Genomic DNA, 72,089 nt, shown 5'->3' on the forward strand with positions numbered 1-72,089 from the left:
AGGCAGCCCCCCACAAATATTGACTGTGAGTGGAGAGGGAAATGACATATGCAGAATGAAATCAGAATGTAGCAAAGGAGGCCAGTCTAGCTAGATAGATAGAACAGGACAGAATACTGTGCGGTCAGTATAAAAAAACTAGAAAAATCCACCACAGAGTTTACAAAAATCTCCACACCTGACTAAAGGTGTGGAGGGTAAGTCTGCTTCCCAGAGCCTCCAGCTAAACTGAATAAATCCATATTGACAAGCTGGACAAGAAAAAACATAGAAAGAGCTGAACGATTAAGTCCACAATATGTGGACAGCAAAAGAACAAGCAAGGACTTATCTTTGCTGAACTGGTCAGAATATCAGGGAAATCCAAGCAGAGATGTGAATCCAACCAGGAACCATTGACAACTGGCCCAGGCTGAAGGATAGAGCCAGGATAAATAGCAGAGCCAGAAAGACGATCAGTGGAAGCAGCTGCTGACTGCTAAATCCAAGGAGCAGCAGTTCCACTCAAAACCACCGGAGGGAGCCCAAGAGCAGAACTCACAAAAGTGCCACTTACAACCACCGGAGGGAGCCCAAGAGCGGAATTCACAACAGTAACCCCCCTTGAGGAGAGGTCACCGAACCCTCACCAGAGCCCCCAGGCCGATCAGGGCGAGCCAAGTGAAAGGCACGAACCAAATCGGCGGCATGGACATCGGAGGCAACAACCCAAGAATTATCCTCCTGGCCATAACCCTTCCACTTGACAAGATACTGAAGCCTCCGCCTCGAAAAACGAGAATCCAAAATTTTCTCCACCAAATATTTCAACTCCCCCTCAACCAACACCGGGGCAGGAGGATCAACCGAGGGAACAACGGGCACCACATATCTCCGCAACAAAGATCTATGGAAAACATTATGGATGGCAAAAGAGGCTGGAAGGGCCAAACGAAAAGACACCGGATTGATAATCTCAGAAATCTTATAGGGACCAATAAACCGAGGCTTGAACTTAGGGGAAGAAACCTTCATAGGAACATGACGAGAAGATAACCAGACTAAATCCCTCACCCGAAGCCGGGGACCAACACACCGACAGCGGTTAGCAAAACGTTGAGCCTTTTACTGAGACAATGTCAAATTGTCTACCACATGAGTCCAAATCTGCTGTAACCTGTCCACCACCGAATCTACACCAGGACAATCAGAATGCTCAACCTGCCCCGAAGAAAAACAAGGATGAAAACCAAAATTACAAAAGAAAGGCGAAACCAAAGTAGCCGAACTAGCCCGATTATTAAGGGCAAATTCGGCCAACGGCAAGAAAGCCACCCAATCATCCTGATCAGCAGACACAAAGCATCTCAAATAGGTTTCCAAGGTCTGATTAGTTCGCTCAGTTTGGCCATTTGTCTGAGGATGGAACGCCGAAGAAAAAGACAAATCAATGCCCATCCTAGCACAAAAGGCCCGCCAAAACCTAGAAACAAACTGGGAACCTCTGTCAGACACAATATTCTCCGGAATGCCATGCAAACGAACCACATGCTGAAAAAACAATGGAACCAAATCAGAGGAGGAAGGCAATTTAGGCAAAGGTACCAAATGGACCATTTTAGAGAACCGGTCACAAACCACCCAGATAACAGACATCTTCTGGGAAACAGGAAGATCCGAAATAAAATCCATGGAAATATGCGTCCAGGGCCTCTCAGGGACCGGCAAAGGCAAAAGCAACCCACTAGCGCGGGAACAGCAAGGCTTGGCCCGGGCACAAGTCCCACAGGACTGCACAAAAGAACGCACATCCCGCGACAAGGAAGGCCACCAAAAGAACCTAGCGACCAAATCTCTGGTACCAAAAATCCCAGGATGACCAGCCAACACTGAAGAATGAACCTCAGAAATTACCTTACTAGTCCATCTATCAGGAACAAACAGCTTCCCCACTGGACAGCGGTCAGGTTTATCAGCCTGAAATTCCTGAAGCACCCGCCGCAAATCAGGGGAGATGGCAGAAAGAATCACCCCTTCCTTAAGAATGCCAACCGGCTCAAGGACTCCAGGAGAATCAGGCAAAAAACTTCTAGAGAGGGCATCAGCCTTAACATTCTTAGATCCCGGAAGATACGAGACCACAAAATCAAAACGGGAGAAAAACAGGGACCATCGAGCCTGTCTAGGGTTCAGCCGCTTGGCCGACTCGAGGTAAATCAGATTCTTATGATCGGTCAAGACCACAACGCGGTGCTTGGCTTCCTCAAGCCAATGTCACCACTCCTCAAATGCCCACTTCATAGCCAACAACTCCCGATTGCCAACGTCATAATTGCGCTCCGCAGGCGAAAACTTTCTGGAAAAAAGGCACACGGTTTCATCAAAGAACCATCAGAATTCCTCTGAGACAAAATGACCCCTGCCCCAATCTCAGAAGCGTCAACCTCAACCTGAAAAGGAAGAGAAACATCCGGCTGACGCAACACAGGGGCAGAAGTAAATCGGCGTTTAAGCTCCTGAAAGGCCTCAACCGCCGCAGAGGACCAATTCGTCACATCAGCGCCTTTCTTCGTCAAATCGGTCAGGGGCTTAACCACACTGGAAAAGTTGGCAATGAAACGGCGATAAAAATTAGCAAAGCCCAAAAATTTCTGAAGGCTCTTCACCGATGTGGGTTGAATCCAGTCATGAATGGCTTGGACCTTAACAGGATCCATTTCTATAGACGAGGGAGAAAAAATAAAACCCAAAAAAGAGACCTTCTGAACTCCAAATAGGCACTTAGACCCCTTCACAAATAAAGCATTATCACGAAGGATCTGGAATACCATCCTGACCTGCTTCACATGAGACTCCCAATCATCGGAAAAAATCAAAATATCATCCAAATACACAATCATGAATTTATCAAGATAATTGCAGAAAATATCATGCATGAAGGACTGAAATACAGAAGGAGTATTAGAAAGCCTGAAAGGCATCACAAGGTATTCAAAATGGCCTTCGGGCGTATTAAATGCAGTTTTCCATTCGTCACCCTGTTTAATATGAACAAGATTATATGCCCCTCGAAGGTCAATCTTAGTAAACCAACTAGCCCCCTTAATCCGAGCAAACAAATCAGAAAGCAAAGGTAAAGGGTATTGGAATTTGACCGTGATCTTATTAAGAAGGCGATAATGAATACAGGGTCTCAAGGAGCCATCCTTCTTGGCAACAAAAAAGAATCCCGCTCCCAATGGTGACGAAGACGGCCAAATATGCTCCTTTTCCAAAGACTCCTTGACATAACTCCGCATGGCGGCATGCTCTGGCACAGACAGATTGAAAAGTCGGCCCTTAGGGAACTTACAGCCAGGAATCAAGTTAATAGCACAATCACAGTTCCTATGTGGAGGAAGGGAACTGGACTTGGGCTCATCAAATACATCCTGGAAATCCGACAAAAACTCAGGGACTTCAGAAGAGGGGGAAGAGGAAATTGACATCAAAGGAACGTCACAATGTACCCCTTGACAACCCTAGCTAGTCACAGACATAGATTTCCAATCCAGCACCGGATTATGTTCCTGTAACCATGGAAAACCCAGTACAACAACATCATGCAAGTTATGCAACACCAGAAAACGGCAATCTTCCTGATGTGCTGGAGCCATACACATGGTCAGCTGAGTCCAATACTGAGGTTTATTCTTGGCCTATGGCGTAGCATCAATGCCCCTTAAAGGAATAGGGCTCTGCAAAGGCTGCAAGGAAAAACCACAGCGCCTGGCGAATTCCAAGTCCATTAAGTTCAGGGCAGCGCCGGAATCCACAAATGCCATGACAGAAAAGGACGATAATGAGCAAATCAGGGTCAAAGATAAGAGAAATTTAGGCTGTACAGTACTGATGGTAACAGACCTAGTGACCCTCTTAGTACGCTTAGGGCAATCAGAAATAACATGAGCAGAATCACCACAGTAAAAACACAGCTTATTCTGACGTCTGAATCCCTGCCGTTCTGCTCTAGTCAAAATCCTATCACATTGCATAGGCTCAGGACTCCGCTCAGAGGACACTGCCATATGGTGCACAACTTTGCGCTCGCGCAGGCACCGATCAATCTGAATGGCTGGAGACATAGATTCGCTCAAACCAGCGGGTGTGGGGAACCTCACCATAACATCTTTAAGGGCTTCAGAAAGACCCTTTCTGAAAATTGCTGCCAGAGCATCCTCATTCCATTTAGCGAGCACAGACCATTTTCTAAATTTCTGGCAGTATAATTCTGCCGCTTCCTGACCCTGACATAGGGCCAACAAGGTTTTTTCTGCATGATCCACAGAATTAGGTTCGTCATACAATAATCCGAGCGCTTGAAAAAATGCATCTACATTAAGCAATGCCGGATTCCCTGATTCAAGGGAGAATGCCCAGTCCTGAGGGTCACCACGCAGCAGAGAGATGACAATCTTAACCTGCTGAATGGGATCACCAGAGGAACGGGGTTTCAAAGCAAAAAACAATTTGCAGTTATTTTTAAAGTTCAATAACTTAGATCTGTCCCCAAAAAACAAATCAGGAGTAGGAATTTTAGGCTCTAAAGCCGGAGTCTGGACAACATAATCTTGGATACTCTGTACTCTTGCAGCAAGTTGATCCACACGAGAAAACAAACCCTGAACATCCATGCCAGCGCCAAAATCCTGAACCACCCAGAGATTAAGAGGAAAAAAAAAAAGACAAAACAGACTGCAAAAAAAAAAATGGCTCAGAACTTTTTTTCCTTCTTTTGAGATGCATTTAATTCATTTTTGGCCAGTTGTACTGTTATGAACTGGTGGTTTAGGAGCAACATGGGATGAGCTCTGGAGGAGGTGGTACCTGTACTAACCGCAGTTCCTGAGCTTATCACATAGAAGTAGCCGTGGGATGTTCCTGTCACTCCCTAGACACCTCGTCACAGCCGGAGGACTAACTACCCCTAAAGATGGAAACAGGAAAGCTATCTTGCCTGGAAAATCCCCAAAGGAAAGGCAGCCCTCCACAAATATTAACTGTGAGTGGAGAGGGAAATGACATACGCAGAATGAAATCAGAATGTAGCAAAGGATGCCAGTCTAGCTAGATAGATAGAACAAGACAGAATACTGTGCGGTCAGTATAAAAAAAACTAGAAAAATCCACCACAGAGTTTACAAAAATCTCCACACCTGACTAAAGGTGTGGAGGGTAAGTCTGCTTCCCAGAGCCTCCAGCTAAACTGAATAAATCCATATTGACAAGCTGGACAAGAAAAAACATAGAAAGAGCTGAACGACAAAGTCCACAATATGTGGACAGCAAAAGAACAAGCAAGGACTTATCTTTGCTGAACTGGTCAGAATATCAGGGAAATCCAAGCAGAGATGTGAATCCAACCAGGAACCATTGACAACTGGCCCAGGCTGAAGGATAGAGCCAGGATAAATAGCCGAGCCAGAAAGACGATCAGTGGAAGCAGCTGCTGACTGCTAAATCCAAGGAGCAGCAGTTCCACTCAAAACCACCGGAGGGAGCCCAAGAGCAGAACTCACAAAAGTGCCACTTACAACCACCAGAGGGAGCCCAAGAGCGGAATTCACAACACGGCCCCACTTTAATGGTGACCTCTTTGTACCCCACTTGTGGAAATGGCTGACCATTACTGGCTATCATGGTAAAATCATCATCGGGGCCACGAGTAATGTCGGTGTCCTCCCAATAATGTTTATAAAGGATGTAAGGCATAGTCGTCACCTGAGAACCGGTGTCCTGCAAAGTGTTCATGGGGATACCGTCGATCATGATGGGCAGAACTGGTCACCCTCCAATGTATTTGGCTCTCCAATTTTGCGGGCCTGATCGTCCTACTCCTGGGGGTTGGCCCTCTGCCCCAGGGGTTGCTCGTTTAAATGACAGTACCTTGCAAGGTGGCCCACCTGGTGGCAGCGGTGGCAGATAGGTCGTCCGTCCCGATGAAAGCGATCGTCGTCTCTGCCTCTGGTCGGCGGAATCCTCCTCTGTCGCTGCCAAGGGACATCCTCCGGTCTGGAAGCCAGCTGGAACTTCTCCTTGGGGGCCTCCTGTAGGGACTGTACAGTCCGGGCTAGGGCAGCAACGCTCTTGGTCAGCTCCTGCATCTGGAGGCGTAGTCCTGCAGGGGAATCGTCTTCCAGGATCTGGGCATCGACCTCAGCAGAAACTGGAGCATCTGGAGCCACCTCCTGGTGGTACATGAGAGCTTGACGCCTGGGAAGTACTGCACGGCTGGGCTGTCGCTCCTGTAGCACCTGGATGGCCTTATCTTTGAATTGCGCAAAAGTCAGGTCTGGATTCTGCATGGCCAGGAAGTGCAGTTGGGCCCTTTGGTGACTGCACAGGAGCCCCTCGATGAACCAGTAGGAGTTTATCCTCATCTTGCATGCTGTTTGGGTCATTCTGCTTGATGGCCCGCAGTGCCTCCTGGAGATTAAGGGCATAGTCCCGTAAGCTATCCTGCGGCCTCTGTTTGTACCCATAGAACGTCAATTTAATTTCTGTAGCGGTGCGGGTGTCAAAGGTGGTTTTAAGCTTTGCAAAGACCTGCTGCGCAGTTCTCTTATCCGCGGTGGGCCAGGACTTCACTTCTCTCAGAGCCGCTCCAAAGAGTTGGCCTGTTACCATATGAACTTTCTGAGGCTCTGTCAGGGGATAAAACTCAAGCAGGCTGCAGATCCCCTCTTTAAAGTCAGTTAATGTATGTGATTCTCCAGAGTATCGCGGGAGCCAGGCTGCTCCAGGTAGGTACGGCATGGAGAAAGGCATTATGGCTGCTGTAGCCACGGTAGTATCTGGCTGGCTGATGGGGCGGCAAGCTCTGTGGGACCCGGCGGTGGTACAAGGCCCATGGCTGTGCCTACTGCAGGGCCCGGGGGTGCCTCTGAGTCTGCGGCTGCGACCGCTGCCACCACTCCTCCTGGATCAGACATGGCCGCTCCTCCCCTCTGCTAACCTGGAGGAAGTCGGGGTTCCTCTTCCGGAATCGGCACCTCACCGCGTCTTCTTGCCCCGCACTCTTTTCGGCCGGCTCCGCCCAAGAAGCTATGGCTCCTCCCCTCGTGCTCCACACGGCGTGGCGATGGCAGATTTTGGCGGCAAATAGCAATACACAGTCTTTGCAATAAATCACGATTCAAGCACAATTCAGTCACAGTTCCAAGGCACACATGACCTGATTCCTCAGGCTTAAGTAGATCCTGTTCGTGACGCCAAGTTGAAGCGGCCCCCAAACGCAGGGCAGCGGGGTACTCGGTACCGGGTCTCTCGGTTCTAGGAATGTCACGGTGGCCCGACCCGGTCCGTGGCCCTGCTAAGGGGCGCCCAATAAAAGGTGATGGTGTAGGTTGCAGTAAATGACGAGGACACAGGGTTGCAGTCTCTTTACCTCTTTACTAGTGTTGAGCATTCCGATACTGCAAGTATCGGGTATCGGCCGATACTTGCTGTATCGGAATTCCGATACCGAGATCCGATATTTTTGTGATATCGGGTATCGGTATCGAAACAACATTAATGTAAAAATGTGTAAAAGAGAGAATTAAAATAAAAAATATTGCTATACTCACCTCTCCGACGCAGCCTGGACCTTACCGAGGGAAGCGGCAGCGTTCTTTGTTTAAAATTCGCGCTTTTCTTTCCTTTACGTGAGTCCCGGCTTGTGATTGGTTGCGTGCCGCCCATGTGACCGGGACGCAACCAATCACAGCAAGCCGTGACGTAATTTCAGGTCCTTCAGGATTTTAAAATTACGTTCCGGCGTTGTGATTGGTTGCGTCGCAGTCACATGGGCGACGCAACCAATCACAGCAAGCCGTGACGTAATTTCAGGTCCTTAAGGATTTTAAAATTACGTCCCGGCTTTGTGATTGGTTGCGTCGCAGTCACATGGGAGACGCAACCAATCACAAGCCGTGACGTCACGGGAGGCTGGACACGCGCGCATTTTAAAATGGGCGCGTGTCCAGCCTCCCGTGACGTCCCGGCTTGTGATTGGTTGCGCCGCGATCAACCAATCACAAGCCGGGAGGCTGGACACGCGCGCATTTTAAAATTTTAAAATGCGCGCGTGTCCAGCCTCCCGGCTTGTGATTGGTTGACCGCGGCGCAACCAATCACAAGCCGGGACGTCACGGGAGGCTGGACACGCGCCCATTTTAAAATTTTAAAATGCGCGCGTGTCCAGCCTCCCGGCTTGTGATTGGTTGACCGCGGCGCAACCAATCACAAGCCGTGACGTCACGGGAGGCTGGACACGCGCCCATTTTAAAAAGCGCGCGTGTCCAGCCTCCCGTGACGTCACGGCTTGTGATTGGTTAATGGCGGCCATGTTGCCGGGACGCGGACCAATCACAGCAAGCCGTGACGTAATTTCGTCACGGCTTGCTGTGATTGGTCCGCGTCCCGGCAACATGGCGCCGTGACCAATCATAAGCCGGGACGTCACTGGAGGCTGGACACGCGCGCTTTTTAAAAAGCGCGCGTGTCCAGCCTCCCGTGACGTCACGGCTTGTGATTGGTTAATGGCGGCCATGTTGCCGGGACGCGGACCAATCACAGCAAGCCGTGACGTAATTTCGTCACGGCTTGCTGTGATTGGTCCGCGTCCCGGCAACATGGCCGCCCTGACCAATCACAAGCCGGGACTTCACGTAACCAAGTAAAAGCGCGAATTTTAAACAAACAACGCTGCCGGTTCCCTCGCTGAGGTCCAGGCTGCGTCGGAGAGGTGAGTATAGCAATATTTTTTATTTTAATTCTTTCTTTTACACATTTATATGGATCCCAGGGCCTGAAGGAGAGTTTCCTCTCCTTCAGACCCTGGGAACCATCAGGAATACCGTCCGATACTTGAGTCCCATTGACTTGTATTGGTATCGGGTATCGGTATCGGATTGGATCCGATACTTTGCCGGTATCGGCCGATACTTTCCGATACCGATACTTTCAAGTATCGGACGGTATCGCTCAACACTACTCTTTACTGAAGGCTTCGGCATCCACAATCCAGAGCACTGCTAACAGGGCTGGCTGAGACCGGTCGGTCCGAAGGCACATCCAGAGTTCCCTTTGCAGGTGGAAATCAGTAGCCTTCCTACTACCGCCTGTGTGTTGTAGTACCTCCCTGCTGAGCACCACGGGATAGTACTCACAACTGTCGTGTATGTTTCAGTTCTTTCTCTCCGTCCCCCAGATGATATGGCTAGGTCGCACCCGTATGACGGGGTAGGCCTGGAGTTATTTTATAGGAACCCTAGAGATGCCCCTCTCCCACAATTGCCTCCGTTGTCTTCATTAGGTGTAAAAGGTGAGACAGCCAACCTAAAGTTAACTGCCCTGCAGTAGTTCAAAGTAATGCGTAGAGCCTATTACCTCCTCGGTGTTCCAGCCGCCGGCTACGCGCCTCAGAAGGATGTTGCCGATCTTGGGGCACGACTCCTTCTGGTTCTATCGCCTTTGTGCTGTGATCTTGTTTCTCACTTCTCCACAATATACTTCGCTTCATGTCCTTCCTTAGGAGACTGCCGCTATAAGGTACAGGCACGGCTCCGTAACGATCTTTCTGTGCTAGGCCGCTGTCAGGATTCCACCCCTGACAGGTCCTCTCTCGAACTCTCCCCAGCTGCTTTCTTGCTAACTTCCTATCCAACCACCAGTTTTACCCATGTGTGAGGAGTGGCCTAGTAGATAGGACCTTGTGCTCCCCCTGGTGGCCGGAGTGTGAAGTGTAATGTGTGACTGTGATACCTGGCAAGGTGAACTCTTTTAGTACAATCAGACGTACCATCACTCCCCCTGGTGGAAGAGCGACGTTACTGCAGCGACCAGACTCTGGGGTGCTGCAACTGTATAATATCTTTGTACACTTGTAGGCAGGGCCAGTTTTAGGCAAAGTGGGGCCCTAGGCAAAGTTTAAAATGGGGCCCCAAATGCTAACATATTGCACATCACACAAAAGCATTTCGGTTGTATTTACAAGCACTGAGTTCAGGCCGCTAAATGAGTTTGATCGACAATACTGAAAGTTGTTCAACGCTTGTATCCCGGCCTCTTTCCACCAGCTGAGGAATAATGATGGGGCAGAGCGATCACTAATAGATCACTAACAGATCACCATAGGGTACCATTACACTAAACGATTTACCAACGATCACGACCAGCGATACGACCTGGCCGTGATCGTTGGTAAGTCGTGTGGTCGCTGGGGAGCTGTCACACAGACAGCTCTCCAGCAACCAACGATGCCGAAGTCCCCGGGTAACCAGGGTAAACATCGGGTTACTAAGTGCAGGGCCGCGCATAGTAACCCGATGTTTACCCTGGTTACCATTGTAAATCTAAAAAAAAAAAACACTACATACTTACATTCCGGTGTCTGCCACGTCCCTTGCCGTCAGCTTCCCGCACTGACTGTGTCAGTGCCGGCAGTAAAGCACAGCACAGCGGTGATATCACCGCTGTGCTCTGCTTTTACTTTACGGCCGGCACTCACAGTCAGTGCGGGAAGCTGACGGCGAGGGACGTGGCAGACACCGGAATGTAAGTATGTAGTGTTTTTTTTTTTTTTTTTATAGTGCTTTGGAACAAAGCACTATACTGTTATTCCATCGTGGATAACTTCTTCTTATTATAGTGCTTTGGAACAAAGCACTATACTGTTATTCCATCGTGGTAAACTTCTTCTTATTCTTATTATTATAGTGCTTTGGAACAAAGCACTATACTGTTATTCCATCGTGGATAACTTCTTCTTATTCTTATTATTATAGTGCTTTGGAACAAAGCACTATACTGTTATTCCATCGTGGATAACTTCTTATTATGGTGCTTTGGAACAAAGCACTATACTGTTATTCCACCGTGGTAAACTTCTTCTTCTTATTATTATAGTGCTTTGGAACAAAGCACTATACTGTTATTCCACCGTGGTAAACTTCTTCTTATTATTATTATAGTGCTTTGGAACAAAGCACTATACTGTTATTCCACCGTGGTAAACTTCTTATTATAGTGCTTTGGAACAAAGCACTATACTGTTATTCCACCGTGGATAACTTCTTCTTCTTATTATTCTTATTCTTATTATTATTCAGTCCGCACGTAATGCAGCCCGAACCGCTTCACTCACAGACTCCAGTGAGGTGTCATTTCGAAGCCAGCGTCCCCAAGAGGTGTGCTAAGTATTTTTCGTGTCGATCGGATTTGTAGTTTTGGCGCAATTTGCGTTTGAAAATGTTTTTTCCCCTCATTGTAATGCTTTTCAATAGGGAAATTTTCACATAGGTTATAATGGCCGGGTTTCTGAGGCAATTTGAAATGTACCTGCCACCTGGCTGATTAGCTCATTGATATGCTCAGTCAGGCCCAGTTACTATGCCAACGCCTGCGAACTGTACATGACCCTAGCAGGACAGTTTTGGCAGATAATATCAGCTCTTAAAGTGATAGCACAGCACAATTTCAAAGCACTATCTATAGTCTTATTATAATTATTGCCCCGCTCACCAAATCGGACCCAGCCCGCCAAATCGGACCCAGAGTGGCGCCGCCCGCCAAATCGGACCCAGAGTGGCGCCGCCCGCCAAATCGGACCCAGAGTGGCGCCACCCGCCAAATCGGACCCAGAGTGGCGCCGCCCGCCAAATCGGACCCAGAGTGGCGCCGCCCGCCAAATCGGACCCAGAGTGGCGCCGCCCGCCAAATCGGACCCAGAGTGGCGCCGCCCGCCAAATCGGACCCAGAGTGGCGCCGCCCGCCAAATCGGACCCAGAGTGGCGCCGCCCGCCAAATCGGACCCAGAGTGGCGCCGCCCGCCAAATCGGACCCAGAGTGGCGCCGCCCGCCAAATCGGACCCAGAGTGGCGCCGCCCGCCAAATCGGACCCAGAGTGGCGCCGCCCGCCAAATCGGACCCAGAGTGGCGCCGCCCGCCAAATCGGACCCAGAGTGGCGCCGCCCGCCAAATCGGGCCCAGAGTGGCGCCGCCCGCCAAATCGGACCCAGAGTGGCGCCGCCCGCCAAATCGGGCCCAGAGTGGCGCCGCCCGCCAAATCGGACCCAGAGTGGCGCCGCCCGCCAAATCGGACCCAGAGTGGCGCCGCCCGCCAAATCGGGCCCAGAGTGGCGCCGCCCGCCAAATCGGACCCAGAGTGGCGCCGCCCGCCAAATCGGGCCCAGAGTGGCGCCGCCCGCCAAATCGGACCCAGAGTGGCGCCGCCCGCCAAATCGGACCCAGAGTGGCGCCGCCCGCCAAATCGGACCCAGAGTGGCGCCGCCCGCCAAATCGGACCCAGAGTGCCGCCGCCCGCCAAATCGGACACAGAGTGGCGCCGCCCGCCAAATCGGACCCAGAGTGGCGCCGCCCGCCAAATCGGACCCAGAGTGGCGCCGCCCGCCAAATCGGACCCAGAGTGGCGCCGCCCGCCAAATCGGACCCAGAGTGGCGCCGCCCGCCAAATCGGACCCAGAGTGGCGCCGCCCGCCAAATCGGACCCAGAGTGGCGCCGCCCGCCAAATCGGACCCAGAGTGACCCGGCCCGCCAAATCGGACCCAGAGTGACCCGGCCCGCCAAATCGGACCCAGAGTGACCCGGGCCCGCCAAATCGGACCCAGAGTGACCCGGGCCGCCAAATCGGACCCAGAGTGACCCGGGCCGCCAAATCGGACCCAGAGTGACCCGGGCCGCCAAATCGGACCCAGAGTGACCCGGGCCGCCAAATCGGACCCAGAGTGCCCCGGGCCGCCAAATCGGACCCAGAGTGACCCGGGCCGCCAAATCGGACCCAGAGTGACCCGGGCCGCCAAATCGGACCCAGAGTGACCCGGGCCGCCAAATCGGACCCAGAGTGACCCGGGCCGCCAAATCGGACCCAGAGTGACCCGGGCCGCCAAATCGGACCCAGAGTGACCCGGGCCGCCAAATCGGACCCAGAGTGACCCGGGCCGCCAAATCGGACCCAGAGTGACCCGGGCCGCCAAATCGGACCCAGAGTGACCCGGGCCGCCAAATCGGACCCAGAGTGACCCGGGCCGCCAAATCGGACCCAGAGTGACCCGGGCCGCCAAATCGGACCCAGAGTGACCCGGGCCGCCAAATCGGACCCAGAGTGACCCGGGCCGCCAAATCGGACCCAGAGTGACCCGGGCCGCCAAATCGGACCCAGAGTGACCCGGGCCGCCAAATCGGACCCAGAGTGACCAGGGCCGCCAAATCGGACCCAGAGTGACCCGGGCCGCCAAATGGGACCCAGAGTGGCGCCGCCCGCCAAATGGGACCCAGAGTGGCGCCGCCCGCCAAATGGGACCCAGAGTGGCGCCGCCCGCCAAATGGGACCCAGAGTGGCGCCGCCCGCCAAATGGGACCCAGAGTGGCGCCGCCCGCCAAATGGGACCCAGAGTGGCGCCGCCCGCCAAATCGGACCCAGAGTGACCCGGCCCGCCAAATCGGACCCAGAGTGACCCGGCCCGCCAAATCGGACCCAGAGTGACCCGGGCCCGCCAAATCGGACCCAGAGTGACCCGGGCCGCCAAATCGGACCCAGAGTGACCCGGGCCGCCAAATCGGACCCAGAGTGACTCGGGCCGCCAAATCGGACCCAGAGTGACCCGGGCCGCCAAATCGGACCCAGAGTGCCCCGGGCCGCCAAATCGGACCCAGAGTGACCCGGGCCGCCAAATCGGACCCAGAGTGACCCGGGCCGCCAAATCGGACCCAGAGTGACCCGGGCCGCCAAATCGGACCCAGAGTGACCCGGGCCGCCAAATCGGACCCAGAGTGACCCGGGCCGCCAAATCGGACCCAGAGTGACCCGGGCCGCCAAATCGGACCCAGAGTGACCCGGGCCGCCAAATCGGACCCAGAGTGACCCGGGCCGCCAAATCGGACCCAGAGTGACCCGGGCCGCCAAATCGGACCCAGAGTGACCCGGGCCGCCAAATCGGACCCAGAGTGACCCGGGCCGCCAAATCGGACCCAGAGTGACCCGGGCCGCCAAATCGGACCCAGAGTGACCCGGGCCGCCAAATCGGACCCAGAGTGACCCGGGCCGCCAAATCGGACCCAGAGTGACCAGGGCCGCCAAATCGGACCCAGAGTGACCCGGGCCGCCAAATGGGACCCAGAGTGGCGCCGCCCGCCAAATGGGACCCAGAGTGGCGCCGCCCGCCAAATGGGACCCAGAGTGGCGCCGCCCGCCAAATGGGACCCAGAGTGGCGCCGCCCGCCAAATGGGACCCAGAGTGGCGCCGCCCGCCAAATGGGACCCAGAGTGGCGCCGCCCGTCAAATGGGACCCAGAGTGGCGCCGCCCGCCAAATGGGACCCAGAGTGGCGCCGCCCGCCAAATGGGACCCAGAGTGGCGCCGCCCGCCAAATGGGACCCAGAGTGGCGCCGCCCGCCAAATGGGACCCAGAGTGGCGCCGCCCGCCAAATGGGACCCAGAGTGGCGCCGCCCGCCAAATGGGACCCAGAGTGGCGCCGCCCGCCAAATGGGACCCAGAGTGGCGCCGCCAACCAAATCGGACCCAGAGTGGCCTCACCCCTTTAGGGGCTACAACTACCAAGCCAGCGCCTGAGGGGCACCCAAGTGTGAAAGTCTTGCAGGGGCAGCCCGGGCACCATTCCAAAGCACTATCTGTAGTTCCTTCAGGAAATACCCATCTAGTTATAGTGCTTTGGAACAAAGCACTATACTGTTATTCCACCGTGGATAACTTCTTCTTATTATAGTGCTTTGGAACAAAGCACTATACTGTTATTCCACCGTGGTAAACTTCTTCTTATTCTTATTATTCAGTCCGCACGTAATGCGGCCCGAACCGCTAAACTCACAGACTCCAGTGAGGTGTCATTTCGAAGCCAGCGTTCCTGAGAGGTGTGCTAAGTATTTTTCGTGTCGATCGGATTTGTAGTTTTTGCGCAATTTGTGTTTGAAAAAAGTCTTTCAATGCGTTTCAATGGAGAAATTTTCCTATACGTTTATAATGGGCTGGTTTCTGAGGCAATTTCTAAAAATAACTGCCACCTGGCTGATTAGCTCATTGATATGCGCAGTCAGACACAGTTACTATGCCAACTCCTATGAAATCTACATCAGCTCACCAGGTCACAAGTTTTGTCAGATAATATCAGCTCTTAAAGTGACAGTACAGCACAATTCCAAACCACTATCCGTAGTCTTATGATTATTAGACTGTGGCCCGATTCTAACTCATCGGGTATTCTAGAATATGCATGTCCACGTAGTATATTGCACAGCCACGCAGTATACAGTGCAGAGCCGTGCAGTACACAGCGCAGAGCCGCGCAGTACACAGCGCAGAGCCGCGCAGTACACAGCGCAGAGCCGCGCAGTATAAAGCGCAGAGCCGCGCAGTACACAGCGCAGAGCCGCGCAGTACACAGCGCAGAGCCGTGCAGTACACAGCGCAGAGCCGCGCAGTATAAAGCGCAGAGCCGTGCAGTACACAGCGCAGAGCCGCGCAGTACACAGCGCAGAGCCGTGCAGTACACAGCGCAGAGCCGCGCAGTATAAAGCGCAGAGCCGTGCAGTACACAGCGCAGAGCCGCGCAGTACACAGCGCAGAGCCGCGCAGTACACAGCGCAGAGCCGCGCAGTATAAAGCGCAGAGCCGCGCAGTACACAGCGCAGAGCCGCGCAGTACACAGCGCAGAGCCGTGCAGTACACAGCGCAGAGCCGCGCAGTTTAAAGCGCAGAGCCGTGCAGTACACAGCGCAGAGACGCGCAGTACACAGCGCAGAGCCGTGCAGTACACAGCGCAGAGCCGCGCAGTACACAGCGCAGAGCCGCGCAGTACACAGCGCAGAGCCGCGCAGTATAAAGCGCAGAGCCGCGCAGTAGAAAGCGCAGAGCCGCGCAGTACACAGCGCAGAGCCGCGCAGTACACAGCGCAGAGCCGTGCAGTACACAGCGCAGAGCCGCGCAGTATAAAGCGCAGAGCCGTGCAGTACACAGCGCAGAGCCGCGCAGTACACAGCGCAGAGCCGTGCAGTACACAGCGCAGAGCCGCGCAGTATAAAGCGCAGAGCCGTGCAGTACACAGCGCAGAGCCATGCAGTACACAGCGCAGAGCCGCGCAGTACACAGCGCAGAACCATGCAGTACACAGCGCAAAGCCGCGCAGTATAAAGCGCAGAGCCGCGCAGTATAAAGCGGAGAGCCGCGCAGTACACAGCGCAGAGCCGAGCAGTACACAGCGCAGAGCCGCGCAGTAGACAGCGCAGAGCCGTGCAGTACAGAGCGCAGAGCCGCACAGTATAAAGCGCAGAGCCGCGCAGTATACCGCGCAGAGCCGTGCAGTACACAGCGCAGAGCCGCGCAGTACACAGCGCAGAGCCGCGCAGTACACAGCGCAGAGCCGCGCAGTACACAGCGCAGAGCCGAGCAGTACACAGCGCAGAGCCGCGCAGTACACAGCGCAGAGCCGCGCAGTACACAGCGCAGAGCCGCGCAGTATACAGCGCAGAGCTGCGCAGTACACAGCGCAGAGCCGCGCAGTACAGAGCGCAGAGCCGCACAGTATAAAGTGCAGAGCCGCGCAGTACACAGCGCAGAGCCGCGCAGTACACAGCGCAGAGCCGCGCAGTACACAGTGCAGAGCCGCACAGTACACAGCACAGAGCCGCGCAGTACACAGCGCAGAGCCACCCAGTATACAGCGCAGAGCCGCGCAGTACGCAGCGTAGAGCCACGCAGTATGCAGCGCAGAGCCGCGCAGTATACAGCGCTGAGCCGCGTAGTATACAGCGCAGAGCCCCGCAGTATACAGTGCAGAGCCCCGCAGTATACAGCGCAGACACGCGCAGTGCACAGCACGGACACGCGCAGTACACAGCGCAGAGCCGCGCAGTACACAGCGCAGAGCCGCGTAGTATACAGCGAAGAGCCACGCAGTATATAGCGCAGAGCCGCGCAGTACAAAGCGCAGAGCTGCGCAGAGCTGCGCAGTATACAGCGCAGAGCCGCGCAGTATACAGCGCAGAACGCGCAGTACACAGTGCAGAGCCGCGCAGTACACAGCGCAGAGCCGTGCAGTACACAGCGCAGAGCCGCGCAGTACACAGCGCAGAGCCACGCAGTATACAGCGCAGAGCCGCGTAGTATACAGCGCAGAGCCGCGTAGTATACAGCGCAGAGCCACGCAGTATACAGCACAGAGCCACGCAGTATACAGCGCAGAGCCACGTAGTTATACTGCCCAGTCACGTAGTATATTGTCCAGTCACATAGTATACTGCATATCCCTGTTAAAAAAAAAAAGAATTAAAATAAAAAAGTTACATACTCACCTCCTGGAGCGGCCGGTATCTGATGGTTGTTGCACCTCCTAGAGCGGCCGGTACACGATGCTTGTTGCACCTGGAGTGGCCGGTACCCGATGCTTGTTGCACGCTCCGGTCCCAAGAGTGCATTGCGGTCTCACGAGATGATGACGTAGCGGTGTTGTGAGACAGAAAGATGGAAGTGCCCTGATAGTAGATTACCCCGCTCACCAATTCGGAACCCGAGAGGCCCGGCCCACCAAACCGGACCCCGAGGGGCCCGGCCCACCAAATCGGACCCAGAGTGACCCCGCCCCCTAAATCAGACCCAGAGTGACCCCGCCCACCAAATCGGACCCAGAGTGGCTCCGCCCACCAAATCGGACCCAGAGTGACCCCTTCCACCAAATCAGACCCAGAGTGACCCCTTCCACCAAATCGGACCCAAAGTGACCCCTTCCACCAAATCGGGCCCAGAGTGACCCCGCCCACCAAATCGGACCCAGAGTGACCCCACCCACCAAATCGGACCCTGAGGTGCCCAGCCCACCAAATCAGACCCTGAGGTGCCCAGCCCACCAAATCGGACCGAGTGACCCCACCCACCAAATTGGTCCCTAAGGTGCCCCGCCCACCAAATCGGACCCAGAGTGGCTCCGCCCACCGAATCGGACCCAGAGTGGCCGCGCCCACAGAATCGGACCAAAAGTGACTCCGCCCACCGAATCGGACCTAGATTTACCCCGCCCACAAAATCAGACCCAGATTGACCCAACCCACCAAATCGGACCGCCTGAGGGGCACCCAAGTGTGAAAGTCTTGCAGGGGCAGCCCGGGCACCATTCCAAAGCACTATCTGTAGTTCCTTCAGGAAATACCCATCTAGTTATAGTGCTTTGGAACAAAGCACTATACTGTTATTCCACCGTGGTAAACTTCTTCTTATTCTTATTATTCAGTCCGCACATAATGCGGCCCGAACCGCTAAACTCACAGACTCCAGTGAGGTGTCATTTCGAAGCCAGCGTTCCTGAGAGGTGTGCTAAGTATTTTTCGTGTCGATCGGATTTGTAGTTTTTGCGCAATTTGTGTTTGAAAAAAGTCTTTCAATGCGTTTCAATGGAGAAATTTTCCTATACGTTTATAATGGGCTGGTTTCTGAGGCAATTTCTAAAAATAACTGCCACCTGGCTGATTAGCTCATTGATATGCGCAGTCAGACACAGTTACTATGCCAACTCCTATGAAATCTACATCAGCTCACCAGGTCACAAGTTTTGTCAGATAATATCAGCTCTTAAAGTGACAGTACAGCACAATTCCAAACCACTATCCGTAGTCTTATGATTATTAGACTGTGGCCCGATTCTAACTCATCGGGTATTCTAGAATATGCATGTCCACGTAGTATATTGCACAGCCACGCAGTATACAGTGCAGAGCCGTGCAGTACACAGCGCAGAGCCGCGCAGTACACAGCGCAGAGCCGCGCAGTACACAGCGCAGAGCCGCGCAGTATAAAGCGCAGAGCCGCGCAGTACAAAGCGCAGAGCCGCGCAGTACACAGCGCAGAGCCGTGCAGTACACAGCGCAGAGCCGCGCAGTATAAAGCGCAGAGCCGTGCAGTACACAGCGCAGAGCCGCGCAGTACACAGCGCAGAGCCGTGCAGTACACAGCGCAGAGCCGCGCAGTATAAAGCGCAGAGCCGTGCAGTACACAGCGCAGAGCCGCGCAGTACACAGCGCAGAGCTGCGCAGTACACAGCGCAGAGCCGCGCAGTATAAAGCGCAGAGCCGCGCAGTACACAGCGCAGAGCCGCGCAGTACACAGCGCAGAGCCGTGCAGTACACAGCGCAGAGCCGCGCAGTTTAAAGCGCAGAGCCGTGCAGTACACAGCGCAGAGCCGCGCAGTACACAGCGCAGAGCCGTGCAGTACACAGCGCAGAGCCGCGCAGTATAAAGCGCAGAGCCGTGCAGTACACAGCGCAGAGCCGCGCAGTACACAGCGCAGAGCCGCGCAGTACACAGCGCAGAGCCGCGCAGTATAAAGCGCAGAGCCGCGCAGTATAAAGCGCAGAGCCGCGCAGTACACAGCGCAAAGCCGCGCAGTACACAGCGCAGAGCCGTGCAGTACACAGCGCAGAGCCGCGCAGTATAAAGCGCAGAGCCGTGCAGTACACAGCGCAGAGCCGCGCAGTACACAGCGCAGAGCCGTGCAGTACACAGCGCAGAGCCGCGCAGTATAAAGCGCAGAGCCGTGCAGTACACAGCGCAGAGCCGTGCAGTACACAGCGCAGAGCCGCGCAGTACACAGCGCAGAGCCATGCAGTACACAGCGCAAAGCCGCGCAGTATAAAGCGCAGAGCCGCGCAGTATAAAGCGGAGAGCCGCGCAGTACACAGCGCAGAGCCGAGCAGTACACAGCGCAGAGCCGCGCAGTAGACAGCGCAGAGCCGTGCAGTACAGAGCGCAGAGCCGCACAGTATAAAGCGCAGAGCCGCGCAGTATACCGCGCAGAGCCGTGCAGTACACAGCGCAGAGCCGCGCAGTACACAGCGCAGAGCCGCGCAGTACACAGCGCAGAGCCGCGCAGTACACAGCGCAGAGCCGCGCAGTACACAGCGCAGAGCCGCGCAGTACACAGCGCAGAGCCGAGCAGTACACAGCGCAGAGCCGCGCAGTACACAGCGCAGAGCCGCGCAGTACACAGCGCAGAGCCGCGCAGTATACAGCGCAGAGCTGCGCAGTACACAGCGCAGAGCCGCGCAGTACAGAGCGCAGAGCCGCGCAGTATAAAGCGCAGAGCCGCGCAGTACACAGCGCAGAGCCGCGCAGTACACAGCGCAGAGCCGCGCAGTACACAGTGCAGAGCCGCACAGTACACAGCACAGAGCCGCACAGTACACAGCGCAGAGCCACCCAGTATACAGCGCAGAGCCGCGCAGTACGCAGCGTAGAGCCACGCAGTATGCAGCGCAGAGCCGCGCAGTATACAGCGCTGAGCCTCGTAGTATACAGCGCAGAGCCCCGCAGTATACAGCGCAGACACGCGCAGTACACAGCACGGACACGCGCAGTACACAGCGCAGAGCCACGCAGTACACAGCGCAGAGCCGCGTAGTATACAGCGAAGAGCCACGCAGTATATAGCGCAGAGCCGCGCAGTACAAAGCGCAGAGCTGCGCAGAGCTGCGCAGTATACAGCGCAGAGCCGCGCAGTATACAGCGCAGAACGCGCAGTACACAGTGCAGAGCCGCGCAGTACACAGCGCAGAGCCGTGCAGTACACAGCGCAGAGCCGCGCAGTACACAGCGCAGAGCCACGCAGTATACAGCGCAGAGCCGCGTAGTATACAGCGCAGAGCCGCGTAGTATACAGCGCAGAGCCACGCAGTATACAGCACAGAGCCACGCAGTATACAGCGCAGAGCCACGTAGTTATACTGCCCAGTCACGTAGTATATTGTCCAGTCACATAGTATACTGCATATCCCTGTTAAAAAAAAAAAGAATTAAAATAAAAAAGTTACATACTCACCTCCTGGAGCGGCCGGTATCTGATGGTTGTTGCACCTCCTAGAGCGGCCGGTACACGATGCTTGTTGCACCTGGAGTGGCCGGTACCCGATGCTTGTTGCGCGCTCCGGTCCCAAGAGTGCATTGCGGTCTCACGAGATGATGACGTAGCGGTGTTGTGAGACAGAAAGACGGAAGTGCCCTTAGATAATTAGATAGTAGATTACCCCGCTCACCAATTCGGAACCCGAGAGGCCCGGCCCACCAAATCGGACCCCGAGGGGCCCGGCCCACCAAATCGGACCCAGAGTGACCCCGCCCCCTAAATCAGACCCAGAGTGACCCCGCCCACCAAATCGGACCCAGAGTGGCTCCGCCCACCAAATCGGACCCAGAGTGACCCCTTCCACCAAATCAGACCCAGAGTGACCCCTTCCACCAAATCGGACCCAGAGTGACCCCTTCCACCAAATCGGGCCCAGAGTGACCCCGCCCACCAAATCGGACCCAGAGTGACCCCACCCACCAAATCGGACCCTGAGGTGCCCAGCCCACCAAATCAGACCCTGAGGTGCCCAGCCCACCAAATCGGACCGAGTGACCCCACCCACCAAATTGGTCCCTAAGGTGCCCCGCCCACCAAATCGGACCCAGAGTGGCTCCGCCCACCGAATCGGACCCAGAGTGGCCGCGCCCACAGAATCGGACCAAAAGTGACCCCGCCCACCGAATCGGACCTAGATTTACCCCGCCCACAAAATCAGACCCAGATTGACCCAACCCACCAAATCGGACCGCCTGAGGGGCACCCAAGCGTGAAAGTCTTGCAGGGGCAGCCCGGGCACCATTCCAAAGCACTATCTGTAGTTCCTTCAGGAAATACCCATCTAGTTATAGTGCTTTGGAACAAAGCACTATACTGTTATTCCACCGTGGTAAACTTCTTCTTATTCTTATTATTCAGTCCGCACGTAATGCGGCCCGAACCGCTAAACTCACAGACTCCAGTGAGGTGTCATTTCGAAGCCAGCGTTCCTGAGAGGTGTGCTAAGTATTTTTCGTGTCGATCGGATTTGTAGTTTTTGCGCAATTTGTGTTTGAAAAAAGTCTTTCAATGCGTTTCAATGGAGAAATTTTCCTATACGTTTATAATGGGCTGGTTTCTGAGGCAATTTCTAAAAATAACTGCCACCTGGCTGATTAGCTCATTGATATGCGCAGTCAGACACAGTTACTATGCCAACTCCTATGAAATCTACATCAGCTCACCAGGTCACAAGTTTTGTCAGATAATATCAGCTCTTAAAGTGACAGTACAGCACAATTCCAAACCACTATCCGTAGTCTTATGATTATTAGACTGTGGCCCGATTCTAACTCATCGGGTATTCTAGAATATGCATGTCCACGTAGTATATTGCACAGCCACGCAGTATACAGTGCAGAGCCGTGCAGTACACAGCGCAGAGCCGCGCAGTACACAGCGCAGAGCCGCGCAGTACACAGCGCAGAGCCGCGCAGTATAAAGCGCAGAGCCGCGCAGTACACAGCGCAGAGCCGCGCAGTACACAGCGCAGAGCCGTGCAGTACACAGCGCAGAGCCGCGCAGTATAAAGCGCAGAGCCGTGCAGTACACAGCGCAGAGCCGCGCAGTACACAGCGCAGAGCCGTGCAGTACACAGCGCAGAGCCGCGCAGTATAAAGCGCAGAGCCGTGCAGTACACAGCGCAGAGCCGCGCAGTACACAGCGCAGAGCCGCGCAGTATAAAGCGCAGAGCCGCGCAGTACACAGCGCAGAGCCGCGCAGTACACAGCGCAGAGCCGTGCAGTACACAGCGCAGAGCCGCGCAGTTTAAAGCGCAGAGCCGTGCAGTACACAGCGCAGAGCCGCGCAGTACACAGCGCAGAGCCGTGCAGTACACAGCGCAGAGCCGCGCAGTATAAAGCGCAGAGCCGTGCAGTACACAGCGCAGAGCCGCGCAGTACACAGCGCAGAGCCGCGCAGTACACAGCGCAGAGCCGCGCAGTATAAAGCGCAGAGCCGCGCAGTAGAAAGCGCAGAGCCGCGCAGTACACAGCGCAGAGCCGCGCAGTACACAGCGCAGAGCCGCGCAGTACACAGCGCAGAGCCGCGCAGTATAAAGCGCAGAGCCGTGCAGTACACAGCGCAGAGCCGCGCAGTACACAGCGCAGAGCCGTGCAGTACACAGCGCAGAGCCGCGCAGTATAAAGCGCAGAGCCGTGCAGTACACAGCGCAGAGCCGTGCAGTACACAGCGCAGAGCCGCGCAGTACACAGCGCAGAGCCATGCAGTACACAGCGCAAAGCCGCGCAGTATAAAGCGCAGAGCCGCGCAGTATAAAGCGGAGAGCCGCGCAGTACACAGCGCAGAGCCGAGCAGTACACAGCGCAGAGCCGCGCAGTAGACAGCGCAGAGCCGTGCAGTACAGAGCGCAGAGCCGCACAGTATAAAGCGCAGAGCCGCGCAGTATACCGCGCAGAGCCGTGCAGTACACAGCGCAGAGCCGCGCAGTACACAGCGCAGAGCCGCGCAGTACACAGCGCAGAGCCGCGCAGTACACAGCGCAGAGCCGCGCAGTACACAGCGCAGAGCCGAGCAGTACACAGCGCAGAGCCGCGCAGTACACAGCGCAGAGCCGCGCAGTACACAGCGCAGAGCCGCGCAGTATACAGCGCAGAGCTGCGCAGTACACAGCGCAGAGCCGCGCAGTACAGAGCGCAGAGCCGCACAGTATAAAGCGCAGAGCCGCGCAGTACACAGCGCAGAGCCGCGCAGTACACAGCGCAGAGCCGCGCAGTACACAGCGCAGAGCCACCCAGTATACAGCGCAGAGCCGCGCAGTACGCAGCGTAGAGCCACGCAGTATGCAGCGCAGGGCCGAGCAGTATACAGCGCTGAGCCGCGTAGTATACAGCGCAGAGCCCCGCAGTATACAGTGCAGAGCCCCGCAGTATACAGCGCAGACACGCGCAGTACACAGCACGGACACGCGCAGTACACAGCGCAGAGCCGCGCAGTACACAGCGCAGAGCCGCGTAGTATACAGCGAAGAGCCACGCAGTATATAGCGCAGAGCCGCGCAGTACAAAGCGCAGAGCTGCGCAGAGCTGCGCAGTATACAGCGCAGAGCCGCGCAGTACACAGCGCAGAACGCGCAGTACACAGTGCAGAGCCGCGCAGTACACAGCGCAGAGCCGTGCAGTACACAGCGCAGAGCCGCGCAGTACACAGCGCAGAGCCACGCAGTATACAGCGCAGAGCCGCGTAGTATACAGCGCAGAGCCGCGTAGTATACAGCGCAGAGCCACGCAGTATACAGCACAGAGCCACGCAGTATACAGCGCAGAGCCACGTAGTTATACTGCCCAGTCACGTAGTATATTGTCCAGTCACATAGTATACTGCATATCCCTGTTAAAAAAAAAAAGAATTAAAATAAAAAAGTTACATACTCACCTCCTGGAGCGGCCGGTATCTGATGGTTGTTGCACCTCCTAGAGCGGCCGGTACACGATGCTTGTTGCACCTGGAGTGGCCGGTACCCGATGCTTGTTGCGCGCTCCGGTCCCAAGAGTGCATTGCGGTCTCACGAGATGATGACGTAGCGGTGTTGTGAGACAGAAAGACGGAAGTGCCCTTAGATAATTAGATAGTAGATTACCCCGCTCACCAATTCGGAACCCGAGAGGCCCGGCCCACCAAATCGGACCCCGAGGGGCCCGGCCCACCAAATCGGACCCAGAGTGACCCCGCCCCCTAAATCAGACCCAGAGTGACCCCGCCCACCAAATCGGACCCAGAGTGGCTCCGCCCACCAAATCGGACCCAGAGTGACCCCTTCCACCAAATCAGACCCAGAGTGACCCCTTCCACCAAATCGGACCCAGAGTGACCCCGCCCACCAAATCGGGCCCAGAGTGACCCCGCCCACCAAATCGGACCCAGAGTGACCCCACCCACCAAATCGGACCCTGAGGTGCCCAGCCCACCAAATCAGACCATGAGGTGCCCAGCCCACCAAATCGGACCGAGTGACCCCACCCACCAAATTGGTCCCTAAGGTGCCCCGCCCACCAAATCGGACCCAGAGTGGCTCCGCCCACCGAATCGGACCCAGAGTGGCCGCGCCCACAGAATCGGACCAAAAGTGACCCCGCCCACCGAATCGGACCTAGATTTACCCCGCCCACAAAATCAGACCCAGATTGACCCAACCCACCAAATCGGACCGCCTGAGGGGCACCCAAGTGTGAAAGTCTTGCAGGGGCAGCCCGGGCACCATTCCAAAGCACTATCTGTAGTTCCTTCAGGAAATACCCATCTAGTTATGGTGCTTGAACCTCCTAGGTTCAAGCAACATATTGTAATCCGATTTCTTATATTTTATTATTATTATAGTGCTTTGGAACAAAGCACTATACTGTTATTCCACCGTGGTAAACTTCTTCTTATTCTTATTATTCAGTCCGCACGTAATGCGGCCCGAACCGCTAAACTCACAGACTCCAGTGAGGTGTCATTTCGAAGCCAGCGTTCCTGAGAGGTGTGCTAAGTATTTTTCGTGTCGATCGGATTTGTAGTTTTTGCGCAATTTGTGTTTGAAAAAAGTCTTTCAATGCGTTTCAATGGAGAAATTTTCCTATACGTTTATAATGGGCTGGTTTCTGAGGCAATTTCTAAAAATAACTGCCACCTGGCTGATTAGCTCATTGATATGCACAGTCAGACACAGTTACTATGCCAACTCCTATGAAATCTACATCAGCTCACCAGGTCACAAGTTTTGTCAGATAATATCCGCTCTTAAAGTGACAGTACAGCACAATTCCAAGCCACTATCCGTAGTCTTATGATTATTAGACTGTGGCCCGATTCTAACTCATCGGGTATTCTAGAATATGCATGTCCACGTAGTATATTGCACAGCCACGCAGTATACAGTGCAGAGCCGTGCAGTACACAGCGCAGAGCCGCGCAGTACACAGCGCAGAGCCACGCAGTACACAGCGCAGAGCCGCGCAGTATAAAGCGCAGACCCGCGCAGTACATAGCGCAGAGCCGCGCAGTACACAGCGCAGAGCCGTGCAGTACACAGCGCAGAGCCGCGCAGTATAAAGCGCAGAGCCGTGCAGTACACAGCGCAGAGCCGCGCAGTACACAGCGCAGAGCCGTGCAGTACACAGCGCAGAGCCGCGCAGTATAAAGCGCAGAGCCGTGCAGTACACAGCGCAGAGCCGCGCAGTACACAGCGCAGAGCCGCGCAGTACACAGCGCAGAGCCGCGCAGTATAAAGCGCAGAGCCGCGCAGTACACAGCGCAGAGCCGCGCAGTACACAGCGCAGAGCCGTGCAGTACACAGCGCAGAGCCGCGCAGTTTAAAGCGCAGAGCCGTGCAGTACACAGCGCAGAGCCGTGCAGTACACAGCGCAGAGCCGCGCAGTATAAAGCGCAGAGCCGCGCAGTATACAGTGCAGAGCCCCGCAGTATACAGTGCAGAGCCCCGCAGTATACAGCGCAGACACGCGCAGTACACAGCACGGACACGCGCAGTACACAGCGCAGAGCCGCGCAGTACACAGCGCAGAGCCGCGTAGTATACAGCGAAGAGCCACGCAGTATATAGCGCAGAGCCGCGCAGTACAAAGCGCAGAGCTGCGCAGTATACAGCGCAGAGCTGCGCAGTATACAGCGCAGAGCCGCGCAGTATACAGCGCAGAACGCGCAGTACACAGTGCAGAGCCGCGCAGTACACAGCGCAGAGCCGTGCAGTACACAGCGCAGAGCCGCGCAGTACACAGCGCAGAGCCACGCAGTATACAGCGCAGAGCCGCGTAGTATACAGCGCAGAGCCACGCAGTATACAGCACAGAGCCACGCAGTATACAGCGCAGAGCCACGTAGTTATACTGCCCAGTCACGTAGTATATTGTCCAGTCACATAGTATACTGCATATCCCTGTTAAAAAAAAAAAGAATTAAAATAAAAAAGTTACATACTCACCTCCTGGAGCGGCCGGTATCTGATGGTTGTTGCACCTCCTAGAGCGGCCGGTACACGATGCTTGTTGCACCTGGAGTGGCCGGTACCCGATGCTTGTTGCGCGCTCCGGTCCCAAGAGTGCATTGCGGTCTCACGAGATGATGACGTAGCGGTGTTGTGAGACAGAAAGACGGAAGTGCCCTTAGACAATTAGATAGTAGATTACCCCGCTCACCAATTCGGAACCCGAGAGGCCCGGCCCACCAAATCGGACCCCGAGGGGCCCGGCCCACCAAATCGGACCCAGAGTGACCCCGCCCCCTAAATCAGACCCAGAGTGACCCCGCCCACCAAATCGGACCCAGAGTGGCTCCGCCCACCAAATCGGACCCAGAGTGACCCCTTCCACCAAATCAGACCCAGAGTGACCCCTTCCACCAAATCGGACCCAGAGTGACCCCTTCCACCAAATCGGGCCCAGAGTGACCCCGCCCACCAAATCGGACCCAGAGTGACCCCACCCACCAAATCGGACCCTGAGGTGCCCAGCCCACCAAATCAGACCCTGAGGTGCCCAGCCCACCAAATCGGACCGAGTGACCCCACCCACCAAATTGGTCCCTAAGGTGCCCCGCCCACCAAATCGGACCCAGAGTGGCTCCGCCCACCGAATCGGACCCAGAGAGGCCGCGCCCACAGAATCGGACCAAAAGTGACCCCGCCCACCGAATCGGACCTAGATTTACCCCGCCCACAAAATCAGACCCAGATTGACCCAACCCACCAAATCGGACCGCCTGAGGGGCACCCAAGTGTGAAAGTCTTGCAGGGGCAGCCCGGGCACCATTCCAAAGCACTATCTGTAGTTCCTTCAGGAAATACCCATCTAGTTATTATTATTATTCTTCTCCGCGTTTTCCGCAATTAATGCGGCCCGAACCGCTTGGCGCAGAGACCCCGTTCAGGCGGCGTTTCGAAGGCCTCGGTGGGGACAGGTGTGCTATGACTTTTATATTCAATCCGATATGTAGATTTTATTTAAATTGCATTTATAAAAAAAAATTTCCCATAGGAAATAATGGCGAACTTTCCATTACCCCCAACTTGACCTTCCAAAGATGGCAGCTATGCAAATGTACGGTGTCCATTTTAGGACATGATCATTTATCAAAGTCAAACATCAGAATAAAGTGACTATGACACCCTCTCGTCCCTTGTGTGAAAAGTAAGTGCCCCCCCAGCCCCGTGTGTGAAAAGTAAGTGCCCCCCCCGTCCCCGTGTGTGAAAAGTAAGTGCCCCCCCGGCCCCGTGTGTGAAAAGTAAGTGCGCCCCCGGCCCCGTGTGCAAAAGTAAGTGCGCCCCCGGCCCCGTGTGCAAAAGTAAGTGCGCCCCCGGCCCCGTGTGCAAAAGTAAGTGCGCCCCCGGCCCCGTGTGCAAAAATAAGTGCGCCCCCGGCCCCGTGTGCAAAAGTAAGTGCGCCCCCGGCCCCGTGTGCAAAAGTAAGTGCGCCCCCGGCCCCGTGTGCAAAAGTAAGTGCGCCCCCGGACCCGTGTGCAAAAGTAAGTGCGCCCCCGGCCCCGTGTGCAAAAGTAAGTGCGCCCCCGGCCCCGTGTGCAAAAGTAAGTGTGCCCCCGGCCCCGTGTGCGAAAGTAAGTGCGCCCCCGGCCCCGTGTGCAAAAGTAAGTGCGCCCCCGGCCCCGTGTGCAAAAGTAAGTGCGCCCCCGGCCCCGTGTGCAAAAGTAAGTGCGCCCCCGGCCTCGTGTGCAAAAGTAAGTGCGCCCCCAGCCCCGTGTGCAAAAGTAAGTGCGCCCCCGACCCCGTGTGCAAAAGTAAGTGCGCCCCCGGCCCCGTGTGCAAAAGTAAGTGCGCCCCCGACCCCGTGTGCAAAAGTAAGTGCGCCCCCGGCCCCGTGTGCAAAAGTAAGTGCGCCCCGGTTCCGGGTGTGGAAAAGTAAGTGCTCCCTGGTCCCGTGTGTGAAAAGTGCTGCTGTAAAGCTGGCAGCGCTGTTCAAGCACCATGTATTTCCTTCAGGAAATGCCCATCTAGTTATTATGGTGCTTGAACCTCCTAGGTTCAAGCAACATATTGTAATCCGATTTCTTATATTTTATTATTCTTCTTCTTCTCCGCGTTTTCCGCAATTAATGCGGCCCGAACCGCTCGGCGCAGAGACCCCGTTCAGGCGGCGTTTCGAAGGCCTCGGTGGGGACAGGTGTGCTATGACTTTTATAGTCGATCCGATATGTAGATTTTATTTAAATCGCATTTTAGAAAAAAAATTTCCCATAGGAAATAATGACGAACTTTCCATTACCCCCAACTTGACCTTCCAAGGATGGCAGCTATGCAAATGTACGGTGTCCATTTTAGGACATGATCATTTATCAAAGTCAAACATCAGAATAAAGTGACTATGACACCCTCTCGTCCCGTGTATGAAAAGTAAGTGCCCCCCCCCGGCCCCGTGTGCAAAAGTAAGTGCGCCCCCGGCCCCGTGTGCAAAAGTAAGTGCGCCCCCAACCCCGTGTGCAAAAGTAAGTGCGCCCCCGGCCCCGTGTGCAAAAGTAAGTGCGCCCCCGGCCCCGTGTGCAAAAGTAAGTGCGCCCCCGGCCCCGTGTGCAAAGGTAAGTGCGCCCCCGGCCCCGTGTGCAAAAGTAAGTGCGCCCCCGGCCCCGTGTGCAAAAGTAAGTGCGCCCCCGGCCCCGTGTGCAAAAGTAAGTGCGCCCCCGGCCCCGTGTGCAAAAGTAAGTGCGCCCCCGGCCCCGTGTGCAAAAGTAAGTGCGCCCCCGGCCCCGTGTGCAAAAGTAAGTGCGCCCCCGGCCCCGTGTGCAAAAGTAAGTGCGCCCCCGGCCCCGTGTGCAAAAGTAAGTGCGCCCCCGGCCCCGTGTGCAAAAGTAAGTGCGCCCCCGGCCCCGTGTGCAAAAGTAAGTGCGCCCCCGGCCCCGTGTGCAAAAGTAAGTGCGCCCCCGGCCCCGTGTGCAAAAGTAAGTGCGCCCCCGGCGCCGTGTGCAACAGTAAGTGCGCCCCCGGTCTGTATAAAGGGGGATGTCTGTATATAGGAGTGGTGTCTGTATATAGGGGGATATCTGTATATAGGAGTGGTGTCTGTATATAGAGGGATGTCTGTAAATAGGAGTGGTGTCTGTATATAGAGGGATGTCTGTATATAGGAGTGGTGTCTGTATATAGAGGGATGTCTGTATATAGGAGTGGTGTCTGTATATAGGGGGATGTCTGTATATAGGAGTGGTGTCTGTATATAGAGGGATGTCTGTATATAGGAGTGGTGTCTGTATAAAGAGGGATGTCTGTATATAGGAGTGGTGTCTGTATACAGAGGGATGTCTGTATATAGTAGTGGTGTCTGTATACGGAGGGATGTCTGTATATAAGAGTGGTGTCTGTATATAGGGGGATGTCTGTATATAGGAGTGGTGTCTGTATATAGAGGGATGTCTGTATATAGGAGTGGTGTCCGTATATAGGGGGATGTCTGTATATAGGAGTGGTGTCTGTATATAGAGGGATGTCTGTATATAGGAGAGATGTCTGTATATAGAGGGATGTCTGTATATAGGAGTGGTTTCTGTATATAGAGGGATGTCTATATAGGAGTGGTGTCTGTATATAGAGGGATGTCTGTATATAGGAGAGATGTCTGTATATAGAGGGATGTCTGTATATAGGAGTGGTGTCTGTATATAGAGGGATGTCTGTATATAAGAGTGGTGTCTGTATATAGGAGTGGTGTCTGTATATAGAGGGATGTCTGTATATAGGAGTGGTGTCTGTATATAGGGGGATGGCTGTATATAGGAGTGGTGTCTGTATTTAGAGGGATGTCTGTATATAGGAGTGGTGTCTGTATATAGGGGGATGTCTGTATATAGGAGTGGTGTCTGTATATAGAGGGATGTCTGTATATAGGAGTGGTGTCTGTATATAGAGGGATGTCTGTATATAGGAGTGGTGTCTGTATACAGAGGGATGTCTGTATATAGGAGTGGTGTCTGTATATAGGGGGATGTCTGTATATAGGAGAGATGTCTGTATATAGAGGGATGTTTGTATATAGGAGTGGTGTCTGTATATAGAGGGATGTCTGTATATAGGAGAGATGTCTGTATATAGAGGGATGTCTGTATATAGGAGTGGTGTCTGTATATAGAGGGATGTCTGTATATAAGAGTGGTGTCTGTATATAGGAGTGGTGTCTGTATATAGAGGGATGTCTGTATATAGGAGTGGTGTCTGTATATAGGGGGATGTCTGTATATAGGAGAGATGTCTGTATATAGAGGGATGTCTGTATATAGGAGTGGTGTCTGTATATAGAGGGATGTCTGTATGTAGGAGTGGTGTCTGTATATCGAGGGATGTCTGTATATAGGAGTTGTGTCTGTATGCAGAGGGATGTCTGTATATAGGAGTGGTGTCTATATAGGGGGATGTCTGAATATAGGAGATATGTCTGTATATAGAGGGATGTCTGTATATGGGAGTGGTGTCTGTATATAGAGGGATGTCTGTATATAGGAGTGGTGTCTGTATATAGAGGGATGTCTGTATACAGGAGTGGTGTCTGTATACAGAGGGATGTCTGTATATAGGAGTGGTGTCTGTATATAGGGGGATGTCTGTATATAGGAGTGGTGTCTGTATATAGGGGGATGTCTGTATATAGGAGTGGTGTCTGTATATAGAGGGATGTCTGTATATAGGAGTGGTGTCTGTATATAGAGGGATGTCTGTATATAAGAGTGTCTGTATATAGAGGGATGTCTGTATATAGGAGTGGTGTCTGTATATAGAGGGATGTCTGTATATAGGAGTGGTGTCTGTATATAGAGGGATGTCTGTATATTGGAGTGGTGTCTGTATATAGGGGGATGTCTGTATATAGGAGTGGTGTCTGTATATAGAGGGATGTCTGTATATAGGAGAGATGTCTGTATATAGAGGGATGTCTGTATATAGGAGTGGTGTCTGTATATAGAGGGATGTCTGTATATAGGAGAGATGTCTCTATATAGAGGGATGTCTGTATATAGGAGTGGTGTCTGTATATAGAGGGATGTCTGTATATAGGAGTGGTGTCTGTATATAGGGGGATGTCTGTATATAGGAGAGATGTCTGTATATAGAGGGATGTCTGTATATAGGAGTGGTGTCTGTATATAGAGGGATGTCTGTATATAGGAGTGGTGTCTGTATATAGAGGGATGTCTGTATATAGAAGTGGTGTCTGTATATAGAGGAATGTCCGTATATAGGAGAGATGTCTGTATATAGGGGGATGTCTGTATATAGGAGAGATGTCTGTATATAGGGGGATGTTTGTATATAGGAGATATGTCTGTATATAGGAGTGGTGTCTGTATATAGAGGGATGTCTGTTTATAGGAGTGGTGTTTGTATATAGGGGGATGTCTGTATATAGGAGTGGTGTCTGTATTTAGAGGGATGTCTGTATATAGGAGTGGTGTTTGTATATAGAGGGATGTCTGTATATAGGGCGATGTCTGCATATAGGAGTGGTGTCTGTGTATATAAGGGGATGTCTGTATATAGAAGTGGTGTCTGTATGTAGGGGGATGTCTGTATAAAGGAGTGGTGTCTGTATATAGAGGGATGTCTGTATATAGGAGTGGTGTCTCTATATAGGGGGATGTCTGTATATAGTAGAGATGTCTGTATATAGGAGGATGTCTGTAAATAGGAGTGGTGTCTCTATATAGGGGGATGTCTGAATATAGGAGTGGTGTCTGTATATAGGGGGATGTCTGTATATAGGAGTGGTGTCTGTATATAGAGGGATGTCTGTATATAGGAGAGGTGCCTGCATATAGGAGTGCTGTCTTTATATAGAAGTGGTGTCTGTACATAGGGGGATGTCTGTATATTGTAGTGCTGTCTGTATATAGGGGTATGTCTGTATATAGGAGTGGTATCTGTATATAGAGGGATCTCTGTATATGGTAGTGGTGTCTGTATATAGAGGGATGTCTGTATGTAGGAGTTGTGTCTGTATATAGGAGTAGTGTCTGTATATAGGAGTGATGTCTGTATATAAGATGATGTGGCCAAAGGGGCTACCAAGGATTCCTGCTTGTCAAAATGGCTACCAAGGGGCCAAAGTTGCTAACAAGGGGCCCCGCACATCAAAGTGGCTACCAAGGGGCCAAATTGGATACCCAGGGGCAGGGCCCTGCATGCCAGACTTGCTCCTGAGGTTCATTGGCAGCTGGCAGCGCTGTTCAAGCACCATGTATTTCCTTCAGGAAATGCCCATCTAGTTATTCTTATTCTTATTATTATTCAGTCCGCACGTAATGCGGCCCGAACCGCTTCACTCACAGACTCCAGTGAGGTGTCATTTCGAAGCCAGCGTCCCCAAGAGGTGTGCTAAGTATTTTTCGTGTCGATCGGATTTGTAGTTTTGGCGCAATTTGCGTTTGAAAATGTTTTTTCCCCTCATTGTAATGCTTTTCAATAGGGAAATTTTCACATAGGTTATAATGGCCGGGTTTCTGAGGCAATTTGAAATGTACCTGCCACCTGGCTGATTAGCTCATTGATATGCTCAGTCAGGCCCAGTTACTATGCCAACACCTGCGAACTGTACATGACCCTAGCAGGACAGTTTTGGCAGATAATATCAGCTCTTAAAGTGATAGCACAGCACAATTTCAAAGCACTATCTATAGTCTTATTATAATTATTGCCCCGCTCACCAAATCGGACCCAGCCCGCCAAATCGGACCCAGAGTGGCGCCGCCCGCCAAATCGGACCCAGAGTGGCGCCGCCCGCCAAATCGGACCCAGAGTGGCGCCGCCCGCGAAATCGGACCCAGAGTGGCGCCGCCCGCGAAATCGGACCCAGAGTGGCGCCGCCTGCCAAATCGGACCCAGAGTGGCGCCGCCCGCCAAATCGGACCCAGAGTGGCGCCGCCCGCCAAATCGGACCCAGAGTGGCGCCGCCCGCCAAATCGGACCCAGAGTGGCGCCGCCCGCCAAATCGGACCCAGAGTGGCGCCGCCCGCCAAATCGGACCCAGAGTGACCCGGGCCGCCAAATCGGACCCAGAGTGACCCGGGCCGCCAAATCGGACCCAGAGTGGCGCCGCCCGCCAAATCGGACCCAGAGTGGCGCCGCCCGCCAAATCGGACCCAGAGTGGCGCCGCCCGCCAAATCGGACCCAGAGTGGCGCCGCCCGCCAAATCGGACCCAGAGTGGCGCCGCCCGCCAAATCGGACCCAGAGTGGCGCCGCCCGCCAAATCGGGCCCAGAGTGGCTTCGCCCGCCAAATCGGACCCAGAGTGGCGCCGCCCGCCAAATCGGGCCCAGAGTGGCGCCGCCCGCCAAATCGGACCCAGAGTGGCGCCGCCCGCCAAATGGGACCCAGAGTGGCGCCGCCCGCCAAATGGTACCCAGAGTGGCGCCGCCCGCCAAATGGGACCCAGAGTGGCGCCGCCCGCCAAATGGGACCCAGAGTGGCGCCGCCCGCCAAATGGGACCCAGAGTGGCGCCGCCCGCCAAATGGGACCCAGAGTGGCGCCGCCCGCCAAATGGGACCCAGAGTGGCGCCGCCCACCAAATCGGACCCAGAGTGGCCTCACCCCTTTAGGGGCTACAACTACCAAGCCAGCGCCTGAGGGGCACCCAAGTGTGAAAGTCTTGCAGGGGCAGCCCGGGCACCATTCCAAAGCACTATCTGTAGTTCCTTCAGGAAATACCCATCTAGTTATAGTGCTTTGGAACAAAGCACTATACTGTTATTCCACCGTGGTAAACTTCTTCTTATTCTTATTATTCAGTCCGCACGTAATGCGGCCCGAACCGCTAAACTCACAGACTCCAGTGAGGTGTCATTTCGAAGCAAGCGTCCCCAAGAGGTGTGCTAAGTATTTTTCGTGCCGATCGGATTTGTAGTTTTTGCGCAATTTGTGTTTGAAAAAAGTCTTTCAATGCGTTTCAATAGGGAAATTGTCCCATACGTTTATAATGGGCTGGTTTCTGAGGCAATTTCTAAAAATAACTGCCACCTGGCTGATTAGCTCATTGATATGCGCAGTCAGACACAGTTACTATGCCAACGCCTATGAACTCTACATCAGCTCACAAGTTTTGTCAGATAATATCAGCTCTTAAAGTGACAGTACAGCACAATTCCAAACCACTATCTGTAGTCTTATGATTATTAGATGGAGGCCCGATTCTAACTCATCGGGTATTCTAGAATATGCATGTCCACGTAGTATATTGCACAGCCACGCAGTATACAGTGCAGAGCCGCGCAGTACACAGCGCAGAGCCGCGCACTACACAGCGCAGAGCCGCGCAGTATAAAGCGCAGAGCCGCGCAGTACACAGCGCAGAGCCGCGCAGTACACAGCGCAGAGCCGTGCAGTACACAGCGCAGAGCCTCGCAGTAAAAAGCGCAGAGCCGTGCAGTACACAGCGCAGAGCCGCGCAGTACACAGCGCAGAGCCGTGCAGTACACAGCGCAGAGCCGCGCAGTATAAAGCGCAGAGCCGTGCAGTTCACAGCGCAGAGCCGCGCAGTACACAGCGCAGAGCCCCGCAGCATACTGCGCAGAGCCCCGCAGTATACAGCGCAGAGCCCCGCAGTATACAGCGCAGAGCCCCACAGTATACAGCGCAGAGCCCCGCAGTATACAGCGCAGAGCCCCGCAGTATACAGCGCCCACCAAATCGGCCCCTGAGGGGCCCCACCCACCAAATCGGACCCAGAGTGGCTACAACTACCAAACCAGCGCCTGAGGGGCACCCAAGTGTGAAAGTCTTGCTGGGGCAACCCGGGCACCATTCCAAAGCACTATCTGTAGTTCCTTCAGGAAATACCCATCTATTTCTCTCTGTTATCAGCCATTCCCCGTACTGCTGTCAGTCTATTTCTCTCTGTTATCAGCCATTCCCCTGTCCTGCTGTCAGTCTATTCTCTCTGTTATCAGCCATTCCCCGTCCTGCTGTCAGTCTATTCTCTCTGTTATCAGCCATTCCCCTGTCCTGCTGTCAGTCTATTCTCTCTGTTATCAGCCATTCCCCTGTCCTGCTGTCAGTCTATTCTCTCTGTTATCAGCCATTCCCCGTCCTGCTGTCAGTCTATTTCTCTCTGTTATCAGCAATTCCCCTGTCCTGCTGTCAGTCTATTCTCTCTGTTATCAGCCATTCCCTTGTCCTGCTGTCAGTCTATTCTCTGTTATCAGCCATTCCCTTATCCTGCTGTCAGTCAGAGTGACCCGGCCCACCAAATCGGACCCAGAGTGACCCGGCCCACCAAATCGGACCCAGAGTGACCCGGCCCACCAAATCGGACCCAGAGTGACCCGGCCCACCAAATCGGACCCAGAGTGACCCGGCCCACCAAATCGGACCCAGAGTGACCCGGCCCACCAAATCGGACCCAGAGTGACCCGGCCCACCAAATCGGACCCAGAGTGACCCGGCCCACCAAATCGGACCCAGAGTGACCCGGGCCACCAAATCGGACCCAGAGTGACCCGGCCCACCAAATCGCACCCAGAGTGACCCGGGCCACCAAATCAAACCCAGAGTGACCCGGGCCACCAAATCGGACCCAGAGTGACCCGGGCCACCAAATCGGACCCAGAGTGACCCGGGCCACCAAATCGGACCCAGAGTGACCCGGGCCACCAAATCGGACCCAGAGTGACCCGGGCCACCAAATCGGACCCAGAGTGACCCGGGCCACCAAATCGGACCCAGAGTGACCCGGGCCACCAAATCGGACCCAGAGTGACCCGGGCCACCAAATCGGACCCAGAGTGACCCGGGCCACCAAATCGGACCCAGAGTGACCCGGGCCACCAAATCGGACCCAGAGTGACCCGGGCCACCAAATCGGACCCAGAGTGACCCGGGCCACCAAATCGGACCCAGAGTGACCCGGGCCACCAAATCGGACCCAGAGTGACCCGGGCCACCAAATCGGACCCAGAGTGACCCGGGCCACCAAATCGGGCCCAGAGTGACCCGGGCCACCAAATCGGACCCAGAGTGACCCGGCCCACCAAATCAAACCCAGAGTGACCCGGGCCACCAAATCGGACCCAGAGTGACCCGGGCCACCAAATCGGACCCAGAGTGACCCGGGCCACCAAATCGGACCCAGAGTGACCCGGGCCACCAAATCGGACCCAGAGTGACCCGGGCCACCAAATCGGACCCAGAGTGACCCGGGCCACCAAATCGGACCCAGAGTGACCCGGGCCACCAAATCGGACCCAGAGTGACCCGGGCCACCAAATCGGACCCAGAGTGACCCGGGCCACCAAATCGGACCCAGAGTGACCCGGGCCACCAAATCGGACCCAGAGTGACCCGGGCCACCAAATCGGACCCAGAGTGACCCGGGCCACCAAATCGGACCCAGAGTGACCCGGGCCACCAAATCGGACCCAGAGTGACCCGGGCCACCAAATCGGACCCAGAGTGACCCGGGCCACCAAATCGGACCCAGAGTGACCCGGGCCACCAAATCGGACCCAGAGTGACCCGGGCCACCAAATCGGACCCAGAGTGACCCGGGCCACCAAATCGGACCCAGAGTGACCCGGCCCACCAAATCGGACCCAGAGTGACCCGGCCCACCAAATCGGACCCAGAGTGACCCGGCCCACCAAATCGGACCCAGAGTGACCCGGCCCACCAAATCGGACCCAGAGTGACCCGGGCCACCAAATCGGACCCAGAGTGACCCGGCCCGCCAAATCGGACCCAGAGTGACCCGGCCCGCCAAATCGGACCCAGAGTGGCGCCGCCTGCCAAATCGGACCCAGAGTGGCGCCGCCCGCCAAATCGGACCCAGAGTGGCGCCGCCCGCCAAATCGGACCCAGAGTGGCGCCGCCCGCCAAATCGGACCCAGAGTGGCGCCGCCCGCCAAATCGGACCCAGAGTGGCGCCGCCCGCCAAATCGGACCCAGAGTGGCGCCGCCCGCCAAATCGGACCCAGAGTGGCGCCGCCCGCCAAATCGGACCCAGAGTGGCGCCGCCCGCCAAATCGGACCCAGAGTGGCGCCGCCCGCCAAATCGGACCCAGAGTGGCGCCGCCCGCCAAATCGGACCCAGAGTGGCGCCGCCCGCCAAATCGGACCCAGAGTGGCGCCGCCCGCCAAATCGGACCCAGAGTGGCGCCGCCCGCCAAATCGGACCCAGAGTGGCGCCGCCCGCCAAATCGGACCCAGAGTGGCGCCGCCCGCCAAATCGGACCCAGAGTGGCGCCGCCCGCCAAATCGGACCCAGAGTGGCGCCGCCCGCCAAATCGGACCCAGAGTGGTGCCGCCCGCCAAATTGGTCCCAGAGTGACCCCGCCCACCAAATTGGTCCCAGAGTGACCCCCCCCACCAAATTGGTCCCAGAGTGACCCCGCCCACCAAATCGGACCCATAGTGGCCTCACCCCTTTAGGGGCTACAACTACCAAGCCAGCGCCTGAGGGGCACCCAAGTGTGAAAGTCTTGCTGGGGCAACCCGGGCACCATTCCAAAGCACTATCTGTAGTTCCTTCAGGAAATACCCATCTAGTTATAGTGCTTTGGAACAAAGCACTATACTGTTATTCCACCGTGGTAAACTTCTTCTTATTCTTATTATTCAGTCCGCACGTAATGCGGCCCGAACCGCTAAACTCACAGACTCCAGTGAGGTGTCATTTCGAAGCCAGCGTTCCTGAGAGGTGTGCTAAGTATTTTTCGTGCCGATCGGATTTGTAGTTTTTGCGCAATTTGTGTTTGAAAAAAGTCTTTCAATGCGTTTCAATAGGGAAATTGTCCCATACGTTTATAATGGGCTGGTTTCTGAGGCAATTTCTAAAAATAACTGCCACCTGGCTGATTAGCTCATTGATATGCGCAGTCAGACACAGTTACTATGCCAACGCCTATGAAGTCTACATCAGCTCACCAGGTCACAAGTTTTGTCAGATAATATCAGCTCTTAAAGTGACAGTACAGCACAATTACAAAACACTATCCGTAGTCTTATGATTATTAGACTGTGGCCCGATTCTAACTCATCGGGTATTCTAGAATATGTATGTCCACGAAGTATATTGCACAGCCACGCAGTATACAGTGCAGAGCCGCGCAGTACACAGCGCAGAGCCGCGCAGTACACAGCGCAGAGCCGCGCAGTACACAGCGCAGAGCCGCGCAGTACACAGCGCAGAGCCGCGCAGTACAAAGCGCAGAGTCGCGCAGTATAAAGCGCAGAGCCGCGCAGTACACAGCGCAGAGCCGCGCAGTACACAGCGCAGAGCCGCGCAGTACACAGCGCAGAGCCGCGCAGTACAAAGCGCAGAGTCGCGCAGTATAAAGCGCAGAGCCACGCAGTACACAGCGCAGAGCCGCGCAGTACACAGAGCAGAGCCGCGCACTATACAGCGCAGAGCCGCGCAGTACACAGCGCAGAGCCGCGCAGTACACAGCGCAGAGCCGCGCAGTACACAGCGCAGAGCCGCGCAGTACAAAGCGCAGAGTCGCGCAGTATAAAGCGCAGAGCCGCGCAGTACACAGCGCAGAGCCGCGCAGTACACAGCGCAGAGCCGCGCAGTACAAAGCGCAGAGTCGCGCAGTATAAAGCGCAGAGCCGCGCAGTACACAGCGCAGAGCCGCGCAGTACACAGCGCAGAGCCGCGCAGTACACAGCGCAGAGCCACGCAGTATACAGTGCAGAGCCGCGCAGTACACAGCGCAGAGCCGCGCAGTACACAGCGCAGAGCCGCGCAGTTCAAAGCGCAGAGTCGCGCAGTATAAAGCGCAGAGCCGCGCAGTACACAGCGCAGAGCCGCGCAGTACACAGCGCAGAGCCGCGCAGTACACAGCGCAGAGCCGCGCAGTACAAAGCGCAGAGTCGCGCAGTATAAAGCGCAGAGCCGCGCAGTACACAGCGCAGAGCCGCGCAGTACACAGCGCAGAGCCGCGCAGTACACAGCGCAGAGCCACGCAGTATACAGCGCAGAGCCGCGCAGTACACAGCGCAGAGCCGCGCAGTACACAGCGCAGAGCCACGCAGTATACAGTGCAGAGCCGCGCAGTACACAGCGCAGACCCGCGCAGTACACAGCGCAGAGCCGCGCAGTACACAGCGCAGAGCCGCACAGTACACAGCGCAGAGCCGCGCAGTACACAGCGCAGAGCCGCGCAGTACAAAGCGCAGAGTCGCGCAGTATAAAGCGCAGAGCCGCGCAGTACACAGCGCAGAGCCGCGCAGTACACAGCGCAGAGCCGCGCAGTACAGAGCGCAGAGCCGCGCAGTACAAAGCGCAGAGTCGCGCAGTATAAAGCGCAGAGCCGCGCAGTACACAGCGCAGAGCCGCGCAGTACACAGCGCAGAGCCGCGCAGTACACAGCGCAGAGCCGCGCAGTACACAGCGCAGAGCCGCACAGTACACAGCGCAGAGCCGCGCAGTACACAGCGCAGAGCCGCGCAGTACAAAGCGCAGAGTCGCGCAGTATAAAGCGCAGAGCCGCGCAGTACACAGCGCAGAGCCGCGCAGTACACAGCGCAGAGCCGCGCAGTACACAGCGCAGAGCCGCGCAGTATACAGCGCAGAGCCGCGCAGTACACAGCGCAGAGCCGCGCAGTACACAGCGCAGAGCCGCACAGTACACAGCGCAGAGCCGCGCAGTACAAAGCGCAGAGTCGCGCAGTATAAAGCGCAGAGCCGCGCAGTACACAGCGCAGAGCCACGCAGTACACAGCGCAGAGCCGCGCAGTACACAGCGCAGAGCCGCGCAGTATACAGCGCAGAGCCGCGCAGTACACAGCGCAGAGCCGCGCAGTACACAGCGCAGAGCCGCGCAGTACACAGCGCAGAGCCGCGCAGTACAAAGCGCAGAGCCGCGCAGTATATAGCGCAGAGCCGCGCAGTACACAGCGCAGAGCCGCGCAGTACACAGCGCAGAGCCGCGCAGTATAAAGCGGAGAGCCGCGCAGTACACAGCGCAGAGCCGCGCAGTACACAGCGCAGAGCCGCGCAGTACACAGCGCAGAGCCGCGCAGTACACAGCGCAGAGCCGCGCAGTATACAGCGCAGAGCCGCGCAGTACACAGCGCAGAGCCGCGCAGTACAGAGCGCAGAGCCGCGCAGTATACCGCGCAGAGCCGTGCAGTGCACAGCGCAGAGCCGCGCAGTACACAGCGCAGAGCCGCGCAGTATAAAGCGCAGAGCCGCGCAGTGTAAAGCGCAGAGCCGCGCAGTACACAGCGCAGAGCCGCGCAGTACACAGCGCAGAGCCGCGTAGTATACAGCGAAGAGCCACGCAGTATATAGCGCAGAGCCGCGCAGTACAAAGCGCAGAGCCGCGCAGTATACAGCGCAGAGCCGCGTAGTATACAGCGCAGAGCCGCGTAGTATACAGCGCAGAGCCACGCAGTATACAGCGCAGAGCCACGCAGTATACAGCGCAGAGCCACGTAGTTATACTGCCCAGTCACGTAGTATATTGTCCAGTCACATAGTATACTGCATATCCCTGTTAAAAAAAAAAAAAAGAATTAAAATAAAAAAGTTACATACTCACCTCCTGGAGCGGCCGGTATCTGATGGTTGTTGCACCTCCTAGAGCGGCCGGTACACGATGCTTGTTGCACCTGGAGTGGCCGGTACCCGATGCTTGTTGCGCGCTCCGGTCCCAAGAGTGCATTGCGGTCTCATGAGATGATGACGTAGCGGTGTTGTGAGACAGAAAGACGGAAGTGCCCTTAGACAATTATATAGTAGATTACCCCGCTCACCAAATCGGACCCCGAGGGGCCCGGCCCACCAAATCGGACCCAGAGTGACCCCGCCCACCAAATCGGACCCAGAGTGACCCCGCCCACCAAATCGGACCCAGAGTGGCTCCGCCCACCAAATCGAACCCAGAGTGACCCCTTCCACCAAATCAGACCCAGAGTGACCCCTTCCACCAAATCGGACCCAGAGTGACCCCACCCACCAAATCGGACCCTGAGGTGCCCAGCCCACCAAATGAGACCCTGAGGTGCCCAGCCCACCAAATCGGACCGAGTGACCCCACCCACCAAATTGGTCCCTAAGGTGCCCCGCCCACCAAATCGGACCCAGAGTGGCTCCGCCCACCGAATCGGACCCAGAGTGGCCGCGCCCACAGAATCGGACCAAAAGTGACCCCGCCCACCGAATCGGACCTAGATTTACCCCGCCCACAAAATCAGACCCAGATTGACCCAACCCACCAAATCGGACCGCCTGAGGGGCACCCAAGTGTGAAAGTCTTGCAGGGGCAGCCCGGGCACCATTCCAAAGCACTATCTGTAGTTCCTTCAGGAAATACCCATCTAGTTATAGTGCTTTGGAACAAAGCACTATACTGTTATTCCACCGTGGTAAACTTCTTCTTATTCTTATTATTCAGTCCGCACGTAATGCGGCCCGTACCGCTAAACTCACAGACTCCAGTGAGGTGTCATTTCGAAGCCAGCGTCCCCAAGAGGTGTGCTAAGTATTTTTCGTGCCGATCGGATTTGTAGTTTTTGCGCAATTTGTGTTTGAAAAAAGTCTTTCAATGCGTTTCAATGGAGAAATTTTCCTATACGTTTATAATGGGCTGGTTTCTGAGGCAATTTCTAAAAATAACTGCCACCTGGCTGATTAGCTCATTGATATGCGCAGTCAGACACAGTTACTATGCCAACGCCTATCAACTCCACCAGCCCACCAGGTCACAAGTTTTGTCAGATAATATCAGCTCTTAAAGTGACAGTACAGCACAATTCCAAACCACTATCTGTAGTCTTATAATTATTAGATGGTGGCCCGATTCTAACTCATCGGGTATTCTAGAATATGCATGTCCACGTAGTATATTGCACAGCCACGCAGTATACAGTGCAGAGCCGCGCAGTACACAGCGCAGAGCCGCGCAGTGCACAGCGCAGAGCCGCGCAGTACACAGCGCAGAGCCGCGCAGTACACAGCGCAGAGCCGCGCAGTACACAGCGCAGAGCCGCGCAGTATAAAGCGCAGAGCCGTGCAGTACACAGCGCAGAGCCGCGCAGTACACAGCGCAGAGCCGTGCAGTACACAGCGCAGAGCCGCGCAGTATAAAGCGCAGAGCCGTGCAGTACACAGCGCAGAGCCGCGCAGTACACAGCACAGAGCCGCGCAGTACACAGCGCAGAGCCGCGCAGTACACAGCGCAGAGCCGCGCAGTACACAGCGCAGAGCCGCGCAGTATACAGCACAGAGCCGCGCAGTACACAGCACAGAGCCGCGCAGTACACAGCGCAGAGCCGTGCAGTACACAGCGCAGAGCCGCGCAGTACACAGCGCAGAGCCGCGCAGTATACAGCACAGAGCCGCGCAGTACACAGCACAGAGCCGCGCAGTACACAGCGCAGAGCCGTGCAGTACACAGCGCAGAGCCGCGCAGTATAAAGCGCAGAGCCGTGCAATACACAGCGCAGAGCCGCGCAGTACACAGCGCAGAGCCGTGCAGTACACAGCGCAGAGCCGCGCAGTATAAAGCGCAGAGCCGTGCAGTACACAGCGCAGAGCCGCGCAGTACACAGCGCAGAGCCGTGCAGTACACAGCGCAGAGCCGCGCAGTATACAGCGCAGAGCCGTGCAGTACACAGCGCAGAGCCGTGCAGTACACAGCGCAGAGCCGCGCAGTACACAGCGCAGAGCCGCGCAGTACACAGCGCAGAGCCGCACAGTATAAAGAGCAGAGCCGCGCAGTACACAGCGCAGAGCCGCGCAGTATAAAGCGCAGAGCCGCGCAGTACACAGCGCAGAGCCGCGCAGTACACAGCGCAGAGCCGCGCAGTATAAAGCGGAGAGCCGCGCAGTACACAGCGCAGAGCCGCGCAATAGACAGCGCAGAGCCGTGCAGTACAGAGCGCAGAGCCGCACAGTATAAAGCGCAGAGCCGCGCAGTATACCGCGCAGAGCCGCGCAGTACACAGCGCAGAGCCGTGCAGTACACAGCGCAGAGCCGTGCAGTATAAAGCGCAGAGCCGTGCAGTACACAGCGCAGAGCCGCGCAGTACACAGCGCAGAGCCGCGCAGTACACAGCGCAAAGCCGCGCAGTATAAAGCGCAGAGCCGCGCAGTACACAGCGCAGAGCCGCACAGTACACAGCGCAGAGCCGCGCAGTACACAGCGCAGAGCCGCGCAGTACACAGCGCAGAGCCGCGCAGTACACAGCGGAGAGCCGCGCAGTACACAGCGCAGAGCCGAGCAGTACACAGCTCAGAGCCGCGCAGTACACAGCGCAGAGCCGCGCAGTACACAGCACAGAGCCGCGCAGTATACAGCGCAGAGCCGCGCAGTACACAGCGCAGAGCCGCGCAGTACAGAGCGCAGAGCCGCACAGTATAAAGCGCAGAGCCGCGCAGTACACAGCGCAGAGCCGCGCAGTACACAGCGCAGAGCCGCGCAGTACACAGTGCAGAGCCGCACAGTACACAGCACAGAGCCGCGCAGTACACAGCGCAGAGCCACCCAGTATATAGCGCAGAGCCGCGCAGTACGCAGCGTAGAGCCAAGCAGTATGCAGCGCAGAGCCGCGCAGTATACAGCGCTGAGCCGCGTAGTATACAGCGCAGAGCCCCGCAGTATACAGTGCAGAGCCCCGCAGTTTACAGCGCAGAGCCGTGCAGTACACAGTGCAGAGCCGCGCAGTACACAGCGCAGAGCCGCGCAGTATACAGCGCAGACACGCGCAGTACACAGCACGGACACGCGCAGTACACAGCGCAGAGCCGAGCAGTACACAGCGCAGAGCCGCGTAGTATACAGCGAAGAGCCACGCAGTATATAGCGCAGAGCCGCGCAGTACAAAGTGCAGAGCTGCGCAGTATACAGCGCAGAGCCGCGCAGTATACAGCGCAGAGCCGCGCAGTATACAGCGCAGAACGCGCAGTACACAGTGCAGAGCCGCGCAGTACACAGCGCAGAGCCGTGCAGTACACAGCGCAGAGCCGCGCAGTACACAGCGCAGAGCCGCGCAGTACACAGCGCAGAGCCACGCAGTATACAGCGCAGAGCCGCGTAGTATACAGCGCAGAGCCGCGTAGTATACAGCGCAGAGCCACGCAGTATACAGCACAGAGCCACGCAGTATACAGCGCAGAGCCACGTAGTTATACTGCCCAGTCACGTAGTATATTGTCCAGTCACATAGTATACTGCATATCCCTGTTAAAAAAAAAAAAGAATTAAAATAAAAAAGTTACATACTCACCTCCTGGAGCGGCCGGTATCTGATGGTTGTTGCACCTCCTAGAGCGGCCGGTACACGATGCTTGTTGCACCTGGAGTGGCCGGTACCCGATGCTTGTTGCGCGCTCCGGTCCCAAGAGTGCATTGCGGTCTCACGAGATGATGACGTAGCGGTGTTGTGAGACAGAAAGACGGAAGTGCCCTTAGACAATTAGATAGTAGATTACCCCGCTCACCAATTCGGAACCCGAGAGGCCCGGCCCACCAAATCGGACCCCGAGGGGCCCGGCCCACCAAATCGGACCCAGAGTGACCCCGCCCCCTAAATCAGACCCAGAGTGACCCCGCCCAGGAAATCGGACCCAGAGTGGCTCCGCCCACCAAATCGGACCCAGAGTGACCCCTTCCACCAAATCAGACCCAGAGTGACCCCTTCCACCAAATCGGACCCAGAGTGACCCCTTCCACCAAATCGGGCCCAGAGTGACCCCGCCCACCAAATCGGACCCAGAGTGACCCCACCCACCAAATCGGACCCTGAGGTGCCCAGCCCACCAAATCAGACCCTGAGGTGCCCAGCCCACCAAATCGGACCGAGTGACCCCACCCACCAAATTGGTCCCTAAGGTGCCCCGCCCACCAAATCGGACCCAGAGTGGCTCCGCCCACCGAATCGGACCCAGAGTGGCCGCGCCCACAGAATCGGACCAAAAGTGACCCCGCCCACCGAATCGGACCTAGATTTACCCCGCCCACAAAATCAGACCCAGATTGACCCAACCCACCAAATCGGACCGCCTGAGGGGCACCCAAGTGTCAAAGTCTTGCAGGGGCAGCCCGGGCACCATTCCAAAGCACTATCTGTAGTTCCTTCAGGAAATACCCATCTAGTTATAGTGCTTTGGAACAAAGCACTATACTGTTATTCCACCGTGGTAAACTTCTTCTTATTCTTATTATTCAGTCCGCACGTAATGCGGCCCGAGCCGCTAAACTCACAGACTCCAGTGAGGTGTCATTTCGAAGCCAGCGTTCCTGAGAGGTGTGCTAAGTATTTTTCGTGTCGATCGGATTTGTAGTTTTTGCGCAATTTGTGTTTGAAAAAAGTCTTTCAATGCGTTTCAATGGAGAAATTTTCCTATACGTTTATAATGGGCTGGTTTCTGAGGCAATTTCTAAAAATAACTGCCACCTGGCTGATTAGCTCATTGATATGCGCAGTCAGACACAGTTACTATGCCAACTCCTATGAAATCTACATCAGCTCACCAGGTCACAAGTTTTGTCAGATAATATCAGCTCTTAAAGTGACAGTACAGCACAATTCCAAACCACTATCCGTAGTCTTATGATTATTAGACTGTGGCCCGATTCTAACTCATCGGGTATTCTAGAATATGCATGTCCACGTAGTATATTGCACAGCCACGCAGTATACAGTGCAGAGCCGTGCAGTACACAGCGCAGAGCCGTGCAGTACACAGCGCAGAGCCGCGCAGTACACAGCGCAGAGCCGCGCAGTATAAAGCGCAGAACCGCGCAGTACACAGCGCAGAGCCGCGCAGTACACAGCGCAGAGCCGTGCAGTACACAGCGCAGAGCCGCGCAGTATAAAGCGCAGAGCCGTGCAGTACACAGCGCAGAGCAGCGCAGTACACAGCGCAGAGCCGTGCAGTACACAGCGCAGAGCCGCGCAGTTTAAAGCGCAGAGCCGTGCAGTACACAGCGCAGAGCCGCGCAGTACACAGCGCAGAGCCGTGCAGTACACAGCGCAGAGCCGCGCAGTATAAAGCGCAGAGCCGTGCAGTACACAGCGCAGAGCCGCGCAGTACACAGCGCAGAGCCGCGCAGTACACAGCGCAGAGCCGCGCAGTATAAAGCGCAGAGCCGCGCAGTATAAAGCGCAGAGCCGCGCAGTACACAGCGCAGAGCCGCGCAGTACACAGCGCAGAGCCGTGCAGTACACAGCGCAGAGCCGCGCAGTATAAAGCGCAGAGCCGTGCAGTACACAGCGCAGAGCCGCGCAGTACACAGCGCAGAGCCGTGCAGTACACAGCGCAGAGCCGCGCAGTATAAAGCGCAGAGCCGTGCAGTACACAGCGCAGAGCCGTGCAGTACACAGCGCAGAGCCGCGCAGTACACAGCGCAGAGCCATGCAGTACACAGCGCAAAGCCGCGCAGTATAAAGCGCAGAGCCGCGCAGTATAAAGCGGAGAGCCGCGCAGTACACAGCGCAGAGCCGAGCAGTACACAGCGCAGAGCCGCGCAGTAGACAGCGCAGAGCCGTGCAGTACAGAGCGCAGAGCCGCACAGTATAAAGCGCAGAGCCGCGCAGTATACCGCGCAGAGCCGTGCAGTACACAGCGCAGAGCCGCGCAGTACACAGCGCAGAGCCGCGCAGTACACAGCGCAGAGCCACGCAGTACACAGCGCAGAGCCGCGCAGTACACAGCGCAGAGCCGAGCAGTACACAGCGCAGAGCCGCGCAGTACACAGCGCAGAGCCGCGCAGTACACAGCGCAGAGCCGTGCAGTATACAGCGCAGAGCTGCGCAGTACACAGCGCAGAGCCGCGCAGTACAGAGCGCAGAGCCGCACAGTATAAAGCGCAGAGCCGCGCAGTACACAGCGCAGAGCCGCGCAGTACACAGCGCAGAGCCGCGCAGTACACAGCGCAGAGCCGCGCAGTACACAGTGCAGAGCCGCGCAGTACACAGCACAGAGCCGCGCAGTACACAGCGCAGAGCCACCCAGTATACAGCGCAGAGCCGCGCAGTACGCAGCGTAGAGCCACTCAGTATGCAGCGCAGAGCCGCGCAGTATACAGCGCTGAGCCGCGTAGTATACAGCGCAGAGCCGCGTAGTATACAGCGCAGAGCCACGCAGTATACAGCGCAGAGCCACGCAGTATACAGCGCAGAGCCACGTAGTTATACTGCCCAGTCACGTAGTATATTGTCCAGTCACATAGTATACTGCATATCCCTGTTAAAAAAAAAAAAGAATTAAAATAAAAAAGTTACATACTCACCTCCTGGAGCGGCCGGTATCTGATGGTTGTTGCACCTCCTAGAGCGGCCGGTACACGATGCTTGTTGCACCTGGAGTGGCCGGTACCCGATGCTTGTTGCGCGCTCCGGTCCCAAGAGTGCATTGCGGTCTCACGAGATGATGACGTAGCGGTGTTGTGAGACAGAAAGACGGAAGTGCCCTTAGATAATTAGATAGTAGATTACCCCGCTCACCAATTCGGAACCCGAGAGGCCCGGCCCACCAAATCGGACCCTGAGGGGCCCGGCCCACCAAATCGGACCCAGAGTGACCCCGCCCCCTAAATCAGACCCAGAGTGACCCCGCCCACAAAATCGGACCCAGAGTGGCTCCGCCCACCAAATCGGACCCAGAGTGACCCCTTCCACCAAATCAGACCCAGAGTGACCCCTTCCACCAAATCGGACCCAGAGTGACCCCTTCCACCAAATCGGGCCCAGAGTGACCCCGCCCACCAAATCGGACCCAGAGTGACCCCACCCACCAAATCGGACCCTGAGGTGCCCAGCCCACCAAATCAGACCCTGAGGTGCCCAGCCCACCAAATCGGACCGAGTGACCCCACCCACCAAATTGGTCCCTAAGGTGCCCCGCCCACCAAATCGGACCCAGAGTGGCTCCGCCCACCGAATCGGACCCAGAGTGGCCGCGCCCACAGAATCGGACCAAAAGTGACCCCGCCCACCGAATCGGACCTAGATTTACCCCGCCCACAAAATCAGACCCAGATTGACCCAACCCACCAAATCGGACCGCCTGAGGGGCACCCAAGTGTGAAAGTCTTGCAGGGGCAGCCCGGGCACCATTCCAAAGCACTATCTGTAGTTCCTTCAGGAAATACCCATCTAGTTATAGTGCTTTGGAACAAAGCACTATACTGTTATTCCACCGTGGATAACTTCTTCTGATTCTTATTATTCAGTCCGCACGTAATGCGGCCCGAACCGCTAAACTCACAGACTCCAGTGAGGTGTCATTTCGAAGCCAGCGTCCCCAAGAGGTGTGCTAAGTATTTTTCGTGCCGATCGGATTTGTAGTTTTTGCGCAATTTGTGTTTGAAAAAAGTCTTTCAATGCGTTTCAATGGAGAAATTTTCCTATACGTTTATAATGGGCTGGTTTCTGAGGCAATTTCTAAAAATAACTGCCACCTGGCTGATTACCTCATTGATATGCGCAGTCAGACACAGTTACTATGCCAACGCCTATGAAATCTACATCAGCTCACCAGGTCACAAGTTTTGTCAGATAATATCAGCTCTTAAAGTGACAGTACAGCACAATTCCAAACCACTATCTGTAGTCTTATAATTATTAGATGGTGGCCCGATTCTAACTCATCGGGTATTCTAGAATATGCATGTCCACGTAGTATATTGCACAGCCATGCAGTATACAGTGCAGAGCCGCGCAGTACACAGCGCAGAGCCGCGCAGTACACAGCGCAGAGCCGCGCAGTATAAAGCGCAGAGCCGCGCAGTACACAGCGCAGAGCCGCGCAGTACACAGCGCAGAGCCGCGCAGTATAAAGCGCAGAGCCGTGCAGTACACAGCGCAGAGCCGCGCAGTACACAGCGCAGAGCCGTGCACTACACAGCGCAGAGCCGCGCAGTACACAGCGCAGAGCCGCGCAGTACACAGCGCAGAGCCGCGCAGTATAAAGCGCAGAGCCGCGCAGTACACAGCGCAGAGCCGCGCAGTACACAGCGCAGAGCCGCGCAGTACACAGCGCAGAGCCGCGCAGTATAAAGCGCAGAGCCGCGCAGTACACAGCGCAGAGCCGCGCAGTACACAGCGCAGAGCCGCGCAGTACACAGCGCAGAGCCGTGCAGTACACAGCGCAGAGCCGCGCAGTATAAAGCGCAGAGCCGTGCAGTACACAGCGCAGAGCCGCACAGTACACAGCGCAGAGCCGCGCAGTACACAGCGCAGAGCCGCGCAGTATAAAGCGCAGAGCCGCGCAGTACACAGCGCAGAGCCGCGCAGTACACAGCGCAGAGCCGTGCAGTACACAGCGCAGAGCCGCGCAGTATACAGCGCAGAGCCGTGCAGTACACAGCGCAGAGCCGTGCAGTACACAGCGCAGAGCCGCGCAGTACACAGCGCAGAGCCGCGCAGTACACAGCGCAGAGCCATGCAGTACACAGCGCAAAGCCGCGCAGTATAAAGCGCAGAGCCGCGCAGTACACAGCGCAGAGCCGCGCAGTACACAGCGCAGAGCCGCGCAGTACACAGCGCAGAGCCGCGCAGTACACAGCGCAGAGCCGCGCAGTACACAGCGCAGAGCCGAGCAGTACACAGCGCAGAGCCGCGCAGTAGACAGCGCAGAGCCGTGCAGTACAGAGCGCAGAGCCGCACAGTATACAGTGCAGAGCCGCGCAGTATACCGCGCAGAGCCGCGCAGTACACAGCGCAGAGCCGTGCAGTACACAGCGCAGAGCCGCGCAGTATAAAGCGCAGAGCCGTGCAGTACACAGCGCAGAGCCGCGCAGTACACAGCGCAGAGCCACGCAGTACACAGCGCAAAGCCGCGCAGTATGAAGCGCAGAGCCGCGCAGTACACAGCGCAGAGCCGCGCAGTACACAGCGCAGAGCCGCGCAGTACACATTGGAGAGCCGCGCAGTACACAGCGCAGAGCCGAGCAGTACACAGCGCAGAGCCGCGCAGTACACAGCGCAGAGCCGCGCAGTACACAGCGCAGAGCCGCGCAGTATACAGCGCAGAGCCGCGCAGTACACAGCGCAGAGCTGCGCAGTACAGAGCGCAGAGCCGCACAGTATAAAGCGCAGAGCCGCGCAGTACACAGCGCAGAGCCGCGCAGTACACAGCGCAGAGCCGCGCAGTACACAGTGCAGAGCCGCACAGTACACAGCACAGAGCCGCGCAGTACACAGCGCAGAGCCACCCAGTATACAGCGCAGAGCCGTGCAGTACGCAGCGTAGAGCCACGCAGTATGCAGTGCAGAGCCGCGCAGTATACAGTGCAGAGCCCCGCAGTATACAGCGCAGAGCCGTGCAGTACACAGTGCAGAGCCGCGCAGTACACAGCGCAGAGCCGCGCAGTACACAGCGCAGAGCCGCGCAGTACACAGCACGGACACGCGCAGTACACAGCGCAGAGCCGCGCAGTACACAGCGCAGAGCCGCGTAGTATGCAGCGAAGAGCCACGCAGTATATAGCGCAGAGCCGCGCAGTACAAAGCGCAGAGCTGCGCAGTATACAGCGCAGAGCCGCGCAGTATACAGTGCAGAGCCGCGCAGTATACAGCGCAGAACGCGCAGTACACAGTGCAGAGCCGCGCAGTACACAGCGCAGAGCCGTTCAGTACACAGCGCAGAGCCGCGCAGTACACAGCGCAGAGCCACGCAGTATACAGCGCAGAGCCGCGTAGTATACAGCGCAGAGCCGCGTAGTATACAGCGCAGAGCCACGCAGTATACAGCACAGAGCCACGCAGTATACAGCGCAGAGCCACGTAGTTATACTGCCCAGTCACGTAGTATATTGTCCAGTCACATAGTATACTGCATATCCCTGTTAAAAAAAAAAAAGAATTAAAATAAAAAAGTTACATACTCACCTCCTGGAGCGGCCGGTATCTGATGGTTGTTGCACCTCCTAGAGCGGCCGGTACACGATGCTTGTTGCACCTGGAGTGGCCGGTACCCGATGCTTGTTGCGCGCTCCGGTCCCAAGAGTGCATTGCGGTCTCACGAGATGATGACGTAGCGGTGTTGTGAGACAGAAATACGGAAGTGCCCTTAGACAATTAGATAGTAGATTACCCCGCTCACCAATTCGGAACCCGAGAGGCCCGGCCCACCAAATCAGACCCCGAGGGGCCCGGCCCACCAAATCGGACCCAGAGTGACCCCGCCCCTAAATCAGACCCAGAGTGACCCCGCCCACCAAATCGGACCCAGAGTGGCTCCGCCCACCAAATCGGACCCAGAGTGACCCCTTCCACCAAATCAGACCCAGAGTGACCCCTTCCACCAAATCGGACCCAGAGTGACCCCTTCCACCAAATCGGGCCCAGAGTGACCCCGCCCACCAAATCGGACCCAGAGTGACCCCACCCACCAAATCGGACCCTGAGGTGCCCAGCCCACCAAATCAGACCCTGAGGTGCCCAGCCCACCAAATCGGACCGAGTGACCCCACCCACCAAATTGGTCCCTAAGGTGCCCCGCCCACCAAATCGGACCCAGAGTGGCTCCGCCCACCGAATCGGACCCAGAGTAGCCGCGCCCACAGAATCGGACCAAAAGTGACCCCGCCCACCGAATCGGACCTAGATTTACCCCGCCCACAAAATCAGACCCAGATTGACCCAACCCACCAAATCGGACCGCCTGAGGGGCACCCAAGTGTCAAAGTCTTGCAGGGGCAGCCCGGGCACCATTCCAAAGCACTATCTGTAGTTCCTTCAGGAAATACCCATCTAGTTATAGTGCTTTGGAACAAAGCACTATACTGTTATTCCACCGTGGTAAACTTCTTCTTATTCTTATTATTCAGTCCGCACGTAATGCGGCCCGAACCGCTAAACTCACAGACTCCAGTGAGGTGTCATTTCGAAGCCAGCGTTCCTGAGAGGTGTGCTAAGTATTTTTCGTGTCGATCGGATTTGTAGTTTTTGCGCAATTTGTGTTTGAAAAAAGTCTTTCAATGCGTTTCAATGGAGAAATTGTCCCATACGTTTATAATGGGCTGGTTTCTGAGGCAATTTCTAAAAATAACTGCCACCTGGCTGATTAGCTCATTGATATGCGCAGTCAGACACAGTTACTATGCCAACGCCTATGAAGTCTACATCAGCTCACCAGGTCACAAGTTTTGTCAGATAATATCAGCTCTTAAAGTGACAGTACAGCACAATTCCAAACCACTATCCGTAGTCTTATGATTATTAGACTGTGGCCCGATTCTAACTCATCGGGTATTCTAGAATATGCATGTCCACGTAGTATATTGCACAGCCACGCAGTATACAGTGCAGAGCCGCGCAGTATACAGTGCAGAGCCGTGCAGTACACAGCGCAGAGCCGTGCAGTACACAGCGCAGAGCCGCGCAGTACACAGCGCAGAGCCGCGCAGTATAAAGCGCAGAGCCGCGCAGTACACAGCGCAGAGCCGCGCAGTACACAGCGCAGAGCCGTGCAGTACACAGCGCAGAGCCGCGCAGTATAAAGCGCAGAGCCGTGCAGTACACAGCGCAGAGCCGCGCAGTACACAGCGCAGAGCCGTGCAGTACACAGCGCAGAGCCGTGCAGTATAAAGCGCAGAGCCGTGCAGTACACAGCGCAGAGCCGCGCAGTACACAGCGCAGAGCCGCGCAGTACACAGCGCAGAGCCGCGCAGTATAAAGCGCAGAGCCGCGCAGTACACAGCGCAGAGCCGCGCAGTACACAGCGCAGAGCCGCGCAGTACACAGCGCAGAGCCGTGCAGTACACAGCGCAGAGCCGCGCAGTTTAAAGCGCAGAGCCGTGCAGTATAAAGCGCAGAGCCGCGCAGTATAAAGCGCAGAGCCGCGCAGTATAAAGCGCAGAGCCGCGCAGTATAAAGCGCAGAGCCGCGCAGTATAAAGCGCAGAGCCGCGCAGTACACAGCGCAGAGCCGCGCAGTACACAGCGCAGAGCCGCGCAGTACACAGCGCAGAGCCGCGCAGTACACAGCGCAGAGCCGCGCAGTACACAGCGCAGAGCCGTGCAGTACACAGCGCAGAGCCGTGCAGTACACAGCGCAGAGCCATGCAGTACACAGCGCAAAGCCGCGCAGTATAAAGCGCAGAGCCGCGCAGTATAAAGCGGAGAGCCGCGCAGTACACAGCGCAGAGCCGAGCAGTACACAGCGCAGAGCTGCGCAGAGCTGCGCAGTATACAGCGCAGAGCCGCGCAGTATACAGCGCAGAACGCGCAGTACACAGTGCAGAGCCGCGCAGTACACAGCGCAGAGCCGTGCAGTACACAGCCCACCAAATCGGACCCCGAGGGGCCCGGCCCACCAAATCGGACCCAGAGTGACCCCGCCCCCTAAATCAGACCCAGAGTGACCCCGCCCACCAAATCGGACCCAGAGTGGCTCCGCCCACCAAATCGGACCCAGAGTGACCCCTTCCACCAAATCAGACCCAGAGTGACCCCTTCCACCAAATCGGACCCAGAGTGACCCCTTCCACCAAATCGGGCCCAGAGTGACCCCTTCCACCAAATCGGGCCCAGAGTGACCCCTTCCACCAAATCGGGCCCAGAGTGACCCCTTCCACCAAATCGGGCCCAGAGTGACCCCACCCACCAAATCGGACCCTGAGGTGCCCAGCCCACCAAATGAGACCCTGAGGTGCCCAGCCCACCAAATCGGACCGAGTGACCCCACCCACCAAATTGGTCCCTAAGGTGCCCCGCCCACCAAATCGGACCCAGAGTGGCTCCGCCCACCGAATCGGACCCAGAGTGGCCGCGCCCACAGAATCGGACCAAAAGTGACCCCGCCCACCGAATCGGACCTAGATTTACCCCGCCCACAAAATCAGACCCAGATTGACCCAACCCACCAAATCGGACCGCCTGAGGGGCACCCAAGTGTGAAAGTCTTGCAGGGGCAGCCCGGGCACCATTCCAAAGCACTATCTGTAGTTCCTTCAGGAAATACCCATCTAGTTATTATTCTTATTCTTATTATTATTCAGTCCGCACGTAATGCGGCCCGAACCGCTTCACTCACAGACTCCAGTGAGGTGTCATTTCGAAGCCAGCGTCCCCAAGAGGTGTGCTAAGTATTTTTCGTGTCGATCGGATTTGTAGTTTTGGCGCAATTTGCGTTTGAAAATGTTTTTTCCCCTCATTGTAATGCTTTTCAATAGGGAAATTTTCACATAGGTTATAATGGCCGGGTTTCTGAGGCAATTTGAAATGTACCTGCCACCTGGCTGATTAGCTCATTGATATGCTCAGTCAGGCCCAGTTACTATGCCAACGCCTGCGAACTGTACATGACCCTAGCAGGACAGTTTTGGCAGATAATATCAGCTCTTAAAGTGATAGCACAGCACAATTTCAAAGCACTATCTATAGTCTTATTATAATTATTGCCCCGCTCACCAAATCGGACCAAGCCCGCCAAATCGGACCCAGAGTGGCGCCGCCCGCCAAATCGGACCCAGAGTGGCGCCGCCCGCCAAATCGGACCCAGAGTGGCGCCGCCCACCAAATCGGACCCAGAGTGGCGCCGCCCGCCAAATCGGACCCAGAGTGGCGCCGCCCGCCAAATCGGACCCAGAGTGGCGCCGTTCGGCCAAATCGGACCCAGAGTGGCGCCGCCCGCCAAATCGGACCCAGAGTGGCGCCGCCCGCCAAATCGGACCCAGAGTGGCGCCGCCCGCCAAATCGGACCCAGAGTGGCGCCGCCCGCCAAATCGGACCCAGAGTGGCGCCGCCCGCCAAATCGGACCCAGAGTGGCGCCGCCCGCCAAATCGGACCCAGAGTGGCGCCGCCCGCCAAATCGGACACAGAGTGGCGCCGCCCACCAAATCAGACCCAGAGTGGCGCCGCCCGCCAAATCGGACCCAGAGTGGCGCCGCCCGCCAAATCGGACCCAGAGTGGCGCCGCCCGCGAAATCGGACCCAGAGTGGCGCCGCCCGCCAAATCGGACCCAGAGTGGCGCCGCCCGCCAAATCGGACCCAGAGTGGCGCCGCCCGCCAAATCGGACCCAGAGTGGCGCCGCCCGCCAAATCGGACCCAGAGTGGCGCCGCCCACCAAATCGGACCCAGAGTGGCGCCGCCCGCCAAATCGGACCCAGAGTGGCGCCGCCCGCCAAATCGGACCCAGAGTGGCGCCGCCCGCCAAATCGGACCCAGAGTGGCGCCGCCCGCCAAATCGGACCCAGAGTGGCGCCGCCCGCCAAATCGGACCCAGAGTGGCGCCGCCCGCCAAATCGGACCCAGAGTGGCGCCGCCCGCCAAATCGGACCCAGAGTGGCGCCGCCCGCCAAATCGGACCCAGAGTGGCGCCGCCCGCCAAATCGGGCCCAGAGTGGCTTCGCCCGCCAAATCGGACCCAGAGTGGCGCCGCCCGCCAAATCGGGCCCAGAGTGGCGCCGCCCGCCAAATCGGACCCAGAGTGGCGCCGCCCGCCAAATGGGACCCAGAGTGGCGCCGCCCGCCAAATGGGACCCAGAGTGGCGCCGCCCGCCAAATGGGACCCAGAGTGGCGCCGCCCGCCAAATGGGACCCAGAGTGGCGCCGCCCGCCAAATGGGACCCAGAGTGGCGCCGCCCGCCAAATGGGACCCAGAGTGGCGCCGCCCGCCAAATGGGACCCAGAGTGGCGCCGCCCGCCAAATGGGACCCAGAGTGGCGCCGCCCACCAAATCGGACCCAGAGTGGCCTCACCCCTTTAGGGGCTACAACTACCAAGCCAGCGCCTGAGGGGCACCCAAGTGTGAAAGTCTTGCAGGGGCAGCCCGGGCACCATTCCAAAGCACTATCTGTAGTTCCTTCAGGAAATACCCATCTAGTTATTATTATTATTCAGTCCGCACGTAATGCGGCCCGAACCGCTTCACTCACAGACTCCAATGAGGTGTCATTTCGAAGCCAGCGTCCCCAAGAGGTGTGCTAAGTATTTTTCGTGTCGATCGGATTTGTAGTTTTGGCGCAATTTGCGTTTGAAAATGTTTTTTCCCCTCATTGTAATGCATTTCAATAGGGAAATTTTCCCATAGGTTATAATGGCCTGGTTTCTGAGGCAATTTGAAATGTACCTGCCACCTGGCTGATTAGCTCATTGATATGTGCAGTCAGGCCCAGTTACTATGCCAACGCCTGCGAACTGTACATGACCCCAGCACAGTTTTGCCAGATAATATCAGCTCTTAAAGTGATAGCACAGCACAATTTAAAAGCACTATCTGTAGTCTTATTATAATTATTGCCCCGCTCACCAAATCGGACCCAGAGTGGCGCCGCCCGCCAAATCGGACCCAGAGTGGCGCCGCCCGCAAAATCGGACCCAGAGTGGCGCCGCCCGCAAAATCGGACTCAGAGTGGCGCCGCCCGCCAAATTGGACCCAGAGTGGCGCCGAACGCCAAATCGGACCCAGAGGGGCACCCAAGTGTGAAAGTCTTGCTGGGGCAACCCGGGCACCATTCCAAAGCACTATCTGTAGTTCCTTCAGGAAACACCCATCTAGTTCTTCTTATTATTATTCAGTCCGCACGTAATGCGGCCCGAACCGCTAAACTCACAGACTCCAGTGAGGTGTCATTTCGAAGCCAGCGTTCCTGAGAGGTGTGCTAAGTATTTTTCGTGTCGATCGGATTTGTAGTTTTGGCGCAATTTGCGTTTGAAAAAAGTGTCTCAATGCATTTCAATAGGGAAATTTTCCAATACGTTTATAATGGGCCTGATTTCTGAGGCAATTTCTAAAAATAACTGCCACCTGGCTGATTACCTCATTGATATGCGCAGTGAGACCCAGTTACTATGCCAACGCCTATAAACTCTACCAGCCCACCAGGTCACAAGTTTTGTCAGATAATATCAGCTCTTAAAGTGACAGTACAGCACAATTACAAAGCACTATCTGTAGTCTTATCATTATTGCCCCGCTCACCAAATCGGACCCAGCCCACCAAATCGGACCAGAGTGCCCCCGCTTGCCAAATCGGACCCAGAGTGCCCCCGCTTGCCAAATCGGACCCAGAGTGCCCCCGCCCGCCAAATCGGACCCAGAGTGGCGCCGCCCGTCAAGTCGGACCCAGAGTGGCGCCGCCCGTCAAATCGGACCCAGAGTGGCGCCGCCCGCCAAATCGGACCCAGAGTGGCGCCGCCCGCCAAATCGGACCCAGAGTGGCGCCGCCCGCCAAATCGGACCCAGAGTGGCGCCGCCCGCCAAATCGGACCCAGAGTGGCGCCGCCCGCCAAATCGGACCCAGAGTGACGCCGCCCGCCAAATCGGACCCAGAGTGGCGCCGCCCGCCAAATCGGACCCAGAGTGGCGCCGCCCGCCAAATCGGACCCAGAGTGGCGCCGCCCGCCAAATCGGACCCAGAGTGGCGCCGCCCGCCAAATCGGACCCAGAGAGGCGCCGCCCGCAAAATCGGACCCAGAGAGGCGCCGCCCGCCAAATCGGACCCAGAGGGACCCGGGCCGCCAAATCGGACCCAGAGTGACCCGGGCCGCCAAATCGGACCCAGAGTGACCCGGGCCGCCAAATCGGACCCAGAGTGGCGCCGCCCGCCAAATCGGACCCAGAGTGGCGCCGCCCGCCAAATCGGACCCAGAGTGGCGCCGCCCGCCAAATCGGACCCAGAGTGGCGCCGCCCGCCAAATCGGACCCAGAGTGGCGCCGCCCGCCAAATCGGACCCAGAGTGGCGCCGCCCGCCAAATCGGACCCAGAGTGGCGCCGCCCGCCAAATCGGACCCAGAGTGGCGCCGCCCGCCAAATCGGACCCAGAGTGGCGCCGCCCGCCAAATCGGACCCAGAGTGGCGCCGCCCGCCAAATCGGACCCAGAGTGGCGCCGCCCGCCAAATCGGACCCAGAGTGGCGCCGCCCGCCAAATCGGACCCAGAGTGGCGCCGCCCGCCAAGTCGGACCCAGTGTGGCGCCGCCCGCCAAATCGGACCCAGAGTGACCCGGGCCACCAAATCGGACCCAGAGTGACCCGGGCCACCAAATCGGACCCAGAGTGACCCGGGCCACCAAATCGGACCCAGAGTGACCCGGGCCACCAAATCGGACCCAGAGTGACCCGGGCCACCAAATCGGACCCAGAGTGACCCGGGCCACCAAATCGGACCCAGAGTGACCCGGGCCACCAAATCGGACCCAGAGTGACCCGGGCCACCAAATCGGCCCCAGAGTGACCCGGGCCACCAAATCGGGCCCAGAGTGACCCGGGCCACCAAATCGGGCCCAGAGTGACCCGGGTTGACCAAATCGGGCCCAGAGTGACCCGGGCCACCAAATCGGGCCCAGAGTGACCCGGCCCACCAAATCGGACCCAGAGTGACCCGGCCCACCAAATCGGACCCAGAGTGACCCGGCCCACCAAATCGGACCCAGAGTGACCCGGCCCACCAAGCCTCAACCCTGAGGGGCTACAACTACCAAACCAGCGCCTGAGGGGCACCCAAGTGTGAAAGTCTTGCAGGGGCAGCCCGGGCACCATTCCAAAGCACTATCTGTAGTTCCTTCAGGAACTCTTTTATTATAAAAATACAAAACACATACATTACAAAAGAAACCGAGAAATACAAAACATACTGTACAACAAAAATAAACCAGCATTTCTTTTTTTTTTTTAAACAACCAACCAGAAGGAAATCCTTCATCAAACCAGCAGTCTCTTATTTAAAACTTTACAGTTTTAAAGAACCCCCAGCAGGAACAGTACCACACCTCACTATATGTTAAATAAAATAAAGAAAAAATAAAGCACACTCACACATATTCACTCATACCCCCACTCATATCATGTTATACATAAAAAACTATAAAAGAAAAACTGGCCCATACTGCCCAAAAAGAAAAGTAAAGACCCACCTGGCCATATAAAGCTTAACACATTATTACACAGCAAAACACACCCTTTTTTTTTTTTTTTTAGTTTTTTGTAAGTTTTTTTTTTTTTTTTTTCCCTCCACCTTTTTTTAGGTCCATGTTAGTTCATGCCTTTATTAATCTATACACCACGGGTCCATGTAAGTTCATGCCCAATATATTTTTTATCACACCTACCCCTGGGTCCATGCTTTTTGGAAAGTTTCATGCCCACAGTTCTTGGGTCCATGTGCCCATATAAAGAAAAACCCCTCCCAGCACACCACACCCCCCTCCCAACCTAAACTGTACCCCCCATCATACTAACTATATACATTATTACAAAAAAAACTAAATACACACATATACATACAGTAATTTAACAATACTATACACTTTTTTTAACAACCTACCATTACAAGACAAAACACACTACAATATCATAACTACATAACACAGCATTAACAAAAATACAAGGCCCAAGTTCAGCACCTGCAAGCCCAATATCCATTAACTTTTTTATACAAAACAAAAAGCTAATCATGCCACACACTAGCCCACCACCAGGAAAAAGGAGTCTGAAGAGGCCCTGACCCTAACACCAACACAAACACCCTGTCCCTACTTAACTAAGACTGTCCCTCAAAAAGCTGACCCTAACTTTCCCTACCTGCCCCTATCTATCCCTACTCTACCTATCTTAACAATGCTAACTATCTGACTATCCCTAAACTGTCCCTCCCTATCCCTATCTATCCCTATATAACTGTCCCTCAACACACCACACCACCTTATCTTTCCCTATCCCAATCACACAACCAGTCTATCCCTAGAGTAAGAAGAGAAACCCCTCCAAAGTGAAGAGGCCCCCTTCCCACCCAGCCTCCCACACTCCTTGGAAGCCCCTAATCACTCAAGCCAAGCTTTCCCTCGGGTACGTATTAAAAGGAGAGACCCCTCCAAAGCCAAGAGGCCCTCCTCGCACCCAGCCTCCCAAACTCCAAAGAGCGCACCTTACCCAGGTCACCCAAGATGTTACTAACCACCTCATCCCGGGGGAGGGTTTTATGCTGTATTGAAACTAGGCACCGTGCATTCCAGGTGTAGAACCTAACAACTACACTAACTAGGAATAAAGTGCCCCGATCTCGGCCACCAAGGGATCTGAATGCCCCATAAGCCCACTCCGGATAAGAAAGGGATGCCAGCCTAGGCCAGCCTATGGAAGCACCCACCCGGTTATAGACCCCTGTATTAAAGGGACACTGAAGGAGGAAGTGCTCCATGCTTTCCAGCATGTCGCCACACTCTTCACGGGGACAACCCCGATCATCAGAGTTCCTGTACTTCAGATTGTCCCTCACATACAGCCTCCCATGGAAGCAGCGCCAGGCCAAGTCCCAAAACTTCGAGGGGATCCGTGAAGAATTTAACAACCCGAGCCCCCCCTCCAGATCCCGGCCTGAGCAATCTCTGAGCACCAGGGGCTTCTGGAAATGGGTCAACAGGACCCTACTGTCAAGGGATTTCCTCGACATGGTCCTGATTTCCCACATTCCCAGACCCCACCGGCGGATCACCTTCAGAGCCGGGGTAGCATAAGCCGGGAGATGTCCATGTGGTGTTCGTAGGTCCTTCACCTGCCCTCCTGTCTCCCATTCCTGGAAGAAAGGCCGAAACCATCCCCTGCAGGAGAATACCCACGGAGGAGCCCTCTCTGTCCAGAGGTTGGCAATGTTGGTCTTAAGAAAGGTGTTCACTAAGAACACCACTGGGTTGACCATACCCAACCCACCTAGTCTCCTCGTGCGGTACGTGACCTCCCTCTTGATTAGGTTAAGCCTGTTCCCCCATAACAGTTGGAAGAACAGGCTATAGACCCGCGTCCAGAGAGATTCCGGCAAGATGCAGACGCTGCCCAAGTAAATTAACAAAGGAAGCAAATAACCCTTGGCCAGGCTGACCCTTTCCCTCAGGGTTAAAGACCAACCCTTCCACTGGTCCACCTTCTGGGCGGCAATCTTGAGCCTGCCTTCCCAATTTTGTTGGGGATAGTCCCCTGGGCCAAAATTGATGCCTAAGATCTTAGCGGAGGACTGGGGCCCTGGAAGGGTGTCCGGGAGATCAAAGCTTGGATCTCCCCCTCCCAGCCAGAGACTCTCGCACTTTTCCCGGTTGATCATGGACCCGGATGCCTCCGAGTAGCGCACGACCTCAGACATGACCCAATCCGCCTCCTCTCTCGAGGATACAAAAAGGGAGACGTCGTCGGCGTACGCCACCACCCTCAGAGTGGCCCCCGGCTCCGCCCGGTCCATCCCGACTCCCACCAACGGTCCACGATCTACCCTCCTTAAGAATGGATCGATCGCGAACACGTATAAGAGTGGGCTCAGAGGACAGCCCTGACGGACCCCGGAGCTCACCTCAAAAGAGTGACCAACCCAACCGTTCACGAGCGGGAAAGTCTCAGCCCCTTCATACAAGGTCTTTAACCAATTTACAAACCTCCCCGGCAGACCATACCTCAGAAGGACAGACCAGAGGTACTCATGATCCACCCGGTCAAAAGCCTTTGCCTGGTCTAAGGACAGCAAGTACCCCTTCCAGCGACCTGCAATGCCCTGTTCCACTGCCTCTCGGACACCGAGCACAGCACTAAAAGTACTGCGGCCTGGAACAGAACAGTGCTGAGCCCCCGAAAGGAGCCGGGGTGCAAACTTCACCAGCCGATTAAACAACACCTTTGCCAGAATCTTTCGGTCCGTATCGAGGAGCGCTATGGGACGCCAATTCTCGATACGGGACGGGTCCTTACCCTTTGACAAGATAATCAGGGCTGACTTCCTCATTGAACTGGGAAGAGCACCCGAGGAGAGGCACTCATTAAACACCTCAGTCAAGAGGGGGACCAAGGAGTCCCTAAAAGTCTTGTAAAACTCGGATGTTAAGCCATCCGGACCTGGCGATTTCTTGGGCCGGAGCCCATCAATGGCCAGTCTCACTTCCTCTTCCCTGATTACCTCGGCCAAACCATGAAGAGAGGGGTCATCTCCTGGCTCAGGAACAGTTTCAGCCAGGAAAGCCGACATCCCATCTCGATCCAGATCCCTCTTCCTCAAGAGGCGTGAGTAAAAGGACCTGACCACCTCCAGGATCCCTGATTTGGATCTGTTCAGGGAACCCGTACTGTCGATCAGTCCTGTCACCACCTTACAATTCACTGACATCTTACAGTTTCTGTAAGGGTCGGGCGAGCGGTACTTCCCGAAATCCCTCTCAAAAACCAAAGATGCGTGCCTATCATACTGACACCCCTTGAGCAAAGATTTCACTCTGGAGATTTCCTCTCGGTCACCTCCAGTCGAGACGAGCTGCTCGAGTTTCCTCCTCAGGTCTTGATACAAGCGATGCCTGTTCAGACTTCTGAGGCTCGAGAGCTGACGGAAGAACCCCGCCACCCTTTTCTTGAAGATCTCCCACCACTCAGACTTAGTACTACAGAGATCCAAAAGCGGTACCTGGCTCTGAAGAAAAGCCTCAAAGGATTGTCTCACCTCCGCCTCTTCCAGAAGGGATGAATTCAGCTTCCACAGCCCTCTTCCCATCCGGGGGGTCTCTGTAACATTCAGAGAAAAGAAAATTAAACAGTGATCGGAGAACTCCACCTCAACGGCGGACACTGCAGAAAAGATGGCGTCCTCCTTCAAAAAAAACCTGTCTATTCTAGACCTACTGCTACCTCTATGAAAGGTGAAACCCTCGTGACCTGGGGTGTGCCGTATGTGGACATCCACCAGGCGAGATTCACTAGCTAGACTATTTAGGGCTATGCTATCATAAGCCAGGCGGCCTCCGGGACCTCCCCTATCACGGGATCTCGTAATGGTGTTGAAATCCCCACCGAAGACCACCTGCCGGCTCGTAAAAAGAAAGGGCTTGATCTTCATGAAGAGACATTTACGGTCCCACTTAGACTGTGGGCCGTAGATGTTTATGAGCCGAAGCTCCTGTCCCCTCATGAAGACGTCTAAGACCAGGCACCTCCCCATTTCTATCTCAATAACCCGTCGGCATTCCACCTCAGCGGTCTTAAAAAGGACCGCCACCCCGCTATACGGCTCGGCCGCAAGAGACCAGTATGAGGGCCCACACCTCCACTCCTTTTTTGCCTTGTGGATGACCCCCATGTCCGTTAGTCTGGTCTCCTGCAAAAACAAAATTTCAGCCTCAATTCGGGTGAAAAAATCAAAGGCCGCAAATCTAGCCGCATCAGACTTTATGCTGGCGACATTAATCGACGCCAGAGTCAACGGGGTGAGTTCAGCCATCATGGGTGATTAAGTTAGACAGCCTTCTTCTTCCCCACCCCATCCTCTTTACTTTTCCCCCCCGAAGAAGGGACTGGATCGGACATATTCTTCCTCTTTAAAGAGGATGAGGTATCCATTTTATTGGTATCCTCGCCTCTGGGTTCCGGGTCAGTCCCCCCCCCAGAGGAAACAACGTCCTCCGGAGGACAGACTGCGCCGCCCCCCGAAAGCCCCCCAGGTGCCGCCCCCGGCCCCTCACCCTCGACCTCCGACTCAGCAGAGTCCTCAAGGGCTTGGAACCGGTTGGAGAGGGCAACCAGAGGGGAGCCGGTGAGCCCTTCCGTTGGCACACCCACGGTCAGGGGAGGGGGCGAAGGACCAGAAGGCTTAACAACCTTCCTTTTCTTCTTCCCCCTTTTTTTGGTACGGTTTGCGTTACCACCCTGTTTTAATGTCGGCTGATCCGTGACCTCCTCATCCACACTTTCATACTGGGAGGAGTTGTCGGAGTCAGCCCTGTTGTCCTCCCTCTCCATCCTCCTGATCTCCTCGCACACTTCCGCCTCCCCCGGGGCCTCAGCGACAACAGCCGATGCCTCAGAGGGGGGAGCAGACATTACCCCAGTTGCCTGAGGCTCTCCCTGCCCCCCACCCCCGTGGCGCCTTTCCTGCCTCCTTTGGCGGGCAGGACCCCGGGCTCTGTCTCTCCTCACTGGCCCCTCAGCCCCTCCCCCGCCACCACCGCCTACCACGGCAGAGGTTGAACCGCCAGAGGTTTCCCCCTCACGGCCTCCCCCCACCCGGCCAGCAGCAGAATTGGAGAAAGAGCGAGGGCAGCGGCTGTACGGGTGACCAAGATCACCACACAGGTTACACCGAATATCCTTACAGGATGCAGCGAGATGGCCTACCCCACCACACAAGGCACATTTCTGCACCTTGCAGCTTGCGCTGAAGTGGCGGGGATCACCGCACCTGTGACAGACCTTCGGCTGCCCCTGGTAGAAGATCAGGATCCGGTCCCTTCCAATGAACGCCGAGGAAGGGATGTGGGTGACAGTACCCCCTGAGACCTTCAACTTCATCATGAAGGTCCAGCCCCCTGACCAAATGCCAAATTCGTCCAGATTTTTTTTAGGGACGTCCGTGACTTCCCCATAGCGGGAAAGCCACGTCAGGATGTCAACACCAGAGAGTGACTCATTACATGTTATAACGGTCACCCTCTTCACGCCATTTTGGCGAGACACCGCTTGTACAGCGAAGTCTCGCCAGCCGGGTTCCCCCTTCACCAGCTCGTAATTTGACCAGAAGAGCTCAAGCCCCTCTGGCCGCACGAAACTGATGTCAAAGAAGAGGGTGGCCGCAGGATGAATCAGGGCAAAGATGTCAACTACCCCAAAGCCCATCTTCAGGAGGAGCTCCACCACCCTACTCCTGGGTGGGCAAGCTTCACTGCCCCTCCAGCGAAGACGGACTACATTCCTCCTCGCCACCCCCTGCCCGGCTGTCGGGAGGGACCATACGGTTTCCCCCTCCCTTCTATCTTGGAAGGCGGCCAGGCCATGTCTCTCCAGCCAGAAAGACAGGTCCACCTCTCTTCCCTCTACCAAGATCGACCGCTCTCCATTTTTTAGGGCTTCCAGAAAACGGCGCTGCAAAACGCCGTCCCCGGAACCCAGAGGCGAGGAGACCCCCCGTGAACCCCCTGGAGCCCCAGCCACCACCCTCGCAAAAGAAAGGGGGAGGGGAGCGACTGGGGGGGGAGACGGGCCAGCCCCCCCCCCACCGCCTACATCCATACCACCATCCGCACCACCATCCGTACCACTATCCACACCATTCATACCCACAACATTTGTGACACCACTCGTACCCACCCCCACTTCCTCAACACACAGCACACCATCCATGCCGTCATTTATATCCCCAGTTGCCGCGGCCACATTCACCTCAGTATTATTTTTATTATTTTTATTATTATTATTAACAGTATGTTTTTTTTTCTCTTTAACTTTCCCTCCTGCTGGGGGCCCCTGCTGCACGCTTCCTTGTGCAGCTTTACTGTTTACTTTTTCCAGGGGTGCCGCTGCCCCTTTAAGGCCCGCAGAGCAGAGCTGAACAGTCATTCCGCTCTGCCCGGGCTCAGGAGCAGCAGCACCTCCCGAGCTCTCTGCAGTGACCATTTTTTTTTCTTTGTTACCTGGAGCAGGGCCGGACTCTGCCTCCGGACCCTGCTCCACACCGGGACCACGGGCAGCCATAACTTCAGGCACCGGAGCCCCCGCACCACCAGATGACGGTAAGTGGGCAGGGGACCCCGGCACCCCCTTGCCGGCTTTAACTGCCGCAGCACTGTTATTTTTTTGAGTGGGCGGAGCCACTCGCGGCCGACCCGCCGAGGCCACGCCCCCTCCGCTGGACACAGCACCAGCGGGCGGGGCCACAGCCGCACAGGCCACGCCCCCTCCACCGGCCGCGATCACAGCGGGGGGTCCCGCGATCACAGCGGGGGGTCCCGCGACCACCAAGGCTGCGCCCCCCCCGCCGGCCGCAACCACAGAGGCGGGTGGGATAGCAGCCGAGGAGGGCACACCCCCCCCGCATGCCACAACCACAGCGGGCCGGGCAACACTCGGGGAGGCCACGCCCCCCTCACGGGCCCCAGGCACAGGCATGGAGGGGACAACTGGGGCCGCAGCTGGGGAAGCCACGCCACCCGCACTGGAGACCCCGGGGTACGCCCAGGGCCCCCCACGGTACTGACACCAAGGGGCATAGCTCCCGCACCAGCCGCCACCACCGCTGAACCCCTCAGCACAGGCCACTCCCCCTCGGCGTCCAGTGGCGGCGGGGCCCCCGGCACGGACCCATCACTGGCTCCGCGCACGGGGGTCCCCGACCTGACCACGGACACCGGCAGGGGAGCGACCAGCACCCTGCACTGTGTCTTAGACTTAGTCGCACCCCTTCCTGGTCCCCGGGTCCCCGAAAAAGATCCAGCCTTATGAGCGGATCCGCATGTGGGGGACCCGGACACCCCAGCTCTCGCCGCCGGAGATGCGGCCCCGGCTGACTGCACACCAGGTGCCAGGCCAGCCCCCCCTGCCACAGGGGACTTGGCCCGAGCACCTCCACCACAAACATTACCACCGGCTCCGCCGGCACCGCACTCCATATCACTGCCCGAATCAGAACTACCACCACCAGGCATGGTATTCCGATCCGGGCAGACTTTCCTCTCCCCGCTCCCTCGCTGCGGACCCACAACAGGGCCCGAGCCGGGGTGGGTAGCGGGTTCCGCACAACGGGACAGGGGAGCCCCGGGAAGGGGGACGTAGACGTATTTGTCTACCACTGACTCCTTCGCCTTCTTACGTTTTTTCCCCCTCCCGGTTGCCTCATCCTCGCAGACCTCATCCCCAAACAACAGCTCGCCAAACCGTGCTGGGGACTCGATCTGCCGCACTTGCTGCAGGATGAGGCAGCCCCCCTGACTGCTGGTACCACCACCATCCTCCCCCTCGCTCCCGCTTTCCTCCGAGTTACTGGAGTCCGACGGGAGGGCCACTTGCTCAGGGGCTATCCCGCTATACGATACCTGGGTGCTGTTACTCCCCAGGCCTTCAGGTGGATATGGCGCATATGGACCGCCATCTTCCTCCTCCTCCTCTTTCTCCACCTGGTAGGGGTCTCCTGACCCCTCAGGAGACCCACCGGTCATGGCCCTAAACCGGTCTTCGTTGCGCAATTTCTCCTCGAAGGGGCCGCTTCCCGCCAGGATCTCCGCTCTACGCTGTTCCAGGGAGTTTATCGACCCCTTCAGCCTCTCCACCGTGGCGGAGACCTCAGCTCTTCTTGAGGCAGGGAGCCGGCACTTGGCAGTTGCCCTGGCTCCCTTCAACTCCTCCCGGAGTAGCCTCAGCTTCTTGGCGGCCTCCCCGTATTCATAGAGGTGTGCGTGTATCCGGGAGCCGTAGTTGGTGATCGGCTCTCCCGCCACCTTAGAGCCCCATATCAGGGGGCCCACCGCCACACCTCTACTGGCCGCCTCTCCTCCTCCAGGAGGAGGAACCGCCACGGCCTCGGCCTTAGGGGTCCCTGTCTTCTGGGGCCTGCGGCCCCCCGAACTCTTGCCATTTTTTCCCATGGCTTTCTGCTCCTGGGACTGGCTGGATAACACACGGGGCCTCCCGATGATTTGCAAGGCCTCCCACCCCCAGCCGGCTTGCACCGGGGGGTGGGAGCCAGGGGCTCAGCCCCGAAGCTCAGTCCCAGGAACAGTCCTTGCTTCCTGGGAAGGGGCAGGCAAAGAGTCCCAGATGAAAAAATCTCCCTTCCCAGGAGCTCCTTCCTCACAGCAGCCAACACCCAGACCCAGAGTGACTCCGCCTACCCGAACCGCTTCACTCACAGACTCCAGTGAGGTGTCATTTCGAAGCCAGCGTCCCCAAGAGGTGTGCTAAGTATTTTTCGTGTCGATCGGATTTGTAGTTTTGGCGCAATTTGCGTTTGAAAATGTTTTTTCCCCTCATTGTAATGCATTTCAATAGGGAAATTTTGCTATACGTTTAAAATGGGCTGGTTTCTGAGGCAATTTCTAAAAATAACTTAACTGCCAAATGCCACCTGGCTGATTAGCTCATTGATATGCGCAGTCAGACACCGTTACTATGCCAACGCCTACCAGGCCACAGTTTTGTCAGATAATATCAGCTCTTAAAGTGACAGCACAGCACAATTTCAAAGCACTATCTGTAGTCTTATTATTATTACAGTATACAGCGCAGAGCCCCGCAGCATACAGCGCAGAGCCGCGCATTATACAGCGCGGAGCCCCGCAGCATACAGCGCAGAGCCGCGCAGCATACAGCGCGGAGCCGCGCAGCATACAGCGCGGAGCCGCGCAGCATACAGCGCGGAGCCCCGCAGCATACAGCGCGAAGCCGCGCAGCATACAGCGCGGAGCCCCGCAGCATACAGCGCGGAGCCCCGCAGCATACAGCGCAGAGCCGCGCAGTATACAGCGCAGAGCCCCGCAGCATACAGCGCAGAGCCCCGCAGCATACAGCGCAGAGCCGCGCAGCATACAGCGCAGAGCCGCGCAGTATACAGCGCAGAGCCCCGCAGTATACAGCGCAGAGCCGCGCAGTATACAACGCAGAGCCGCGCAGTATACAGCGCCCACCAAATCGGCCCCTGAGGGGCCCCACCCACCAAATCGGACCCAGAGTGGCTACAACTACCAAACCAGCGCCTGAGGGGCACCCAAGTGTGAAAGTCTTGCTGGGGCAGCCCGGGCACCATTCCAAAGCACTATCTGTAGTTCCTTCAGGAAATACCCATCTATTTCTCTTTGTTATCAGCCATTCCCCGTACTGCTGTCAGTCTACTTCTCTCTGTTATCAGCCATTCCCCTGTCCTGCTGTCAGTCTATTCTCTCTGTTATCAGCCATTCCCCGTCCTGCTGTCAGTCTATTTCTCTCTGTTATCAGCCATTCCCCGTACTGCAGTCAGTCTATTTTTCTCTGTTATCAGCAATTCCCCTGTCCTGCTGTCAGTCTATTCTCTCTGTTATCAGCCATTCCCTTGTCCTGCTGTCAGTCTATTCTCTGTTATCAGCCATTCCCTTATCCTGCTGTCAGTCAGAGTGACCCGGCCCACCAAATCGGACCCAGAGTGACCCGGCCCACCAAACCGGACCCAGAGTGACCCGGCCCACCAAATCGGACCCAGAGTGACCCGGCCCACCAAATCGGACCCAGAGTGACCCGGCCCACCAAATCGGACCCAGAGTGACCCGGCCCACCAAATCGGACCCAGAGTGACCCGGCCCACCAAATCGAACCCAGAGTGACCCGGCCCACCAAATCGGACCCAGAGTGACCCGGCCCACCAAATCGGACCCAGAGTGACCCGGCCCACCAAATCGGACCCAGAGTGACCCGGGCCACCAAATCGGACCCAGAGTGACCCGGGCCACCAAATCGGACCCAGAGTGACCCGGGCCACCAAATCGGACCCGGAGTGACCCGGCCCACCAAATCGGACCCAGAGTGACCCGGCCCACCAAATCGGACCCAGAGTGACCCAGGCCACCAAATCGGACCCAGAGTGACCCGGGCCACCAAATCGGACCCAGAGTGGCCCGGGCCACCAAATCGGACCCAGAGTGGCCCGGGCCACCAAATCGGACCCAGAGTGACCCGGGCCACCAAATCGGACCCAGAGTGACCCGGGCCACCAAATCGGACCCAGAGTGACCCGGCCCACCAAATCGGACCCAGAGTGACCCGGCCCACCAAATCGGACCCAGAGTGACCCGGCCCACCAAATCGGACCCAGAGTGACCCGGGCCACCAAATCGGACCCAGAGTGACCCGGGCCACCAAATCGGACCCAGAGTGACCCGGGCCACCAAATCGGACCCAGAGTGACCCGGGCCACCAAATCGGACCCAGAGTGACCCGGGCCACCAAATCGGACCCAGAGTGACCCGGGCCACCAAATCGGACCCAGAGTGACCCGGGCCACCAAATCGGACCCAGAGTGACCCGGGCCACCAAATCGGACCCAGAGTGACCCGGGACACCAAATCGGACCCAGAGTGACCCGGGCCACCAAATCGGACCCAGACTGACCCGGGCCACCAAATCGGACCCAGAGTGACCCGGGCCACCAAATCGGACCCAGAGTGACCCGGGCCACCAAATCGGACCCAGAGTGACCCGGGCCACCAAATCGGACCCAGAGTGACCCGGGCCACCAAATTGGACCCATAGTGGCCTGGCCCACCAAATTGGACCCATAGTGGCCCGGCCCACCAAATCGGACCCAGAGTGACCCAGCCCACCAAATCGGACCCAGAGTGGCTCCACCCCCCAAATCGGACCCAGAGTGGCCCCGCCCACCAAATCCTCAACCCTGAGGGGCTACAACTACCAAACCAGCATCTGAGGGGCACCCAAGTGTGAAAGTCTTGCAGGGGCAGCCCGGGCACCATTCCAAAGCACTATCTGTAGTTCCTTCAGGAAATACCCATCTAGTTATAGTGCTTTGGAACAAAGCACTATACTGTTATTCCACCGTGGTAAACTTCTTCTTATTCTTATTATTCAGTCCGCACGTAATGCGGCCCGAACCGCTAAACTCACAGACTCCAGTGAGGTGTCATTTCGAAGCCAGCGTTCCTGAGAGGTGTGCTAAGTATTTTTCGTGTCGATCGGATTTGTAGTTTTTGCGCAATTTGTGTTTGAAAAAAGTCTTTCAATGCGTTTCAATGGAGAAATTTTACCATACGTTTATAATGGGCTGGTTTCTGAGGCAATTTCTAAAAATAACTGCCACCTGGCTGATTGGCTCATTGATATGCGCAGTCAGACACAGTTACTATGCCAACTCCTATGAAATCTACATCAGCTCACCAGGTCACAAGTTTTGTCAGATAATATCAGCTCTTAAAGTGACAGTACAGCACAATTCCAAACCACTATCCGTAGTCTTATGATTATTAGACTGTGGCCCGATTCTAACTCATCGGGTATTCTAGAATATGCATGTCCACGTAGTATATTGCACAGCCACGCAGTATACAGTGCAGAGCCGTGCAGTACACAGCGCAGAGCCGCGCAGTACACAGCGCAGAGCCGCGCAGTACACAGCGCAGAGCCGCGCAGTATAAAGCGCAGAGCCGCGCAGTACACAGCGCAGAGCCGCGCAGTACACAGCGCAGAGCCGTGCAGTACACAGCGCAGAGCCGCGCAGTATAAAGCGCAGAGCCGTGCAGTACACAGCGCAGAGCCGCGCAGTACACAGCGCAGAGCCGTGCAGTACACAGCGCAGAGCCGCGCAGTATAAAGCGCAGAGCCGTGCAGTACACAGCGCAGAGCCACGCAGTACACAGCGCAGAGCCGCGCAGTACACAGCGCAGAGCCGCGCAGTATAAAGCGCAGAGCCGCGCAGTACACAGCGCAGAGCCGCGCAGTACACAGCGCAGAGCCGTGCAGTACACAGCGCAGAGCCGCGCAGTTTAAAGCGCAGAGCCGTGCAGTACACAGCGCAGAGCCACGCAGTACACAGCGCAGAGCCGTGCAGTACACAGCGCAGAGCCGCGCAGTATAAAGC

The sequence above is a fragment of the Ranitomeya variabilis genome, chromosome 4 (assembly GCF_051348905.1).
Source record: "Ranitomeya variabilis isolate aRanVar5 chromosome 4, aRanVar5.hap1, whole genome shotgun sequence".
NCBI lineage: Eukaryota > Metazoa > Chordata > Amphibia > Anura > Dendrobatidae > Ranitomeya > Ranitomeya variabilis.